The following is a 72,089-nucleotide window of genomic DNA, read 5'->3' as shown; positions in this document are numbered from 1 at the left end:
GAGAATGACGACAAGGTTGAGTGTCCAGTCAGTTTCTTCTCCCGGAAATTTAATAAGTATCAGAAAAACTATTCTGTAATTGAAAAGGAGGCTTTAGGTCTCATTTGGGCCTTACAGCACTTCGAGGTCTATGTTGGTTCTGGTTTGACCCCTTTAACTGTGTTCACTGACCACAACCCACTGGTTTTTCTGAGGTCCCTGCAAAACCCCAACCAGCGCCTGATGCGTTGGGCTTTGTTCTTGCAACCATTCAACCTTGATATTAGGCACATTAAGGGTAAGGATAATATCATTGCTGATGCTCTGTCCCGTGCTCCTTTAACCTAGCTTGTACCTTTTCTCTGTTGACCCCTACGGGCTGTCTGTGCCTCTTTCCTCTTAAATTGCTCCCCAGGTACCAGGGCTGCCGAGTTTGAGGGACGGACAGTCGGCTGGGGGACACGGGGCTACTGCTAGGAGCCGGGATTGTTTTTTTTTGTTTATTTGTTTTTGGGGAAATTTGAATTATTTTGATTATGTTGGAGGAAGTTGGGTTGAGGGTGGGACCCTCATTTTAAGGAGGGGGGTGTCACGGCTCCTCCTCTGCAGTGCAGGGGGCGGTTCCTCCTGCAGGCAGAGGAGGGTCGTTAGTGATTGGAGCCACCTGGGCTCAGGGTATAAAGCTGTCACTAATCACTCTTGCTCTCTCTCTCTCTCTGCTCCTCCAGGTATGCTAATGATTTGTTTGTTCCTTTTTAGTTTTGCATAGTTTTCACTCAGTCATGTTCACACACACATATTCATGCACCCATGCACTTTACATACACCTTACATTCTGATACTTCCACACCTCATTCCTGTTTCTTAGTTTAAAGTTAATAGTTTGTTTAATAATAAAGAACACTTTTAAATTGGCCTATACCTGTTGTTCGTGTCCCCTCATTTTTGTCACAGGCTATGAGCCGGCTTGTGACAGTCAGGTTACAGACCAGGTAGCTAGGCCTTAGACCCCTAGACATAATGAGTCAGGTTACAGACCATGTAGCTTGGCCTTAGATGCCTAGACATAATGAGTCAGGTTGCAGACCATGTAGCTTGGCCTTAGATGCCTAGACATAATGAGTCAGGTTACAGACCAGGTAGCTAGGCCTTAGACCCCTAGACATAATGAGTCAGGTTACAGACCAGGTAGCAACATCAGTAGGCTAGTTATTGGTTTTGCAACACCATCCAAGAATAAAGAAAACATGTTTCAATGTGCAGTGGCATTGACAGAGAAAAGCCTCATGGGTAATGTAGGAGAAATAAACTCTATCAAAGAACATGGTTTCGATCAGGGTTGGCATGGGGGGACAGAACTAATGTAGATACTTTTGTGAGAGCTGGGAAATGTGGAGCTTCAATGAAAAGTCTAGGGGAGAGTCTTAATTTGATTTCCTCGATTCCTTGCATACTCTCATCCATCCTCTCCCCCCTTCTTTTGAAAAAGGTCAAAGGTAGTCAAGGAGAGGAGGCTAGGAGAGGAAACGTGGGTACAATTGCGGTTGTATGAAATTACTCTTCTTCCCTAGCGCGTCATCATGACACTTAGAGAGGTGCCATCCCAAAATATATGTGTAAAGTGGTAAAAAGATATGTAGCTAGCTGTGCTTCACATGTTATTGCTAAAAGGATAAGTAGTGTATTGTTTTGTAATGTGTGCATGTTTTTCTACAGCGAGAAAATAACAGCTGTGTGGCGTACTTCAAAACTCTTCTGCTGTAGGATACACCTGAGCATCCTCCGCTAGAGGAAGCCATCAAGGCGAGAAGCAAACTCCTCCATTCACCTATTAATGAATTTACACTCTCCTGCAGCGACCACATATCGGTTTCTGGGTCACGGCGGAGGGCGGAGTCGGAGAGGACAGACTTTTGCCCAATTGAGAATCTCCCAATGACTCATGACATGTATTTGACACCATGAGTTTGGTAGCTTTGAGCCGTCAGACATTATTAATTGAAACAACAATTGAACTGACATTGTTTTTTCCTTTTACTGACTACAGTCAGGAACATTATAATTGGTGAAATAGTTTGTCAGAGGTCCGTGAAGTTTCCAATTATTATATCTTTCCATTTCTAAATCCTGAGAGATTTAGGGAGTTGAAAGTAACCTATATTTAGTTTGTTCTTGGAGAATGTACAAAAGAGTGAAAACTTTGGATTAAATTTGAATGAACACCTTCAGAGAGCGAGAGAGAGAGAGAGAGAGCAATAGATAACAGATAACAAAGAAAGGAAAGTTGTGGATAAAGACCTAACTTACTTTGCGCTGGAAGGATGTCAGTATTGCAAAAAGGTGAGGTATCGTAGTTACATAACCGTGCTTACCTATAATTGCTCATGACATTTAAGACTACAAATATACAGTACCTAGAACCATTACAGCAAGTAACTGTAAAAATATACCTAGAAGCATTACAGCAAGTTAATGTAAAATGTATTAATAGGTATGTATAGAGGTAGCTGCCAAAATAAAGGAAACACCAACATAAATCTAATCAAAGTTTATTGGTTGCGTACACAGATTCACAGATATTATAGCAGGTGCAGCAAAACGCTTAAGTTTCTAGCTCCAACAGTGCAGTAATATCTAGCAATACACACATAATACAAAAGTTAAAAAATAAACTAATTAATTAAGATGAACAAGCTAAATATCAGAACGAGCAATGAGAGACCGGAATGTAAATACAGTACATATGTATATACAGGTACATGGTATACAGTATATATGTATATCCAGCTACAGTTGAAGTCGGAAGCTTACATTCACCTTAGCCAAATACATTTAAACTCAGTTTTTCACAACTCCTGACATTTAATCCTAGTAAAAATTAATTTCCTGTCTTAGGGCAGTTAGGATCACCACTTTATTTTAAGAATGTGAAATGTCAGAATAATAGTAGAGAGAATGATTTATTTAATATTTTATTTCTTTCATCACATTCCCAGTAGGTCAGAAGTTTACATGCACTCAATTAGTATTTGGTAGCATTTCCTTTATTTTTTCACCTTTATTTAACCAGGTAGGCTAGTTGAGAAAAAGTTCTCATTTACAACTGCGACCTGGCCAAGATAAAACAGAGCAGTGCGACACAAACAACAACACAGAGTTACACATAAACAAACAACAGTCAATAACACAATAGAAAAAAAGTCTATATACTGTACGTGTGTGCAAATGAGGTAAGATAAGGGAGGTAAGGCAATAAATAGGCCATAGTGGCGAAATAATTACAATTTAGCAAATTGAACACTGGAGTGAAAGATGTGCAGAAGATGAATGTGCAAGTAGAGATACTGGGGTGCAAAGGAGCAAAACAAATGAGGTAGTTGCATGGGCTATGTACAGATGGGCTATGTACAGGTGCAGTGATCTGTGAGCTGCTCTGACAGCTGGTGCTTAAAGTTAAAGAGGGAGATATGAGTCTCCAGCTTCAGTGATTTTTGCAATTCGTTCCAATTATTGGCAGCAGAGAACTGGAAGGAAAGGCAGCCAAAGCAGGAATTGGCTTTGGGGGTGACCAGTGAAATATACCTGCTGGAGCGTGTGCTACGGGTGGGTGCTGCTATGGTGACCAGTGAGCTGAGATAAGACTGGGCTTTACCTAGCAAAGACTTATAAATGACTTGGAGCCAGTGGGTTTGGCGACGAAATTAAGCGAGGGCCAGCAAACGAGAGCATACAGGCCGCAATGGTGGGTAGTAATATGGGGCTTTGGTGACCGTTTCGGGTAGCTATTCACAAGCTTCCCACAATAAGTTGGGTGAATTTTGTCCCATTCCTTCTGACAGAGCTGGTGTAACTGAGTCAGGTTTGTAGGCCTCCTTGCTCACACACACTTTTTCAGTTCTGCCCACAAATTTTCTATAGGATTGAGGTCAGGGCTTTGTGATGGCCACTCCAATACCTTAACTTTGCTGTCCTTAAGCAATTTTGCCACAACTTTGGAAGTATGCTTGGGGTCATTGTTCATTTGGAAGACCCATTTGCGACCAAGCTTTAACTTCCTGACTGATGTCTTGAGATGTTGCTTCAATATATCCACATAATTTTCCTCCCTCATGATGCCATCTATTTTGTGAAGTGCACCAGTCCCTCCTGCAGCAAAGCATCCGCACAACATGATGCTTCCACCCCGTACTTCACGGTTGGGATGGTGTTCTTCGGCTTTGAAGCCTCCCCCTTTTTCCTCCAAACATAACGATGGTCATGATGGCCAAACAGTTCTATTTTTGCTTCGTCAGACCAGAGGCCATTTCTCCAAAAAGTACAATCTTTGTCCCCATGCACAGTTGCAAACCGTAGTCTAGCTTTTTTATGGCGGGTTTGGAGCAGTGGCTTCTTCATTGTTGAGCGGCCTTTCAGGTTATGTCGATATAGGACTCGTTTTACTGTGGATATAGATACTTTTGTACCTGTTACCTCCAGCATCTTCACAAGGTCCTTTGCTGTTGTTCTGGGATTGATTTGCACTTTTCGCACCAAAGTACGTTCATCTCTAGGAGACAGAATGCGTCTTCTACCTGAGCGGTATGATGGCTGCGTGGTCCCATGGTGTTTATACTCGCGTACTATTGTTTGTACAGATGGACATGGTACCTTCAGGCATTTGGAAATTGCTCCCAAGGATGAACCAGACTTGTGGAGGTCTACATTTTGTTTTTTGAGGTCTTGGCTGATTTCTTTTGATTTTCCCATGATGTCAAACAAAGAGGCACTGAGTTTGAAGGTAGGCCTTGAAATACATCAACAGGTACACCTCCAAATGACTCAAATGATGTCAATTAGCCTATCAGAAGCTTCTAAAGCCATGACATCATTTTCTGGAATTTTCCAAGCTGTTTAAAGGCACAGTCAACTTGTGTATGTAAACTTCTGACCCACTGGAATTGTGATACAGTGAATTGTAAGTGAAATAATCTGTCTGTTAACAATTCCTGGAATAATTACTTGTGTCATGCACAAAGTAGATGTCCTAACCTACTTGCCAAAACTATAGTTTGTTAACAAGAAATTTGTGGAGTGGTTGAAAAACGAGTTTTAATGACTCCAACCTAAGTGTATGTGAACTTCTGACTTCAACTGTACATATTATACAGTATGGACAGTATGATTAGAAAATATGTGTACAGTAATCGTTATATAGGATGAGCCATGACTATAACACAGTACATACAGTACAGTATAAAGTGCCTTAACAGGGCCACCACGATCCACCAGAACAGCTTCAATGCGCATTGGCATAGATTCTGCAAGTGTCTGGAACTCTATTGGAGGGATGTTTTGTTGTTGTGTTTTGTCCATGGTGTTTGAAAACGCTGTCTCAGGCGCCGCTCCAGAATCTCCCAGAAGTGTACAACTGGGTTGAGATCTGGTGACTTTTGGCTTGCGCTACATATGTCTATATTGGTCCGCTACTACAGGACTAGTCCATTTATTCCGATTTATCAGGGGGTGCTGCAGCACGCTCAGCACCACAGCTTCCTGTGGCTATGCATTTAGCATTAGAGAAAGAGAACAGCCAGGTTGCCTCGTTTCCAGGTAATTTCATTTGAAAAGTATAGAATTGCGTGTTTGGACGAGTGCAAAGTGTCCACCAGTAAGGAAATAAAACATCACTACCTATGAGTCCCTGTAACAAAGCATACGGTATGGCAAAGAGGCCATAATGGTTAGAACAATGGTAAAAATCTAGCAAGAGGTCATAATGGTTAGAACAATGGTAAAAATTTTGCAAAGCGGTCATAATGGTTAGAACAATGGTAAAAATCTGGCAAAGAGGTCATAATGGTTAGAACAATGGTAAAAATCTGGCAAAGAGGCCATAATGGTTAGAATAATGGTAAAAATCTGGCAAAGAGGTCATAATGGTTAGAACAATGGTAAAAATCTAGCAAGAGGTCATAATGGTTAGAACAATGGTAAAAATCTGGCAAAGAGGTCATACTGGTTAGAACAATGGTAAAAATCTGGCAAAGAGGTCATAATGGTTAGAACAATGGTAAAAATCTGGCAAAGAGGCCATAATGGTTAGAACAATGGTAAAAATCTGGCAAAGAGGTCATAATGGTTAGAACAATGGTAAAAATCTGAAACACAAATCAGTAAAGCTGTAGTTACATTGTATTTGAGTTATTCTATGATGATATGTGTTTTGTTGTTACACAAGTAACTATAAGGAACTGTTTATGTAATCGCAAAAACCCTCAACACCATTACTATGCAATAACTGAAGTACTACGTAACAACACATCATTAATACAATGTAATTACAGCATTACTACGCAGACAAAATTAATTTAATGTTGTTTTTTAAATAAAAATGTTTTCTCAAAGTGACTCTTGTGCTCAGTGTTTAAACATTTACAGGGGAGTGGTGTGTATGTCTGGATACCGGAATCCTTTGAGTCACTGAGACGCTGGAAAAATCTCCCTGCCAAGTGCTGGAGGGTGCCTCATCATTTTTGCTAGAGCTCTGGAGGCAGATCGATCACCTAGGTTACCGTCCCAAATACCACCCTATTCCTTTATAGTGCACTGCTTTTGACCAGGGCCCATAGAGAATAGGGTGCCATTTGAGACGTAACCTTGAAGTGGCCTTATGAGGAATGGAAATGTCTTTTCTCTCTGGTTTCTCTTGGTGACCTCACGGCCAGGCCTCAGCCAATGAGGCGTTGCGGTGACCTGGCGTGTGCGTCTGGGGACTGAACTTTGACCCCCTGGACCTGGTTTCCATTGGGAGTTCTGCTCCTGTGAAAGATGAGCAGTGTGGTTTTGCTGCTTTCTGTGAATGTGAGTCCACGCACGCACACATTCATGAGCATGAGTTGTTTGTGTAAGTAAAGTATTGAGTGAAAACCTGTCAAAGAATACATTTCATATTCCCTATTATATGCTTGTATACCATTTGTCATACATATTATGGTGATGGGAATATTGAAACAGGGGTGTCACCAGGGGGCAGTGTGGTCCACCTCAGTGTGTGTGTGTCAATTTAATCCCAATGCCACTGTAACATGATCAATAATCCCTTAAAGGCTTCATTGTTCAATAATGCATTGACATAGATAAATCAGCAACTTCCCTAGGCCTCCAAACCACGTAAAGGATGCAGGTAGGTGATTAGGTAACAAGTTTCCACTTTGAAGATCAGATACGCCGGTATTCTATTGGGCGTAGTCTATTCGTAATCAAGGCTACTGGATCTATCTATAGAACAAGACGTGTCATCAAGTCACCATGTGAGTGCGTATGTTATTGTGATAGGGAAAATATATTCTAGAATCTAGGGCAGTTAGGTGGCTAAATGGTGTTCAAAATCTACTCAATTTGTTTATTTTTTTTTTTACACTGATCAATGTTTAAATGAATGTATCCATTTTGTGTCAATAAACAACAATTGCCATTTGCTGAGGGGAAAATTTCATGGTACTTCAAATAAACTGGAGTCCTTAGTTCCACCACTCAGCACTCAGAAATAAAATATTAGATTTGTTCTTAAAAGAGGTACAAATGTTTGTTGTAGTGGTACCCAGTAAGTTACAGGTACATAATTCTACCTTTGCAGTTTGTACCTTAAAGGAGCCAATAGGGGACAAGATAGTACAGGTACAAGAGCATACCTTTGGAAAAAGGTATACATTTGCCTGTTTTAGGGTACCACAAATGTGACAAAGCTGTTCGTTCCTTTTAAGTGTCAAACATTTTCCTCTAAAAAGGTTTTTGGGTGTTGTTTAACACTGTAGGGTTTAAAGCCTTATTTCATATTTCCCATGGTGCCTTTCAAGTAAATTTTTAGAGTTACCAGTAAGACCCGTGACTGTGTTTTCTAGTGACAGAGAAATGGTTGGTGCATTCAATGGTGAGTGAATAAGTTTATATTTCATCATTAAAATTACTCTTTATGATACCACATTACATATAAGGCCATACTTAGACAGCCTAGTTTTAACCCCCAATACAGTGGTCTGAAACTGCTGGTTTGCAGGCCACATAGGATAAGTCACATTATGCTGGCGTGCAAAGTGATTAGAATACAGCTCGAGTTAAGCTATCCAAAAATTTGAACTTTCGATCACCTGCACTTAGAAATGACCACAAAAGAAAATGTATTAACCATTTAAACCAGAATAACAATCTTTGTAACGGGTGTATGTTAAGAATTCATTTTTGTGTAGCGTAAGTTCAATCAATTCCGTTCTATATGGAACCATAATTACTCAAAGAACACTTAGAGCTCTCAAAAGGGTTCTTTGCTTTTTTTTGTGATAATTAAAATGTGAGGCAGTGTCACGCCCTGGCCTTAGTATTCTTTGTTTATGTTTTTTAGTTAGGTCAGGGTGTGACATGGGGAATGTATGTGTTTTGTAGTGTCTAGGGGTGTTGTATGTGTATGGGGCAGAGTAGAGTAATGTTGTCTAGTTATGTCTATGGCTGCGTAGATTGGTTCTCAATCAGAGACAGCTGTCATTCATTGTCTCTGATTGGGAGCCATATTTAAGGCAGCCATAGGCAGTAGGCTTTTGTGGGGTGTTGTCTATGTTGAACGTTTGTAGCTTGTGTGTGCACTAACGTTTGTAGCTTCACGGTCGTTTGTCGTTTTGTTTCTGTTTATGTATAGTGTTCGTTTCGTGTTTTCTCTCTCTTCTCAATAAAAGAAGATGTATTTTCCACACGCTGCGCCTTGGTCCACTCTCTCTCACGAAGACGATCGTGACAGAACACCCCACCAACCATGGATCAAGCAGCGTGAGAGGAACCAGGACTCGTGGACTTGGGAGGAAATATTGGACGGAAAGGGACCATGGGCTCAACCAGGAGAATATCGCCGCCCCAAAGCTGAGCTGGAGGCAGCGAAAGCAGAGAGGCGGCGATATGAGGAGGCAGCACGGAAACAAGGCTGGAAGCCCGTAAGTCAAACCCAAAAAATTATTGGGGGGGGGGGGGCTCTCGGGTAGTTTAGTTGGGTCAATCGGGAGACGTGAGCCAACTCCTCCTGCTTACCGTAAGGAGCCGGTGAGGGCGGATTTGGAGGTGAGCGACGCAGAGACAGTAAAGGAGTTAATGGAGAAATTGGAGGAGAGAGTTATGAGGGATGTACTGGTTTGGTGCATGAGGCATGGCATCCATCCAAATGAACGTGTTGGTGAGTTAATGTCACCGGGAACAGCTCTCCATACTCGTCCTGAGGTGCGTGCTAGCCGTCTGGTTAAGACAGTGCCTACAGCACGCACAAAGCCTCCTGTGCGTCTCCAGAGTCCTGTGCGTCCTGTTACTGCTCCTTGCACTAGCCCTGAGGTGCGTGCCCTCAGCCCGGTACCACCAGTCCCGGTACCACGCACTAGTCCTATAGTGCGCCTTGAGAACTCAGTGTGCCCTTCCTGCTCCCCGCACTAGCCTTGAGGTGTATGTCTCCAGTCCGGTACCACCAGTTCCGGCACCACGCACCAAGCCTCATGTGCGTCTCCAGAGCCCTGTACGCACTGTTCCTTCTCCCCGTACTCGCCCTGATGTGCGTGCCCTCAGCCCGGTACCACCAGTGCCGGTACCACGCACCAGGCCTATAGTACGCCTTGAGAGTCCAGTGTGCCCTGTTGCTACTCCCCGCACTAGCCTGAAGGTGCGTGTCTTTAGCCCGGTATCTCCAGTTCTGGTACCACGCACCAGGCCTACAGTGCGTTTCAGCCGGCCAGAGTCTGCCGTCTGCCCAACGGCGCCTGAACTGCCCGTCTGCCCAACGGCGCCTGAACTGCCCGTCTGCCCAACGGCGCCTGAACTGCCCGTCTGCCCAACGGCGCCTGAACTGCCCGTCTGCCCAACGCCGTCTGAACTGTCCGTCTGCCAAGCGCCGCATGAACTGCCCGTCTGTACTGAGCCTTTAAAGCCGCCCGTCTGCCATGAGCCTGCAAAGCCGCCCGTCTGCCATGAGCCTGCAAAGCCGCCCGTCTGCCATGAGCCTTCAGAGCCGTCCGCCAGACAGGAGCCGCTAGAGCCGTCCGCCAGACAGGAGCCGCCAGAGCCGTCCGCCAGACAGGAGCAGCCAGAGCCTTCCGCCAGACAGGATCAGCCAGAGCCTTCCGCCAGACAGGATCAGCCAGAGCCTCCCGCCAGACAGGATCAGCCAGAGCCTCCCGCCAGACAGGATCAGCCAGAGCCTTCCGCCAGACAGGATCAGCCAGAGCCGTCATCCAGCCATGACCAGCCAGAGCCGTCATCCAGCCATTACCAGCCAGAGCCATCATCCAGCCATGACCAGCCAGAGCCTTCATCCAGCCATGACCAGCCAGAGCCGTCATCCAGCCATGACCAGCCAGAGCCGTCATCCAGCCATGACCAGCCAGAGCCGTCATCCAGCCAGGATCCGCCAGAGCCAGCCAGCCAGGATCCGCCAGAGCCAGCCAGCCAGGATCCGCCAGAGCCGCCAGCCAGCCAGGATCCGCCAGAGCCGCCAGCCAGCCAGGATCCGCCAGAGCCGCCAGCCAGCCAGGATCCGCCAGAGCCGCCAGCTAGCCAGGATCCGCCAGAGCCGCCAGCCAGCCAGGATCCGCCAGGGCCGCCAGCCAGCCAGGATCCGCCAGAGCCGCCAGCCAGCCAGGATCCGCCAGAGCCGCCAGCCAGCCAGGATCCGCCAGAGCAGCCAGCCAGCCAGGATCCGCCAGAGCCGCCAGCTAGCCAGGATCCGCCAGAGCCGCCAGCCAGCCAGGATCCGCCAGAGCCGCCAGCCAGCCAGGATCCGCCATCCAGTCCGGTGCTGCCCCTCTGTCCGGAGCTGCACTTCACTTCAGAGTTGCCCCTCATTCTGGTGTTGCCCCTCATTCTGGTGTTGCCCCTTAGTCCGGTGCTGCCCCTTAGTCCGGTGGGGTTAATTTGGAGGGTGGCCATTTGGAGGAGGCTACCAGGGCGGGTATTGACAATGGTGGAGTGGGGGCCACGTCCCGCACCCGAGCCGCCGCCATGATGGGGCCCACCCCGTACCCTCCCCTTTCTATTTCAGGTTGTGCGGTCGGAGTCCGCACCTTTGGGGGGTGGGGGTACTGTCACGCCCTGGCCTTAGTATTCTTTGTTTATGTTTTTTAGTTAGGTCAGGGTGTGACATGGGGAATGTATGTGTTTTGTAGTGTCTAGGGGTGTTGTATGTGTATGGGTAGAGTAATGTTGTCTAGTTATGTCTATGGCTGCCTAGATTGGTTCTCAATCAGAGACAGCTGTCATTCATTGTCTCTGATTGGGAGCCATATTTAAGGCAGCCATAGGCAGTAGGCTTTTGTGGGGTGTTGTCTATGTTGAACGTTTGTAGCTTGTGTGTGCACTAACGTTTGTAGCTTCACGGTCGTTTGTTGTTTTGTTTCTGTTTGTGTATAGTGTTCGTTTCGTGTTTTCTCTCTCTTCTCAATAAAAGAAGATGTATTTTCCACACGCTGCGCCTTGGTCCACTCTCTCTGACGAAGACGATCGTGACAGGCAGTTAAAAAAAATATTTTGGGGTGTGTTTTTTTTGTGCAACCTTCAGTGTAAGTGTCATTCCAGTTTATGTTATGCCACTACATGTATGACTATGGCAAGTGACAGTGTCTTCTGAAAGACTCTGGCCCAGTCAATTGTTCTCAATTCTTGTAGGCTTCAGACGGTGTAACAGGTAACATGATTAAACTAGGATGAAAAGAAACAACGTTAAATGTGAAACAGAGGCACACATACCCAAATTAAATACTCCAAACACTACAGTGTTACACAATTAGCAAAAACAGCAAGTGCACTTCAATCAAACATTAAACATTGCACAACAATCAAACATTAAATCTACATAACACATTAAATACATTGGATGCCACACCATATTAATTTACTACTCAGTCAATAACACATCTCGTGATCAGTGCTATTTGGTTGAAAAATTCCACATTTTTGTGGGACGTATGCAGGAGGGCATACATCCCACATCTTGGAATGTCCCTCCTACACACTGCTGCGACACGATCATAAACGTTACACCTGAAACAGCACAGTGGATTCGCCACAAAAGCGCTTACAGTATAACTGATATATCCTAACATGACTGCCGGGTAAAGACAAAACTCAAAGGCCTGACCGTGACTCCTCTTTCACCACACTCACCACCAGGTCTGCATCGCACCAAAAGGAGGGCGTCACAAACACCAGCAATCTTCAACTTCAATTGCTCCACCTCCACATTTAACACTTCCCCAGAAATCACTCCTTTCAATGGTGCCCTGTTTTTAAGAGCAAAGCAAGAAACAGCTCTTTACCCAAGTTGCGTGACATGGAGCGGCCGCTCCCTCTGGTCAGAATAAACAAATATCACAAGTCCACTACAGGTTACCTTCACTGATTCAACTGCACCCAACTCCTTTCCCCACCCACCGTGAAACCACAAATAATCCACCAAAAAGCAAGCATTCACTTTCTCCAAAAAATGTCACACCTACTGGACCAAACATATTGTAATGAAACAGGCAGGGAGCAGGTCTCGAACCCTCAGCCTTCTAGCCCAAAGACCAGCGCGCTATCGACTGTGCCATAAAAACATGTTCAAGCAGCAGAGTCAATATTCGCGCTTATAAACACTGGATCATTTCAGTATCTTTCTCATAAACATGCCCACCAACGCATGGCTCGGGCTCTGAACACCTCACAACACCTACCCCTTTCAATTCACTTCCAGAACTCAAACTGGTAGCTGTCTCACTGTTCTAACTTGACACCAACATTCCTTGACATACCCTCTACCTTGTTATTGCTGGCGTCAACAGATTCAAACCTATCCTCTGCCTCCCTCAGTCTTTTCCACCTCCACTCTTTTCCCTCCAATCTTCTCCCTCCAATCCTCCTCTCTTAACCAATTACCCAACTCCTCAAAATCTCTTTTTAGCCTCCTAGAGGAACATGATAAGCCTTGTACACCCTCCACTCCAAACTCAATCCCCAAAAAGCACTAATGATTGCAGGTGTGGCATTTAAAGGGGTAGCCTTACCTCCTTCAGGTGGATGTGATTGTTTTTAACAAGCTTTGATGGTGGTGTGTGGCGACCAATGAGGGGAGGGCTCCCCTCCAGGTAGGAGGGGAATGGGAGGGGTTTTGTACTTTGTATTTGTATTTGTATCTATCTGGTACTATTTACAACAATTTTTTCCATGTGTGCCCTAAACGTACCCCCGGGAAAAATACTGTACCCCTAACCGTATCATTTTTTCTGAGAGTGACGTGTGATGCCAGTAAAATGGATATGAAAACCGTTTGATTGTCGTATTAGTTTATCAATAAAATGCACACATGCTTGTGCCCATTAAATCTGTATTCAGTTTGTTCAGGTGAATGACAGAAGTTCTGCATGCTTCATGCTTTTTTTGCATAATTAAGCCCCGAATTCTGTGGGAGTCCCTGCAACCTTCAATCCCAAGTCAAGCACGAACAACCACAATAATTGTCTGATCACGATTCCGTGATTGCTGGCAAATTACCAACATAACAGTTGCCTGCATCTTAGCCCGAACTACGTAATAGGGCGGCTTCGAATAGAGGCGGAAATAAATGACTTCTTTCTTCACGGAAGTTTCTCAATCTTACATATGAAAGAAACCGAAAGGTAATGTTTAAACCAATTAAATATAATCTTTCATTGCTTTTAAAAGTGGGACCCACTTGTATAGGGAGCCTAGCAGATAAGGCTACATTGTCCTTTTGTAGAACATGGCGCTTGTAACGGCAGGATAGTGGGTTCGATTCCCTGGACCACTCGTATGTAAAATGTATCCACGCATGACTATGAGTCGCTTTGGATAAAAGCATCTGCTAAATGGTATATACAGTGCTTTCAGAAAATGTTCATATACAATTGACTTAATCTACATTTTGCTATGTTAAAGACTGAATTCACCCATCTACACACAATACCCCATAAAAATGAAAATGCAAATATATTGAAAATGTAATACAGAAATATATAATTACACAAGTATTCACACCACCGAGTCAATACATGTTAGAATCACATCTGTCAGCGATCACAGCTGTGAGTCTTTCTGGGTAAGTCTCCAAGAGCTTTGCACACCTGGAATGTACAATATTTGTACATTATTATTTTTTAAATTCTTCAAGCTCTGTCAAAGTTGGTTGTTGATCACTGAAAGACAGCCATTTTCAAGTCTTGCAGTAGATTTACAAGCAGAATTATGTCAAAACTGTAACTAGGCCACTCAGGAACATTCCATGTCATCTTGGTAAGTAAAAATATCTAAAAAGATTTCCACTTTGACTTTATAGGGTATTATGTGTAGACCAGTGACACAAAATCTCAATATAATAAAATCCGGAACAAGTCAAGAGGTGTGAATACTTTCTGAAGGCCCTGTAATATTTATATTACATTGATGAGCTTTGGGTTTGTGCCGAAGTAGCCTAGATTTGGTAAAAAGTGAGAACCACTTGTCTACAAAGTGGTTGTCCTCTTGTCCTCTTTTTCTATCTTCCTCTATCTTGCTATCTAACTCCCTCTCACTCTCCCTCCCTCCCTCTCACCCTCTCTCTCACCCTCCCTCTCTCTCACCCTCCCTCCCTCTCACCCACCCTCTCACCCTCTCAACCTCTCGTGACCAGGCATGTTCCCAGAGAGGGCAAAAAAAACATAGATATAACTGAAGTATAGACTACCGATTGCTGTCCATGGTGTTGAAAATGCGACATGTCTTTGCGATTGCATGCCTATCGAATCGATGATAGGTTTTTTTGTGGTGCCAGGGCTTAACTTTGCTTTAGCTAATGAATAAATGTTTATTGGTAGGTCCATTTGGTCGTTATTTTCTCATGTTAAGCCTAACATTTCACAAATCTATACACAGTGTTGCAATGCTGCCATGTTTAGACTGCTGGCTGCTGGCAATAATGTAAATACTTGTTCAGTAATTAAAGTTAGAAATTCAAACATTGCAGATCGTAAAATAAATGTTTGATGCAGCAGCATACTAATCAGCTACTAATTGATTGTAACACCCTGGGTGTAGTGGGTAAGAAGTCAGGCAGAGAGTTCAGGGTAGTGCTAACTTTTAATACATCACAACGGTGAACATACGCCAACCAAACAAATGCCCCAAACACGGGGGACTTAAACAGTCCAGCAAAAAACCCAAACACATGGGAAAACCGTGACACACAGACGTGTACACATGTACATCGAACAATCCCGCACAACCAGCAGGCGGGCCGCCTGGTAAATAAAACCCAACCAATCAGCCTAAAACAAACACAGGTGAAACCAATAAACAGAAAGGGGAAAAGGGATCCGTGGCAGCTAGTAGACCGGTGACGAGGACCGCCGAGCGCCACCTGAACAGGAAGGGGAGCTACCTTCGGTAGGCAACTAGACAACTATCCTGTACAGGCTATCTGAACCTGCATGACATGAGCCGTCCACGCGCTCTATCCCAGCTTTAATAGAAAGTTGTGAGTAAAACCAGTCTATTAATAACAAATAATATACTGAACAAATATATGAAGGCATCATGCAACAATTTCTAAGATTTGACTGAATAACAGTTTTTATAAGGAAATCAGTCAATTTAAATAAATTCATTAGGCCCTAATCTATGGATTTCACATGACTAGGAATACAGATATGCCTCTGTTGGTCACAGACAGCTTAAAAAAAAGTAGGGCCATGGATCAGAAAACCAGTCAGTATCTGGTGTGACCACCATTTGCCTCATGCAGCGCAACACGTCTCCTTGGCATAGAGTTGACCAGGCTGTTGATTGTGGTCTGTGAAATGTTGTTTCACTCCTCTTCAATGGCTGTGTGAAGTTGCTGGATATTGGCGAGAACTGGAACACGCTGTCGTTCACGTCAATCCAGAGCATCCCAAACATGCTCAATGGGTGACATGTCTGGTGAGTATGCAGGCCTTGGAAGAACTGGGACATTTTCAGCTTCCTGGAATTGTGTACAGATCCTTGCAACATGGGGCCGTGCATTATCTTGCTGAAACTTTAGTTGATGGCGGTGGGTGAATGGCTGCAACACAATCTCACACACAATTTGTGCAAATATGTCCAAAAAGTATTTCAGCAGATTTTGTGAGTTTTTGTGTGATTTGTGTGGCTTAATCTGTGTGAAAATGCACACATTTGTATGAGACTTAATTCGTAAGAAAATAAACATTTTTGTATGACTTCCTTCACAGGAAAATAACATTTTGGGGGGAAATCTTCGGAAGAATAATTTGAAAGTTATTGGAGCAATACATTTATGGCAATGGTGTTCTACATTTCCTTTTCTTGTGCCCACATGTATTTATATATAAATAATAACATGTTAACAACCAAACATTGTTAATCAACCAGGTTGTTAGCGAAAAACTTATAATACAATAGTAGCCTTAGGTTAATTTTTTAAATTTATTAATACCAATGTTGTTTTCTATGCTTTTTTCTGTTTAATACTTTGGGATACTGGTGTTATGTTGGATTATATGAGGGTTGCCAGATTTGAGTAAAAATCAGTATTTGTCAGTTTTCTTTTGTGATCTCGATTAAGGTATTTTTTGAGGGAATGGGGATACATTTTCATGATGGGAAATTAATTTATCAATAAACGTTACAGCCTTATTCTAAAATTGATTATATAAAAAAATATCCTCTTCAATCTACACACAATACCCCATAATGACAAGGTGAAAACAGGTTTATAGAACTTTCTGCAAATTCTAAAAGATATATTTAAAAAATACCCTATTTACAGAAGTATTCAGACCTTTTGCTATGAGACTCGAAATTGAGCTCAGGTGCCTCCTGTTTCCATTGATCATCCTTGAGGTGTTGATTGGAGTCCACCTGTGGCCAATTCAATTGATTGGCCATGATTTGGAAAGGCACACCCCTGTCTATATAAGGTTCCACAGTTGACAGTGCATGTCAGAGCAAAAACCAAGCCATGAGGTCGAAGGAAGAGCTCCGAGATAGGATTGTGTCGAGGCACGGATCTCGGGAATGGTACCAAAAAAATTTGCCAGCATTGAAGGTCCCCAAGAACACAAGATGGCGTAGCAGCGCAGACGTGTTTGTCGTTGTCCCATGTAAATGTAGTCTTTCTTCGTCTATTTTTGTATATATTTCAATTTCTTTTTCCATTTTTAAATTAAATATACCTTCCGGCAACCCGCCTCACCCAATGTGATACGGATCTGCTATTTTTTAGACCTTATAGCTAGAACCTCCATCAGAAGCTAGCCATCAGATGCTAACCATTTAATTAGCTACTAGCTATTTAGTCATTGTTAGCCACTGCTAGTGGCCTTTACCTCTAGCTCAGACACCAGCCGCTTTTACCCTGGATAATACCCGCCAGTCTGCCCAGCGCGATATCAAACCTGAGCATATCGGACTGTTTTTCTCCACCATTACTCCAGATTACTCCATTACTAGACCATTACTCCAGATCATCACAGCTAGCTAGCTGCTACCGAGTGGCCCAGCCCCGAAGCTAGCCTTTGAGCCAGGCCCATCTCCCGGCCTGCTCAGTGGAACCTATGATCACTCGGCTACACAGCTGTTGCCTCCCGGACTCTTCACTAACATGACTAGAAGCCACTACATTGCCCAATTCCTGCCGTAAGCTCTGGACCTTTGTATCGGATCATCGCAGCTAGCTAGCTGCTACCGAGTGGCTATAGTGGCAAACACCCTTGTCCTGAAGCTAGCACCAGTTAGCCTCGAGCCAGGCGTATCTCCCTGCTAGCAAACTAAATTACTCCAGCTACAATACCTCTTTTGCCAATTGGCCTGGACCTTTTGTCAACACGGAGCCCCGCCGATCCATAACGACTGGTCTGCCGAAAGTAATTCCGTACGATGTGCCCTCAACTGGCCTTTGTCGGACTTCAGTGAAGACGCCCCGGCCTGCTAACTTTATGAACGTTGTGTCTTCCACTTGCTAGCGTAGTAACGACTTCCCTGTTTCATCTATTTACATTTACATTTTAGTCATTTAGCAGATGCTCTTATCCAGAGCGACTTACAGTAGAGTGCATACATTTTATTACATTTTTTTTTTTTACATACTGAGACAAGGATATCCCTACCGGCTAAACCTTCCCTAACCCGGACGACGCTATGCCAATTGTGCGTCGCCCCACAGACCTCCCGGTTGCGGCCGGCTGCGACAGAGCCTGGGTGCGAATCCTGCCCAGCCTGGGCGCGAACCCAGTGACTCTGGTGGCGCAGATACCACTGCGCCACCCGATACCACTGCGCCACCATTGCTGTTCACTGGACCCTATGATCACCTGGCTACATAGATGGTGCCTGCTGGACTGTTCATTAATCACGGTACTCCATTTTGTTTATTTTGTTTATTTGTCGGCCTCAGCCTTCAAACTCAGGCCCTGTGTGTAGAAATCTGACCCTTTCTGCCCATTCATCGCCATTTTACCTGCTGTTGTTGCCTTATCTGATTAGCTGTTATTGTCTTACCAGTTGTTGTCTTAGCTAGCTCTCCCAATCAACTCCTGTGAATGCTTTATGCCTCGCGTTATGTCTCTCTCGAATGTCAATATGCCTTGTATACTGTTGTTTAGGGTAGTTATCATTGTTTTATTTTACTGCGGAGCCCTTAGCCCCACGCAACATGCCTCAGATACCTCTTTGTCCCACCTCCCACACATGCGGTGACCTCACATAGCATAACTAGTGCCTCCAGAGATGCAACCTCTCTTATCGTCATTCAATGCCTGAGTTTATCTCCACTGTACCCACACCCTACCATACCCCTGTCTGTACATTATGCCCTGAATGTATTCTACCACGCCCAGAAATCTGCTCCTTTTATTCTCTGTCCCCAACGCACTAGATGACCAGTTTTGATAGCCTTTAGCCGTACCCTCATCCTACTCCTCCTCTGTTCCTCGGATGATGTAGAGGTTAACCCAGGCCCTGTGTGTCCCCAGGCGCTCTCATTTGTTGACTTCTGTAACCGTAAAAGCCTTGGTTTCATGCATGTTAACATCAGAAACCTCCTCACTAAGTTTGTTTTACTCACTGCTTTAGCACACTCCGCCAACCCTGATGTCCTTGCCGTGTCTGAATCCTGGCTTAGGAACACCACCAAAAATTTGGAGATTTCCATCCCCAACTACAACATTCTCCGTAAAGATAGAACTTCCAAAGGGGGAGGAGTTGCAATCTACTGCAGAGATAGCCTGCAAAGTTCTGTCATACTTTCAGGTCTATGTCCAAACAGTTCGAGCTAATTAAAAAAAATCATCTCTCCAGAAATAAGTCTCTCACTGTTGTCGCCTGTTATAGGCCCCCCATCAGCTTCCAGCTGTGCCCTGGACATCATATGTGAATAGATTGCCCCCCATCTATCGTCAGAGCTCGTTCTATTAGGTGACGTAAACTGGGATATGCTTAACAACCCGGCCGTCCTACAATGTAAGCTAGATGCCCTCAATCTCACACAAATTATCATTGAACCTACCAGGTAAAACCCTACATCCGTAAACATGGGCACCCTCATAGATATTATCCTGATCAACTTGCCCTCCAAATACACCTCTGCTGTTTTCAATCAGGATCTCAGCGATCCCTGCCTCATTGCCTGCATCCGCTATGGGTCCGAGGTCAAACGACCACCCCTCACTACTGTCAAACGCTCCCTAAAACACTTCTGCGAGCAGGCCTTTCTAATCAACCTGGCCCGGGTATCCTGGAAGGATAATGACCTCATCCCGTTAGTAGAGGATGCCTGGTTGTTCTTTAAAAGTAATTTCCTCACCATCTTAAATAAACATGCCCCATTCAAAAAAAGTAGAACCATGAACATAAATAGCCCTTGGTTCACTCCAGACCTGACTGCCCTCGACTAGCACGTAAGCATCCTGTGGCATACTGCACTAGCATCGAATAGTCCCCGCGATATGCAACTTTTCAGGGAAGTCAGGAACCAATACACACAGTCAATTAGGAAAGCAAAGGCTAGCTTTTTCAAACAGAAATTTGCTAAAGTTTCGAAAGTCTTCGAAAGTCAAGTTAACTAACAGATCACTGACCATTTTGAATCCCACCGTACCTTCTCCGCTGTGCAATCTGGTTTCCCGAGCTGGTCATGGGTGCACCTCAGCCACGCTCAAGGTACTAAACAATATCATACCGCCATCGAAAAAGACAGTACTGTGCAGCATTCTTCATCGACCTGGCCAAGGCTTTCGACTCTGTCAATCGCCGTATTCTTATCGGCAGACTCAACAGCCTTGGTTTCTCAAATGACTGTCTCGCCTGGTTCACCAACTACTTCTCAGACAGAGTTCAATGTGTCAAATCGAAAAGCCTGTTGTCCGGACCTCGGGCAGTCTCTATGGGGGTACCACATGGTCCAATTCTTGGGCCGACTCTTTTCTCTGTATATATCAACGATGTCGCTCTTGCTCCGGGTGATTCCTTGATCCACCTCTACGCAGACGACAACATTCTGTATACATCTGGCCCTTCTTTGGACACTGTGTTAATAAACCTTCAAACGAGCTTCAATGCCATACAACCCTCCTTCCGTGGCCTCTAACTGCTCTTAAACGCTAGTAAAACTAAATGCATGCTCTTCAACCGATCGCTGCCTGCACCCGCCTGCCCGACTAGCATCACTACTCTGGACGGTTCTGACTTAGAATATGTGGACAACTACAAATACCTAGGTGTCTGGCTAGACTGTAAACTCTCCTTCCAGATTCATATTAAGCATCTCCAATCCAAAATTAAATCTAGAATCGGCTTCCTATTTCGCAAAACAAAGCCTTCTTCACTCACGCTGCCAAACATACCCTCGTAACTGACTATCCTACCGATCCTCGACTTCGACGATGTCATTTACAAAATACTATCCAACACTCTACTCAGCAAACTGGATGCAGTCTATCACAGTGCCATCCATTTTGTCACCAAAGCCCCATATACCACCCATCACCGCGACCTGTATGCTCTCGTCGGCTGGCCCTCGCTACTTATTCGCCGCCAGACCCACTGGCTCCAGGTCATCGATAAGTCTTTGCTAGTTAATGGGCTGCCTTATCTCAGCTCACTGGTCACCATAACAACACCCACCCGTAGCACGCGCTCCAGCAGGTATATCTCACTGGTCATTCCCAAAGCCAACATCTCGCTTGGCCGCCTTTCCTTCCAGTTCTCTGCTGCCAATGACTGGGATGAATTGCAAAAATTGCTGAAGTTGGAGACTTATATATCCCTCACTAACTTTAAGCATCAGCTGAGCAGCTTACGGATCGCTGCAGCTGTACATAGCCCATCTGTAAATAGCCCAACCAACCACCTACCTCATTCCCATATTGTTTTTATTTACTTTTTTCTCTTTTGCACACTAGTATTTCTACTTGCACATCATCATCTGCACATCTATCACACCAGTGTTCATTTGCTAAATTGTAATTACTTCACGACTATGGCCTATTTATTGCCTTACCTCCTTACTCCATTTGTACACACTGTATATGGATTTTTCTATTGTGTTATTGACTGTACTTTTGTTAATCCCATGTGTAACTCTGTGTTGTTTTTTTGTTGCACTGCTTTGCTTTATCTTTGCCAGGTTGAAGTTGTAAATGAGAACTTGTTCTCAACTAGCCTACCTGGTTAAATAAAGGTGAAATAAAAAATAAAAATAATAATAATTATTTTATATGTTTATTTAACCTGTATTTAACTAGGCAAGTCAATTAAAAACAACATCTTATTTACAATGACAGCCTAAACCGTCCAAACCCAACCGATGCTAGGCCAATTGTGCGCCGCCCCATGGGACTCCCATTCACGGCCAGTAGTGCTACAGTCTGGATTCGAACCAGGGTGTCTGTGGTGATGCCTCAAGCACTGCAATGCAATGTCTTAGACCGTGGCGCCACTCAGGCAGTTTGGCACCACAAAGTCTCTTCCGACAGCTGGCAGCCCGGCCAAACTGAGCAATCGGGGGACTTAACAACTATTTAACCATGTTCATCATTACTGAAACATGCAAACTACAAACAATAAAACAGTTAAAGATAATGAATACATGACAACTAGATACAAATATTTAATTAAAAATAATTCATACAAAAGTCAAGAGTTGGCTGTAACATGAGCACGAACAAAGTGAGTGTGTGTGTAAGTGTGTGTGTGTGTGTGTGTGTGTGTGTGTGTGTGTGTGTGTGTATTATGGTGTGTTTTACAATTTCCCATCATAAAAAATGTATCCACGTTCCCCAATCAAATACCTTCGTCAATACCACAAGAAAAGATATATAGTACCAGTCAAAAGTTTGGACACACCTACTCATTCAAATGTTTTTCTTATTTTTACTATTTTCTACATTGCATAATAATAGTGGACATCAAAACTATGAAATAACACATATGAATTAAAAAAAAATGTGTTAAACAAATAAAGTAGCCATCCTTTGCCTTGATGAGAGCTTTGCACACTCTTGACATTCTCTCAACCAGCATCACCTGGAATGCTTTTTCAACAATCTTGAAGTAGTTCCCACATATGCTGAGCACTTGTTGGTTGCTTTTCCTTCACTCTGTGGACCAACTGACCCCAAACCATCTCAATTGGTTTGAGGTCGGGTGATTGTGGAGGCCAGGTCATCTGATGCAGCACTCCATCACTCTCCTTCTTCGTTAAATAGCCCTTACACAGCCTGGAGGTGTGTTAGGTCATTGTCCAGTTGAAAGAGTTGAAAGACAAATGATAGTCCTATTAAGCACTAACCAGATGGGATGGCGTATTGCTGCAGAATGCCGTGGTAGACATGCTGGTTAAGTGTGCCTTGAATTCTAAATATATCACAGGCTCCCTCCCGGGTGGCGCAGTGGTCTAGGTCACTGCATCGCAGTGCTAGCTGTGCCACCAGAGACTCTGGGTTCGCGCCCAGGCTCTGTCGCAGCCGGCCGCGACCAGGAGGTCTTTGGGGCGAAGCACAATTGGCCTAGCGTCGTCCGGGTTAGGGAGGGTTTGGCCGGTAGGGATATCCTTGTCTCATCACGCACCGACGGGCCGGGTGCAGTGCACGCTAACCAAGGTCACCAGGTGCACAGTGTTTCCTCTGACACATTGGTGTGGCTGGCTTCCGGGTTGGATGCGCGCTGTGTTAAAAAGCAGTGTGGCTTGGTTGGGTTGTGTTTCGGAGGATGCATGGCTTTCGACCTTCGTCTCTCCCGAGCCTGTGCGGGAGTTGTAGCGATGAGACAAGATAGTAACTACTAACAATTGGATACCACGAAATTGGGGAGAAAAGGGGGTAAAAAAATAAAATCACAGACAGTGTCACCAACAATGCACCCCCACACCATCACACCTCCTCCTCCATGCTTCACGGTGGGAACCACACATGCGAGATCATCCGTTCACCTACTCTGCGTCTCACAAAGACACGGCGGTTGAACCAAAATCTCACATTTGGAATCATCATTTTCATTTCACCGGTCTAATATCCATTGCTTGTGTTTCTTGGCCCAAGCAAGTCTCTTCAACTTATTGGTGTCCTTTAGTAGTGGTTTCTTTGCAGAAATTCGAGCATGAAAACGACTTTCAAACAGTCGGAAATTTTCTGGATTGACTGACCTTCATGTCTTAAAGTAATGATGGACTGTCGTTTCTCTTTGCTTATTTGAGCTGTTCTTGCCATAATATGGACTTAGTCTTTTACCAAATAGGGCTATCTTCTGTATAGCACACCTACCTTGTCACAACACAACTGACTGGCTCAAAAGCATTACATTCTCAAATGTACTTTTAACAAGGCAATTAATTTAAATGCATTCCAGGCGACTACTTCATGAAGCTGGTTGAGAGAATGCCAAGAGTGTGCAAAGCCATCATCAAGGCAATAGGTGGTTACTTTGAAGAATCTCAAATATAAATTATATTTGACTTGTTTAACATTTTTTTGGTTACTACATGATTCCATATGGGTTATTTTATAGTTTTGATGTCTTCACTATTATTCTACAATGTAGAAAATTGTAAAAAGAAAGAAAAACTATTGAATGAGTAGGTGTGTCCAAACGTGACTGTATACCAGAGATAAGGGACTGTTGATATTGAAACCACACAACTCAAACGCTGGTTCACCAGTATAAACGTTGTTTAAGCCCCCGAACTGCTGTCTGTTAACGATGAGCATCTGTTTACATCTGCCAACGTATTGGCAGTCCAGTATCCATAAGATCTGTCCCCAGAGCTTCCTATAGAGTTAATATCTTTCCGTAGCTTGTTGCCTGGCAATTGAGGAGAATGATAGGCTCAATTAATAATGTTACAGAACTGCTGTATTTTAAGCACAACTCCTTTCTGCCCAGTTTCCCTGGCGTTGCTACGGTAATCAAGCTCTTTTTACCATCCCTGTAACTATCGCTTCTGAGGATAAATTGTTTTCTCAACAAAACTAATATGATATGCGCTTCAGAACACCCGAGTAAGCTCCATTCATTGCATTTGCGCCGTCGTTCCGTGACCACTGCATTTGTTCACTGATATCCCCTCAAACATTCAACCAGGTCCTTGTTTCCTTTTCACTTCTTCAGTCACATTCCTAAAACCCAAGAAACAAACAATTAGCTTCCTAGTACATATGGAAATTAAAAAGGTTAATTAATTACTTTTTGGAGGGTTACTGTCAAAATTATTTATTAAACAAAAAAGGCGCATGGGCCACCAGAGCTTGTGCCTCCATAACTCATATTTCCGATAAGCCTAGTTCGGGTGGCTACTACTGGCTATATGTCTAAAGATAAGCGGCTATAACATTGCATTGCCTTCAATGTTATGGGATGAAGATGTATTCTGGTGAAGTTATTACCATATTTGTGAGGAATAACAGGGCTACCAGTCTGGCAACGAGCCCAGTGCAGGCAGAACATGCTTTTACATCCGGTTCTGCTAGTGCTACAAGTAGGTCTTATGATTCTGTTTGCTCTGGACTCCAGAGAAGTGACATGATATATCCCTAGTTGATATTGGCTGCTAACATGAATGACTTTCAGCTCCAAATGCAGGTGTAAAACGCAGATAATTTCTGTCGCCTATTTTGCGTTTCGAAAATGCATCACCGTTTATGGCTGTAATGACAGGCTATATTTGCTCAGCGATTGTGCGCGCATGTAGGCAAGTGCACACGTGCATGTGCGTGCTCAAGGATCCGAGGTTTGTAGGCTACCCCTGAAAAACACTGTCAGGAAGTACCAGTGACTCGCTCAATACGGAAGTGGTCAGATGACGCGGATGCTACACTACAAGACTGTTTTGCTGGCGCAGACTGGAATATGTTCCAGGATTCATCCAATGGCATTAAGGAATACATCACCTCAGTCATAGGCTTCATCAAGTGTATCGATGACGTCGTCCCCACAGTGACTGTACTATCCCAACCAGAAGCCATGGATTACAGGCAGCATCCGCATTGTGCTAAAGGCTAGAGCCGCTTTCAAGGAGCGGGAGACTAATCCGGAAGTTTATAAGAAATCCCACTATGCCCTCAGATGAACCATCAAACAAGCAAAGCGTCAATACAGGATTAAGATTGAATCCTACTACACCGGCTCTGATGCTCGTCAGATGTTTAACTTTAGTCCGTCCCCTCGCCCCGACGCGAACCAGGGATCCTCTGCACACATCAACAACAGTCACCCACGAAGCATCGTTACCCATCGCTCCACAAAAGCCGCGGCCCTTGCAGAGCAAGGGGTCTCAGAGCAAGTGACGTCACCGATTGAAATGCTATTAGCGCGCACCACCGCTAACTAGATAGCCATTTCACATCTGTTACAGTGGCAGGGCTTGAAAACTATTACGGACTACAAAGAGAAACCCAAACGCGAGCTGCCCAGTGACGCAAGCCTACCAGACGAGCTAAATGCCTTTTTTGCTTGCTTCGAGGCAAGCAACACTGAAGCATGCACGAGAGCACCAGCTGTTCTGGATGGCTGTGTGATAACGCTCTTGGTAGCCGATGTGAACAAAACCTTTATTAAACAGGTCAACATTTACAAAGCCGCTGGGCCAGATGGATTACCAGGACGTGTACTCAAAGCATGCGCAGAGCAACTGTCAAGTGTCTTCACTGACATTTTTCTTTCCCTGACTGAGTCTGTAATACCCATATGTTACAAGCAGACCACCATAGTCCCTGTGCCCAAGGAAGCGAAGGTAACCTGCCTAAATGATTACCACCCCGTGGCACTCACGTCGGTAGCCATGAAGTGCTTTGAAAGGCTGGTCATGGCTCACATCAACAGCATCCTTCCGGACACCCTAGACCACATATGTCAGAGTCAAGGCCCGCGGGCCACATCCGGCCCGCGAGAAGGTTTTTTACGGCCCCTGGGATGATCTTGATTTATTATTAGAACCGGCCCGCAGACCGCAGCAAGCCGGCAGCCCGCAGATCTTTTACACGCACCAATACTACATTTCCCACAATGCAACGGTGACGCACCGAGCAGTAGGCTGCTTCATTTCAATATTTATTGGCACAGCAGTCGTCAGCATCACAGTAAAATTAACTTTCAGATACCCATCAAAAATGGCAAAACGGAAGGTGGACACTGAGAACCGGGGGTTTCAAACAAGGTGGGAGTCGGAGTATATGTTCACGGAGGTAGCTGGAAAACCTGTGTGTCTTCTGTGTGGAGAAAGTGTGGCGGTACTGAAAGAGTATAATCTGAGACGACATTATGAAACGAAACACGCGGACAAAAACAAGAATATGGACATGGAACAAAGGCTACAAAAGGCAGAGGAATTAAAACGAGGCCTCAAATCTCGACAGGCTCTGTTCAAAAAAGCCAAATCACAAGGCCAGGCTGCTGTCAAGGCCAGTTTTATTTTGGCAGAAGAGATCGCTAAATCAGCCCGGCCATTTACAGAGGGGGATTTCATCAAAAACTGCATGATTAAAGTTTGTGACGAAGTTTGCCCAGAAAAAAGGCAACTCTTTTTAAATGTGAGTCTGAGCAGAAACACCATTGCCGAGAGAGTAGACCAGTTGTCCATCAATCTAAAAGAGCAGCTTGTGAAAAAGGGAAAAGATTTCATTGCATATTCCTTGGCTGTGGATGAGAGCACCGACATTTCTGACATTGCCCAGTTGTCAATTTTCATCCGCGGAGTGGACTCCAGCCTAAGCGTGACAGAGGAGTTTTTGGCTTTACGTCCTATGCATGGCACAACTACGGGGCATGATTTGTATGAAGAGGTGTCAAGATGTGTAAATGAGATGGAGCTGCCTTGGGAAAAACTCGTGGGTTTGACAACCGACGGAGCACCTGCGATGTGTGGACACAGGAGCGGACTGGTGGCGAAGATACGGGAAAAGATGCAAGAGGAAAACGCGACAGGTGAGCTGACAGCTTATCATTGTATCATACACCAGGAAGCGTTGTGCGGTAAAGCCTTGAAAATGGAGCATGTAATGAGCATCATCACGCGCACAGTTAACTTTATCAGAGCCAAAGGTTTGAATCACCGCCAGTTCAAGGCATTTCTGACGGAGTTAGAAACGGAGCATGGTGATTTGCCTTATCACACAGAGGTGCGATGGCTAAGCCAGGGAAAGGTGCTTCAAAGATGTTTCGAGCTTCGTGAGGAGATTTGTCTGTTCTTGGACAGCAAAGGGAAAGACACAACACAACTCCGAGACGAAATGTTTCTGTGTGAAATGGCTTTTCTGTGTGACATTACGAGTCATCTGAATGCAATGAACTTGCAGCTGCAGGGTCGGGATCATGTCATCTCTGATATGTACAGTACAGTGAAGGCATTTAAAACCAAACTGACTCTGTGGGAGACGCAGATGCGGAAAGAAAATTTGAGCCACTTTCCCAGCTGCCAGACCATGAAAGAGAAGCTCTCTACCAGTGCGTTCCCGAGCGCACAGTTGGCTGATAAAATAGGTATGCTTGCCGCTGACTTTCGACGCCGATTTGCTGACTTTGAAGCACAAAAAAGCAGGTTGGAACTGCTCGGTAACCCATTTGCTGTTGACGTGGAAAGCTCACCACCAAACCTCCAAATGGAGTTGATTGACCTCCAATGCAATGATGCACTGAGGGCAAAATATGCGGCAGTGGGTGCTGCGGAGTTCGCCCGTTTCCTCCCCGACACAATGCCCCAGCTGCGCATCCAGGCTGCTCAAACGTTGTCTATGTTTGGCAGCACATACCTGTGTGAACAACTGTTTTCTTTGATGAACCTGAACAAAACATCACACAGAAGTCGACTTACTGCTGAACACCTCCACTCAATTCTGAGGATTTCCTCAGCTCAGAGCCTTACCCCGAACATTGATGAACTTGTGGAAAAGATGGGACACCACCAAGTATCACCCTCAACCTCAAACAAGTGAACATTACTGTGCAATCACATATTTAGAGTTTTTACTCAGTTCAAGTTTAAAAGTTAAAGTTTAATATTTGTTTTCACTGCATGTTACTTCTCCTTAAACAAAGTGTTGTTTTTGATTAATAGATTTTTGCACTTTATTTTATTGTATTTCAATCCAATTATATTTTAAAAATATTTCAGTTGAGTGGATGATAGAAAATTGCTATTATTGTTTTTTTCTTTGAAGTAAATTTAGCCCACTTTTGCTAAAATAGAAAATATAGGCTACTGATGGTGCCTTGAATACCGGTTTCTTTCATTTAATGTTCATGTTATGGGGATTTTTATATAAAGGAAATTTGTCTTTTGTGTCTGTTGAAAATTAAAGATTACTGACAGAGCCATAAGAAAATATTGCTTTATTTATCTGATCATATTGGAATATATTTGTTAGGTTTTCAGTAGGTTCAATATGCGTCATTTAAAAAATTTTCAATGAACATTCGAACAGTCCGGCCCTCGGGTTGTAGCTAAATTTTTTATTTGGCCCTCCGTCCATTTGACTTTGACACCCCTGCCCTAGACCCACTCCAATTCGCATACCGCCCCAACAGATCCACAGATGACGCAATCTCAATCGCACTCCACACTGCCCTTTCTCACCAGGACAAAAGGAACACGTATGTGAGAATGCTGTTCATCGACTACAGCTCAGCGTTCAACACCATAGTGCCCAGCACTAAGCTAAGGACTCTGGGACTAAACACCTTCTTCTGCAACTGGATCCTGGACTTCCTGATGGGCCACCCCCAGGTGGTAAGAGTAGGCAACAATACGTCTGCCACGCTGATCCTTAACACTGGGGCCCCTTGGAAGTGTGTACTTAGTCCCCTCCTATATAGTCCCCTCCTATCCCTGTTCCCCCACGACTGCGTGACCAAGCTCCAACACCATAATTAAGTTTTCTGACAACACAACAGTGGTAGGCCTGATCACTGACAACGATGCTTATAGGGAGGAGGTCAGAGAACTGGCAGTGTGGTGCCAGGACAACAACCTCTCCCTCAATGTGAGCAAGACAAAGGAGCTGATCGTGGACTACAGGAAAATAAGTCCGAACAGGCCCCCATCAACATCGACGGGGCTGTAGTGGAGCGGGTCGAGAGTTTCAAGCTCCTTGGTGTCCACATCACCAACAAACTATCATGCTCCAAACATACCAAGACAGTCAGGAAGAGGGCACAACAAAACCTTTTCCCCCTCAGGAGACTGAAAAGATTTGGCATTGGCCCCCAGATCTTCAAAAGGTTCTACAGCTGCACCATCAAGAGCATCCTGACCGGTTGCATCACCGCCTGGTATGGCAACTGCTCGGCATCTGACCGTAAGGCCCTACAGAGGATAGTGCGAACAGCCCAGTACATCACTGGGGCCAAGCTTCCTGCCATCCAGGACCTCTACCCTAGGCGGTGTCAGAGGAAGGCCCAAAAAATTGTCAGAGACTCCAGTCACCCAAGTTATAGACTGTTTTACAGCAAGCAGTACCAGAGTATTGCCCCCTTATTGTTATTCTTATTGTGTTACTTTTTATTATTACTTTTTATTTTAGCCTACTTGGTAAATATTTTCTTCTTCTTGAACTGCACTGTTGGTTAAGGGCTTGTAAGTAACCATTTCACGGGTAAAGTCTACACTTGTTGTATTCGGCGCATATGGCAAATATAGTTTGATTTGATACATGATAGTGCCAACAAATGGAGTTGGGTTTAATATAGTCCTGGTAAGATACAGTATTATTTACAATCTATTTTGACTGGAATTGTGTTGGTCAATGTTAATACGTGCAGCCTTTATTACAGTTCAAAATAGTTTCGGGAAAATACGTTACTCATCAGACTGTGCCGCTTTCCCCTCTTAATAATTGCTCAACAAGTCTGTGTTTTTTGTTTTTTGGGGGGGGTGTGCCCTTTTTTTAGTTTGAGCACATACCCCCCAACAGGTCTGTGCACGGCCCTTCTCATGACAGAGAGACACGCGCAGAGAGTGAGAAATACAAACCGTGTGCGCGCACACTCACACCGCTCATGGAGACGCTCCAGTCCTCCAGTGACCTGAAGCTGTTACCTCCGCTGGAAAGTGGAATCGGAACTTCGCGGTAAGCAAAGAGGCGAGCCGCAAGCTCACAGAGAAACACAATCAAGCTTACGTTATTGTTGTACCAACTCGGAGACAGGCGACCACAGCTCCACTCTTTATATCTGAGTAACCTACATCATCCGCGGATAAATCAAGACCATAGAATACAATTCGATAAAGGTAAGTGATGCTCGGTTTCTTCTTAGAGCTATCTTCAACCATACGTATTTTCAGCAACAATACTCATACGCAGAATCACAAGTTTGTAGTGCGTGCCCTTTTAAGCTCTCCACTGCTTGGCTTGTGTCCAACTGTCCATTCCATAGCATTATCACGAGAGCTTCCCTATACACCAAAGCCATGTACGGAAGCTAAAATAGTTTTTTTTTAAGAGATTAAAAAATGCACGTAGAACACAGATGACAATAATCTAAGTATCATTAATTGATAGTATATTGTAGGCTGTAGTTGATCGGTCTGTGATTTATAAATATAAAGACATTGTGTAACTTTTGAAGCCATGTGCAGATTATCATAAATTACTAAAAACATATAACACATCTATGACACATGATAATGTACTGACATTTTGTTTGGAACATGGCTATTTTCACAACCGAGCTGGCAATGGAACCGACTCTTATGATCCTTTGGGCAATGGTTATGCGTGATTATGTAATATACCGTGCCATGCCTTAAAACGTTCTGTCGGTAGAGACGCATATTGAACAAGACGGTTTACAAGCTTGAGTGTAATTTCTAGTTTGACATTAGTTTCACATCTGACTGTGAAATGAAAAGACTTTACTCATTTGCATGGATTTGAATTGCGCCAGGCAATGAATTGGGCGCTTGCACGCACCCTTCAGGCCAGATCTCAAGCTACACACAAGTATTGATGCATCTGTCTATCATATGGAAAGGATTTTTGTAAAAAATGTATTCATATGAAACTAATTTCAGAAGTGCAAACTTTGCACCTGTGGTTTTCTGAATACAATAGTTAAAGCCACCTTTAACCTTTATTTAAAATGTTATACTTCCTCAAACTTTTTTTAATCCCCATAAGCAATAATAACATGTGCAGAATATGCATAATATATGCATTTGATAAATCAGTTTAGTGTCAGTTTTGAATCTCTGATGTTGTGAGGCCCTAAGACCTGTTCAGCATTGGTTAATGATAACTCTAATTTGCAATGCGGTGGACTATGCTACGCGTGTCATTTCCATAGATTTGAATAGATATGGTTTTCCATATTGCCGGGAGCAGGTGGAACTAGTATCACTAGCCTCATTCAATTATTCTGGAGAAAGTTAAACATTTTAATTTTCTCCTTAATCCACCTTATTTGCCTTTGTATTGTTGGAGGAAAGGAGAAATTAACTGCGTCAAAGGCTCCCTCAATCTGGAGACGTTTAACCTGTCGCTCTCTGGCGACAAGTGTTGGAAAATCAATCAAGGATACTCAGAAAAATCATGTTCCTAGTGTGTGTGTGGCTGAGCCATGCACACACACACACACACACACACACACACACACACACACACACACACACACACACACACACACACACACACACACACACACACACACACACAAACACAAACACACACACACACACAAAGCGGAAAAATACATGCGCACCTACATGCACACACAAACACAGACACGCGCACATAAACACACGCAAGCTAACTTGAACCGGAAACAAGCAAATTAGTCTTTATAATATAATAACAATTGAGTTTATTCATGTTATCTATCTGCAAATAGTTTGATAAACGCAACTGTACAGGCTTTCTAACAGAGAGTTTTAGACGGGGTCTTTTGTTTGACAATAGAAAATGGCACCAAACACGTATGTGGCCCTTTGATCCCCCACTCCAGTTCTTTTTGTTTGTCCCACTCACACCTCACGGATGAGAAGGGTACGCGCTAACAAGGGCTCTGATGTCGGCAGGGTGTGCTGCATTTGTAATTGGATTATACTCTAATCACAATAATAAGTGTGCAATATAAGCGCCATTGCCAGCCCACATTAGTTGGAGAAAAACACCGTTGTTTTTCTCCTTTTAATTCATTGTCTTCTATCATGGTTCCACATTTTGTTACATTACAGCCTTGTTCTAAAATGTATTACATTGTTTTCCCCCCTCAATCTACATACAATACCCCATAATGACGAAGCAAAAAAATAAACATTTTTTGCAAACGTGTTAAAAATAAAAACGGAAATATCACATTTACTATTCAGACCCTTTACTCAGTACTTGGTTGAAGCAACTTTGGCAGCGATTATAGCATAAAGTCTTCTTGGGTATGACGCTACAAGCTTGGCACACCTGTATTTGGGGAGTTTCTCCCATTATTTTCTGCAGATCCTCTCAAGCTCTGTCAGTTTGGATGGGGAGAGTCGCTGCACAGCTATTTTCAGGTCTTTCCAGAGATGTTCGATTGGGTTCAAGTCCGGCCTCTGGCTGGGCCACTCAAGGACATTCAGAGACTTGTCCCAAAGCCACTACTGCATATTCTTGGCTGTGTGCCTAGGATCGTCCTTCTCCCTTGAATACTCAGTTTGGCCGGGCGGCCAGCTCTAAAAACAATCTTGGTAGTTCCATAACTTCTTCCATTTAAGAATGATGAAGGCTACTGTGTTCTTGGGGACCTTGAATGCTGCATTTTTTTGTACCCTTCCCCAGATCTGTGCTTCGACACAATCCTGTCTCAGAGCTCTACGGACAATTCCTTTGACCTCATGGCTTGGTTTTTGCTCTGACATGCAATGTCAACTGTGGGACCTTATATAGACAGGTGTGTGCCTTTCCAAATAATGTCCAATCAATTGAATTTGCCACAGGTGGACTCCAATCATGTTGAAGAAACAACTCAAGGATGATCAATGGAAACTTCGAGTCTTTGGAAATTTCGAGTCTCATAGCAAAGTGTCTGAATACTTATGTAAATAAGGTATTTCTGTTTTTTTTTTTAAATATATACACTTGTAAAAATGTCTAAAAACCTGTTTCGCTTTGTCATTATGGGGTATTGTGTGTAGATTGATGAGGAAAACATGTCATTTAATCCATTTTAAAATAAGGCTGTAACGTAACAAAATGAAGTCAAAGGGTCTGAATACTTTCCAAATGCACTGTATATCCATAAACAAACCAATTAGGGGCCAGGGTGAGAATGGCTATGGGTCAATTAGAAGCCAGGATTAGTATGGCCATGGGCCAATTAGAGGCCTGGATTAGAATGGCTATGAGCCAATTAGAGGCCAGGATGAGAATGTCTATAGGCCAATTAGAAGCCAGGATTAGTATGACCGTGATAGCATGAAGGGGCAGGTTGGGCCATGTGGTGAACATTCTTTCTAGAAGTGTATTCGGCTTTTTAGTCACCACAATCAGAACGTTTGTTTAATGCCCCTTTCGAATAAGAGCTTCGTTGACATGTGGTTGATATTTAGTCATCCCTATTGACATAGTGTTGATTCTTGGCAGAGATCTATGTTCTGACTGAATTGGAATGTCAAGCCAGCTTCTTACTGTAACCTTTATGAGACTATGTTATGTGTGATGAGTTATGCATCTTAATTCTGGGCCTGGTTGATCCTAGGATAGGAGAGCATTAGCTGGGTGCTTGGGACTGTGTAACAGGTACTGTACATGAAACTGTGGTGACTTTGATTATGTGGATCTCAGAATCTGTCACTGTTGTGGGCTCGGTTCCTGTCTCAAACACTTATGTCACAGCTGGCTCTCTTGGGCTATAGTACTGCACACGCACACGCACACACACACACCCAATTGCCCACTCACCATTCATACCCTCTTGAGTATGGCACTCATTTCCATAAAACATGTCCTGTTTTTGGCCCTTTCCCCCCACATAGATGCCTTCCAGCCTCCTATAGACCCTCCAATCCAACCTAGTTTGGCCACAACTGACTCCCTAAGGTTATTCTTTGTTATTAGGACTGGGCAAACACAATAGACACATCCTTACGTTATCAACACCCACTGGCACTTTGAAGTATGGCACTTTTTCATAAAAGACATCTTTATTATTGACCGCCCACCATGTCTCCGTGGCAACAGCTGGGGGGGGAGAGGAGGGGGGTGTGCAGTAGATTAGTCACCCCACCAAACACACACGTGCGCACGAACGTTTACACACAGACACACACACACACACACTAGCATTAGGACTGATGTTGGCTCAAGGAGAAAATGGCTGATTCTTTTCTGAGGGTTACCAGATGTCCAAACGATCAGATACGATAACCCAGAGCATTAGGAAGCATGGAAAAGAGTGTCTCTGTGTAGTTTGATGGCTGTGAGGATCCCGTGGTGCATTGAGTTTGAACATGACACTGGTAACAGTGTTAATAAATAGTGCATTCCGTTGCTGCATGAACTACAGTACACGTTGATGTGTTTACTGAAAGCTGCTTTGGACAGAAAGCATCTGATTATTAATGGGACTGTGGATCCGTTTTTTTTTTTACCATCATTCAGGTCAAGTGTGGAGAACAGTGTGTGTACACTTTTGTTCCAGCTCAGCTTTAACACACGTGATTCAACTAATCATGTTGTAAAATGGAAGACAACACTTAGCTGACTATTTTATTTCAGGTGGGTTAGTGATGGGCTTGTGTGATGTTTATTCCTGCCCGTCTTCCGGTTTTCTCTTCTCCCTGGCACCTAATTGATCGGTTACTGTCATCGCTTCGCCAATCACTCACTTTCCAATCTCGAAATTGTTAGTAATTGACTAAAATAATAAGACTGTACTTGTTACCATGTTCACATGTATTTTAGTGAAAGTAAAAAAAAAATACTATATAAAAATGTATAAATAAACATAAAAATAAAACTTTCCCAGGGATGAGGTTAGGATGGTGTTGTTCTAGAAATAGTCAGTTGTATTGTTTGTCATTGATTGTACCGATTGAATGACTCAATGAAAACAATTGTTCACAAAATAAAAAAAATAAAAAAACATTTTCCAACCAAAGTAAAAATGTGGAAGTGAATATGGAGAGACTTGTTAGAGGTATTATTTTATGAAAGGTCTAAACAAAAAATACGTTTTTTCCCCCAGCTGTTCTCAGTGCCGCTTAAATGTCTTTATCTTGGATAAAATGCATCGTTTTTAAAGAAACACACACACAAACGCACACACTATGCTAGTGACTTTCCGTTCCTGACTGAAACTAGAAGTCAAAAGGGAATCGGGTTACAACTGTTCCCTTATTGTCACTGAAGCAGAACAACTTCCTTTTAATGTTGAACATGTTAAACCTGAATTATTTACATTCCCAGCAGCAGTTTTATCCTTGTTCCTGGTGCCAGATTGAGCAGGGTGAAGTTCCCCCTAGACACGGATCCTGGGTCAGTTTTGCATTTCTCCCACTAATGGTTAAGGTTAGGATTGGGGGAGAGGAAGCTGATCCTAGATCTGTACTTAGGGGAAACTGCACCCCGGAGCATGTCAGACATTATGCTCCAACTCACGCCCTCATCTTCTCTATAAAAAGAATGCTCGTTTGAATGAACATTTTTCTTGCCATGAGTAGAGCAGTGAAGACTGTAGCACAGACTCAGTGGAAAAAGATGAAGTAAAGTATACATCATTTAGACACACAAGGTTCATTTTAGGACACAGCAAAAATAAAAAATGGTGTGGTTGGGCTTTGAACTGGCTGCCCCCCCATAGCTCCACTGTAAAGGCAGTCATTGTTGTTCTCCCCCTTAGACGAGAAGGAGCATGGATAGGACCAAGATGCGGATTGAGGGAAATAAGCCATCTTTTAATGAAAAAACAGCAAACAAGACACTACAAACTACAAAACAACAAACGTGACTAACCTTCAACTGTCCTGTGAGGACACAGGAACAAACACCCACAAAACACCAGTGAAACCCTGGCTGCCTTTGTATGACTCTCAATTAGAGACAAACAATACACACCTGTCTCTAATTGAGAATCATACCAGGCCGAACACAAAACCCCACATAGAAATACAAACATAGACAAACCCACCCAACTCACGCCCTGACCAACTAAAATGAATACAAAATAAAGGAAAACAGGTCAGGAACGTGACAGAACCCCCCCCTTAAGGTGCGAACTCCGGGCGCACCAGCACAAAGTCTAGGGGAGGGTCTGGGTGGGCGTCTGTCCACGGTGGCGGCTCTGGCGGTGGACGAGGTCCCCACCCCACCATAATCAATCCCCGCTTCTTTATCCCCCTCCCAATGACCACCCTCCCACTAACCCCACCTAAATGAAGGGGCAGCACCGGGATAAGGGGCAGCACCGGGATAAGGGGCAGCACCGGGACAAGGGGCAGCACCGGGACAAGGGGCAGCACCGGGACAAGGGGCAGCACCGGGACAAGGGGCAGCACCGGGATAAGGGGCAGCACCGGGACAAGGGGCAGCACCGGGACAAGGGGCAGCACCGGGACAAGGGGCAGCACCGGGACAAGGGGCAGCACCGGGACAAGGGGCAGCACCGGGACAAGGGGCAGCACCGGGACAAGGACCAGCACCGGGATAAGGGGCGGCAGGTCCTGGCTGAGGGACTCCGGCAGGTCCTGGCTGAGGGACTCCGGCAGGTCCGGGCTGAGTGGCAGCTCCGGACTGTAGGGCAGCTCCGGACTGTACGGCAGCTCCGGACTGTAGGGCAGCTCCGGACTGTAGGGCAGCTCCGGACTGTCGGACGTCTCTGGCAGCTCCTGACTGGCGGGCGTCTCTGGCAGCTCCTGACTGGCGGGCGTCTCTGGCAGCTCCTGACTGGCGGGCGTCTCTGGCAGCTCCTGACTGGCGGGCGTCTCTGGCAGCTCCTGACTGGCGGGCGTCTCTGGCAGCTCCTGACTGGCGGGCGTCTCTGGCAGCTCCTGACTGGCGGGCGTCTCTGGCAGCTCCTGACTGGCTGGCGTCTCTGGCAGCTCCTGACTGACGGACGGCTCTAGCGGCTCCTGACTGACGGACGGCTCTACTGGCTCGGGACAGACGGGCGGCTCTAATGGCTCGTGGCAGACGGACGACTCAGACGGCGCTGGGCAGACAGACGGCTCAGACGGCGCTGGGCAGACAGACGGCTCAGACGGCGCTGGGCAGACAGACGGCTCAGACGGCGCTGGGCAGACAGATGGCTCAGACGGCGCTGGGCAGACAGATGGCTCAGACGGCGCTGGGCAGACAGATGGCTCAGACGGCGCTGGGCAGACAGATGGCTCAGACGGCGCTGGGCAGACAGATGGCTCAGACGGCGCTGGGCAGACAGATGGCTCAGACGGCGCTGGGCAGACAGATGGCTCAGACGGCGCTGGGCAGACAGATGGCTCAGACGGAGCTGGGCAGACGGGCCGTTCAGGCACCGCTGGGCAGACGGCAGACTCTGGCCGGCTGAGACGCACTATAGGCCTGGTGCGTGGTACCGGAACTGGAGGTACCGGGCTGAGGGCACGCACCTCAGGGCGAGTGCGGGGAACAGGAACAGGGCACACTGGACTCTCGTGGCGCACTCTAGGCCTGGTGCGTGGTACCGGAACTGGAGGTACCGGGCTGAGGGCACGCACCTCAGGGCGAGTGCGGGGAGAAGGAACAGTGCGTCCAGGGCTCTGGAGACGCACAGGAGGCTTGGTGCGTGGTGCCGGAACTGGAGGCACCGGGCTGGAGACACGCACCATAGGGAGAGTACGTGGAAGAGGAACAGGGCTCTGGAGATGCACTGGAAGCCTGGTGCGTGGTGTAGGCACTGGTGGTACTGAGCTGGGGTGGGAAGGTGGCGCCGGATATACCGGACCGTGAAGGAGGACACGTGCTCTTGAGCACCGAGCCTCCCCAACCTTACCAGGTTGAATGGACCCCGTAGCCCTGCCAGTGCGGCGAGGTGGAATAGCCCGCACTGGGCTATGCAGGCGAACCGGGGACACCACCTGTAAGGCTGGTGCCATGTACGCCGGCCCGAGGAGACGTACTGGAGGCCAGATACGTTGGGCCGGCTTCATGGCATCCGGCTCGATGCCCAACCTAGCCCTCCCAGTGCGGCAAGGTGGAATAGCCCGCACTGGGCTAAGCACGCGTACTGGGGACACCGTGCGCTTCACCGCATAACACGGTGTCTGACCAGTACGACGCCCTCTTACTCCACGGCAAGCCCGGGGAGTTGGCTCAGGTATCCAACCCGGCTTCGCCACACTCCCCTTTAGCCCCCCCCCAAGAAATTCTTGGGTGAGCCTCTCGGGCTTCCAGCCTCTCATACGTGCTGCCTCCTCAATCCACCGCTCCTGGGCTGTGGCTGCCTTCTTCACCTCCCGAGAGCGGCGATTCTCTCCAACCCTTCCCCAGGGTCCTTTTCCGTCCATGATCTCCCAAGACCATTCCTCCTGTGTCCAGTGCCTTAGTTCTTTTTCTCTCTCCTCAATCCGCTTGGTCCTGTTGTGGTGGGTGTTTCTGTAAAGGCAGTCATTGTTGTTCTCCCCCTTAGACGAGAAGGAGCATGGATAGGACCAAGATGCGGATTGAGGGAAATAAGCCATCTTTTAATGAAAAAACAGCAAACAAGACACTACAAACTACAAAACAACAAACGTGACTAACCTTCAACTGTCCTGTGAGGACACAGGAACAAACACCCACAAAACACCAGTGAAACCCTGGCTGCCTTTGTATGACTCTCAATTAGAGACAAACAATACACACCTGTCTCTAATTGAGAATCATACCAGGCCGAACACAAAACCCCACATAGAAATACAAACATAGACAAACCCACCCAACTCACGCCCTGACCAACTAAAATGAATACAAAACAAAGGAAAACAGGTCAGGAACGTGACATCCACCTGCTGTAATGGGGGATATTTCCAAAACGTTAGGTAAACGTTAGATAAACGTTAGGTAACATTCTCATGAAATGTATTTAACCTTTATTTAATCTTTATTTAACTATTCAAGTCAGTTAAGAACAAATTCTTATTTACAATGACGGCTTACCAAGAGCACAATCTAATGATACTGTGATATCATGCAGCAGACATTACCTGACCTAAAGTTATTTTCCATACCCTTTTGTAAACATTCTTGCAACACATTGCCAATTTGCTGAGTATTTTGTCGGTGCATGAGCAGAATCATGCCTTGTAGCATTCATTGGCAAATGAGAAATGAAAATACGCAAGTGTACATTGGCTGTGTTTACACAGGCAGCCCAATTCTGATCTTTTGCCGCTAATTGGCCTTTTGACCAATCAGATCAGATATTTTTCCAACAAGTTAGTCAAAAGATCAGAACTGGTCTGCCTGTGTAAACGCAGCCTTAACGACTGTCACAGAAAGGCCCAATTCCAAACCAATCATTCATTACTTGCCCCGGGTTTGTGCTGTCTTGCCAACTCCTATGATGAGACTCACAGCTAAAAACGGAACTGGATAGGAATCAGGAGTATGGTACTAGATAGACTTTGCTAATTACAGTTATTCTTTGGCAGATCAAAAAGGGTCTTAGGTGGTGGGCGTGGCAATGAGCATGCCCCCCCCCCCCCATGTCTGCACCGCTACATTTAGAGAAAAATGCCAAAGCGCCATCTTGGCACTGTATTTTTTAGCATTTTTTCTCCCCATGGAGCTGAGATTTTTTTTCTTCAGCTTCAATGCTAATTTCTTGTAATTCTACACATTTTGCCATGAAGCTGAAATAAAATGTTACAGTTTCAAAGCTAATTTTACAGTTTCACAGCTAATGCTGTGTTCTTTTGCTCAAACTGTCTAGCTTTTATTTAGGTGATTGTTAGTTCTCAAAGATCATATATAGGACCATTATCTTTTCTACATTATTTGTATCTAGTTAGTGGTTTAAGTTCACACTGAAAGTGTTTTACCATCTCTAAAATAAATGTATGCTACCCGAGAAAATGCTTAGAACACCAGTTAAGCCCTCAGGATTTAAGGATGATGTTTGGTTTGTAACGGGGCCATACTTTATGGCTTTGTTACTGTATTGAGAACATGTCCACCTTTCTTTTTGTTTTGGCTTGGGTGAAGGCGAGGCTTACTGACGGGATGACAGAAGTGATGAACACCTGTGATTCGACGGTGGGAGACTTCACCGTCGGAGGTGCCCCAGCAGACGAGGCTATATCCTTTCAGGTGGGACTAATTCAAACAGACACAAAAAACGAAAACAAACAACACACACTACAGCACAACATAAGAATCGTGTACATGCACAAACAAATGAACAAGCAACACGTGCGCGCGCACACACACACACACACACACACACACACACACACACACACACACACACACACACACACACACACACACACACACACACACACACACACACACACACACACACACACACACACACACACACACACACACACACACACACATTCTCCATGTCACTCTCTCAGATCTCTCTCTTCTCCTCTCTCCTTCCCTGTAGACCCATGACAGGTGCAAATGTCCCTCCATTGCTCTAAACTGACAGCAAGGCTATTTCTGACTGCACCACCATCACAGCCTCCCCTATCATCCCCCTCTCATCCTCTTGAAAAAAAAGCCCATCTGATTTCTGCTAACTTTTTACAGTGAAGACCCAGTGACTTCAAAGACCCAGTGACTTGTACGACCCAGTGACTTCAAAGACCCAGTGACTTCAAAGACCCAGTGACTTCAAAGACCCAGTGACTTGTACGACCCAGTGACTTGTACGACCCAGTGACTTCAAAGACTCAGTGACTTCAAAGACTCAGTGACTTCAAAGACCCAGTGACTTCAAAGACCCAGTGACTTCAAAGGTACCTCCAAAGAACTGGCTTCTCTCTTGTGACTCCAAAGTAAAGTAAACGTGTGTCATTACTTTTAGAAGACCATGTGCATGTAGGGTCTTTATGGACTTGGCTCAATAGAGGCCTTGTCTAAAGCCACGGAAATCTCTCAAATAAGAGCTAATCCAGTGGCAAACTGTTACTTTCTCAGCCAACCAGCTTGCCCCCATGCAGATGTAGGTGTCCCTCGCTGACCCCCCTCTTCCTCCTTCAGTGCAGTGGTGTTATGGAAGTAATCACAGTGGGGTTAGGGAAGTAATCACAGTGGTGTTATGGAAGTAATCACAGTGGTGTTATGGAAGTAATCACAGTGGTGTTATGGATGTAATCACAGTGGTGTTATGGAAGTAATCACAGTGGGGTTATGGAAGTAATCACAGTGGTGTTATGGATGTAATCACAGTGGTGTTATGGAAGTAATCACAGTGGTCCTATGGATGTAATCACAGTGGTGTTATGGAAGTAATCACAGTGGTCCTATGGATGTAATCACAGTGGTGTTATGGAAGTAATCACAGTGGTCCTATGGATGTAATCACAGTGGTGTTATGGAAGTAATCACAGTGGTCCTATGGAAGTAATCACAGTGGGGTTATGGAAGTAATCACAGTGGTGTTATGGAAGTAATCACAGTGGTGTTATGGAAGTAATCACAGTGGTGTTATGGAAGTAATCACAGTGGTGTTATGGAAGTAATCACAGTGGTCCTATGGAAGTAATCACAGTGGTGTTATGGAAGTAATCACAGTGGTCCTATGGAAGTAATCACAGTGGGGTTATGGAAGTAATCACAGTGGGGTTATGGAAGTAATCACAGTGGTCCTATGGAAGTAATCACAGTGGGGTTATGAATGTAATCACAGTGGTGTTATGGAAGTAATCACAGTGGTGTTATGGAAGTAATCACAGTGGTCCTATGGAAGTAATCACAGTGGGGTTATGGAAGTAATCACAGTGGGGTTATGGATGTAATCACAGTGGTGTTATGGAAGTAATCACAGTGGGGTTATGGAAGTAATCACAGTGGTCCTATGGATGTAATCACAGTGGTGTTATGGAAGTAATCACAGTGGTCCTATGGAAGTAATCACAGTGGGGTTATGGAAGTAATCACAGTGGTGTTATGGAAGTAATCACAGTGGTCCTATGGAAGTAATCGCGCCCTGCACAAATTGTGTCATACATCCTCTCGCCGGCTCGAGCTCTTCAGAAGCCCGAGATTTTGCGATAGAAGTGACACTTGCGGCTTGCAGCTAATGCAAAGTGCCTCGTTACCCCGGCATCCATTTCAAAGCTTTAAATACCGTTTTTGACTAGCGGGAAATGTCAATCAGGGAGGGAGGAAGTGGAAAACATATTTTTCTGTCTTCAAATGTCTGTTTCCCATTCAAGTCACTAGCCAAATCTCCTTACCTCTCTCACTGAGCATCATCTCGTGGCATGATTAGTCATGCTGTCTTTTTTTCTGGAATGTGTTTTGAGCACTTGGAGACTACTTGGTAAATTACACATTTGTTGGATGCCACAAAACACTAAACTGAGCATATAATCTAGGGTTAACCTGATCCTACTCCATCAATGTCTCAGATGTTACCAACAGGATTGGCGTTACCAGCAATTCAGTGTTCAATTCAGTTCTGTTCAGTTCACCCCAACCCTTACCCTGTTTGCCAGATTTTCACCTCTTTCTTTGGTGACTCCGACGTGATTGTGTTTCCAGATCTTTCCGGACTCCCACGAGCGGTTCCCCAAGCTGTCGAAGCGGCTTCCGTCCATCGTGGTGGAGCCCTCCGAGAGTGGGGAGGTGGAGAGTGGCGAGCTCCGCTGGCCCCCTGATGACCTCAGTTCCCCTGACGACGACTCCGGAGAGGTCGAGGCCCAGGCAGTAGGTGAGAACCACTAAAATCCATTTACAGCCAAGAGATGTGAAAACCAGGAGGGCTCTCCATGAGACAATAGAATAGAATCGGTTTATTTTTCTGAAGCAAACTTCAGACAAAAGAGAGGAACTGAGGAACTCTTACTTGCTATGCCTAATGAAGTTTAGAACATTTTAAAACTATTCAATAGTATTGAGGTATGTGATTTGGAATAGCGGAAAAGACTAGGAGCTTGCAGGTTGTAGTCAGGGGTGGGGGGGGGGGGGGGGGGGGCTGTAAGCAAAATGTAGCTATCCAAATGGAATGTATTTAAATATATGTGTTGGTGGCAGGCGGGGATCATCCCGAAGACGAAGAGCCAGTTGACAGAATGATGGGAGGAGTTTAAAACTGACTGTTGCAGTGCTGGCACCATTCCAGCCATTCACAGTGAGTTTCTCTATGATGGACAGCAGCAAGGAGGAGGGAGGGTCTTCAGGCTAAGCCCTTAATTAATAGAACCGCCAACACGTTGGTAGACCTCCACACCACTTGGTGGGGCCGAGTCCTGCACGATTGTCTTAAATAGCTCTTACGTGCCAAACCTTAGTGGGTAGCTTGCTACTGTAAATCAATTGTTGCTTGTTTTACTTTATGTTTCACAATGCCATTTTTAAGAACACCCCTTTCAGAGTTTATCTGTGATCTTAAGATATTGGAATCAAAGACAGGAACACCTCTGTATATAAAATGTTAATGTATCTGGCTATCTTAGACCAAAGTCTAGAACACTGTACTCGTATGAAAATTGTATGTACACTGTAGATATACAGATTTACACAGTGAGTTTAGAAGAGGAGAATTCATCATTGTATAGCTGTCAGTTTCTGCTCAAATGCATGTTATTATTTATTAGTCCTTATTACAGTTTTGTTTTCCTTTCAAACAACAGGATTTGAAGCATCATTGTATTACAAAGCACATGTATTTGAAAAAACATAATTTTCACATAACTGTTTTATTATTTAAAATTTTGCCCAATTTCATAGCGTGTCTGGGATTGTTTTTGTTCATTAAACTTATAAACGCAACATGGAAAGTGTTGGTCCCATGTTTCATGAGCTGAAATAAAAGATCCCAGAAATTTTCCATACGCTCAAAAGGTTTATTTCTCTCAAAGTTTGTGGACAAATTTGTTTACATCCCTGTAAGTGAGCATTTCTGCTTTGCCAAGATAATCCATCCACCTGACAGGTGTGGCATATCAAGAAGTTGATTAAACAGAATGATCATTACACAGGTGCACCTTGTGCTGGGGAAAATAAAAGGCCACTCTAAAATGTTCAGTTTTGTCACACAACACAATGCCACAGACATCTTAATTTTTGAGGGAGTGTGCAATTGGCATGCTGACTGCAGGAATGTCCACCAGAGCTGTTTACATTTTTTTGGCAGTATGTTCAACCGGCCTGACAACCGCAGACCACGTGTAACCACGCCAGCCCAGGGCCTCCACAACCGGCTTCTTCACCTGCGGGATCATCTGAGACCAGCCACCCAGACAGCTGATGAAACTGAGGAGTGTTTGCTCCCTAGTGGGTGGGCCTATGCCCTCCCAGGCCCACCCATGGCTGCACCCCTGCCCAGTCATGTGAAATCCATAGATTAGGACCTAATGTATTTATTTCAATTGACTGATTTCCTGACATGAACTGTAACTCAGTAAAATCATTGAAATAGTTGCATGTTGCGTTTATATTTTTGTTCAGTGTAGTTTGGAGTCTGATATTATGGTTGCATTTCAAGAACTCACACGTAAACGTCTCGCTCACATCCTTTAAAATGCACTGCTACACATGCACAAACATAGATACTAAAGCACTTTAGATGCCGAAGTGGTGTTTTTATTTTTCTCAACGCATAAGAACTGTATAAATGTTCTATGGGAGTGCACAGTTATTTTGTATTGTTTTCAAATATTGAATTAATTTCCTTCTCTAATTACAATTGGATATTTTCAACCATTTTGAAACAGTTTATTATCCCACTTATTCACTGTATCACATGTAAATGTGTGGGATATTAACCTATTACAGCACATTAGCTTGGGTATGTACTGTAGCTACTGTACACTAAACCAGAATTGACCATTCATGTCTACTTCTTTATGACTTGTCATAGCTGGTTTTTAACCAAGATTCCACTTATGACAACTGACAAGTGAACCTTCCAGAATGCCCCAGCCTGTTATTACATGAGTTTTATCACCGTATTATTAAAAACATTTTATGTTGTGTTACTCATTTCGGCACAAATAAGACAACTAATATTATTCATTTTTTTATTTAACTAGGCATGTAAGTTAAGAACAAATTCTTATTTACAATGACAGCCTACCGGGGAACAGTGGGTTAACTGTCTTGTTCAGGGGCAGAGCAACATTTTTTTACCTTGTCAGCTCAGGGATTTTATCCAGCAACCTTTTGGTTACTGGCCCAACACTCTAACCACTAGGCTACCTGCCACCTATAACTGTAGGTGCTGTAGGATCAGGAGAGTTATATTCTATGTTTACGTGTAGCTATGGCACATAGAAGGGAGTCATTGCTGTCTACAAAATCTACCTTCTTTCCCTCTGCATAGAGAGTTTCTATCTCAAACATGTCAACTGACAACACATTGAAGCAGTAAAAACACTTTCCATAAATTATAAAAGTTGTAATAATAACTACACTGTAGAATTTATATGATTAAGTGTACAATACAATCATCTATGTGCTATTTGTATGGTTTACGGTAACAGTAATGACTGGTTTCTTATTGTCGAAAAACAAATAACAATTCACTGCTATACTTCTGTTTATTAAAATACATGTTTGTTCATTATTTTGGATCTTTCTTGATTAAAATTTTTATTTTTTAAGGATAACATATTGTGTTGGAGCGTTGGGTATGGCCACATTCTTCAATGTGGTTATTGTTCGTAAGATACTGTACCTGGCTATTTGTAATAAACGCTTGTGAAGAAGATGGATTTTTATTCAGCATTTTGGTTGGTTGAGTGTTTCTGAGAATTGAATTGAAGCTTGTCAGTTCATGTGACATTTTAAAATGGCAGAATTGCACTGAGATGTTGATCGTAGTGGTTCAAACTGAACTTAGTTCTCTTTGTTGGAGTGTAGAGTGAGTGCTAGCTGAGTGTAATTTAGCTGAGGAAAGTGGCCATCGTGTGCATGTTTGATCAAGTTTGGATTTACCATAGAGCAGCTGGCACTATACTAATTTCTTCATCCCGTGAATGCCAGTTCTGCCCGTGTTGTGACAAATAGGCACTTTGCAGCCCACCTTTCCTGCACACCTGCTGCTGGAGATATGAGAGAAAATCAGTTGTGAGTTTTTCCCATAGAGATAGTAGAGAGCCAATCTCCAATCTATACAATGGACTCTTCTGTGACAGCATGAGGAGTGCCTATGTGGCACAAGAGCCCTCTATCCATCTTTATGGTTTTCCCCCAGCATCAGCTCTAATGTCCTGGGTCAGCCTTGTTCACAGTTGTCTTCTGCGTTCTCAGGGTGGCCTTCATCCTGGAGAGTACTTCCAGTGCGCCTGTAGGGAGAACTCCTGTACGGGTGATGTAACTCACGCTGGCAGACACAGTCCCTATCTGGGACAGACACGGCACTCTCCTTGGACCATTGTTACCCCACTTGTGGCACACACTGATTGAGCCGGTGTCTTGGAAAACAAGAGTGTCTCAGTGAATGAGAATAGAGTCCTGGAGAAAGACAGACATGATGAAGCTGAAGTTTTGTATCTAAAAAAGTCTGTCTGAGATAAAAGAAGTGCGTTGTAGACCAGGCCTGTAAGGAGATTTGCTCCTGGCTAAAACTAAGCTTGATAATGAAAAGCAAGAAAAGGAATACACTTTATTGTCCAACGATTGCGGAGAAGAAGCAACAAGAAGTAAGCAAGACGAATCCTTCATATGGCCCTCCTGTCATGTCCTGATCTGTTCAGGAGAGAGCAGAGTAGAGGGAGTCAGATAAGCAGCGCACACGAAGTGCCCAGTTTTATCTTGTATGCTCTGCCAAAGGCTCTGTTGAGTACTATACCGAAAGGAACATGGTTCGAAGACTGATAGTCATGCACCTCTGCTCTACCAATGGCCTAAATCCAGCTAATTTCCCTCTGAGGAGTCTTCCTTCGTCTCTCTCTCTCTCTCTCTCTCTCTCTCTCTCTCTCTCTCTCTCTCTCTCTCTCTCTCTCTCTCTTCAGGATTGGTTGTTGATGCTATGTCAGTTCTCTCTCTCTCTCTTCAGGATTGGTTGTTGCTGCTATGTCAGTTCTCTCTCTCTCTTCAGGATTGGCTGTTGCTGCTATGTCAGTTCTCTCTCTCTTCAGGATTGGTTGTTGCTGCTATGTCAGTTCTCTCTCTCTCTTCAGGATTGGTTGTTGATGCTATGTCAGTTCTCTCTCTCTCTCTTCAGGATTGGTTGTTGCTGCTATGTCAGTTCTCTCTCTCTCTTCAGGATTGGTTGTTGCTGCTATGTCAGCTCTGTCTCTCTCTCTTCAGGATTGGTTGTTGCTGCTATGTCAGTTCTCTCTCTCTCTCTCTTCAGGATTGGTTGTTGCTGCTATGTCAGTTCTCTCTCTCTCTTCAGGATTGGCTGTTGCTGCTATGTCAGTTCTCTCTCTCTTCAGGATTGGTTGTTGCTGCTATGTCAGTTCTCTCTCTCTCTTCAGGATTGGTTGTTGATGCTATGTCAGCTCTCTCTCTCTCTCTTCAGGATTGGTTGTTGCTGCTATGTCAGTTCTCTCTCTCTCTTCAGGATTGGTTGTTGCTGCTATGTCAGTTCTCTCTCTCTCTCTCTTCAGGATTGGTTGTTGATGCTATGTCAGTACTCTCTCTCTCTCTTCAGGATTGGTTGTTGCTGCTATGTCAGTTCTCTCTCTCTCTCTCTTCAGGATTGGTTGTTGCTGCTATGTCAGTTCTCTCTCTCTCTCTCTTCAGGATTGGTTGTTGCTGCTATGTCAGTTCTCTCTCTCTCTCTCTTCAGGATTGGTTGTTGCTGCTATGTCAGTTCTCGCTCTCTCTTCAGGATTGGTTGTTGCTGCTATGTCAGTTCTCTCTCTCTCTCTCTCTCTCTCTCTCTCTCTCTCTCTCTCTCTCTCTCTCTCTCTCTCTCTCTCTCTCTCTCTTCAGGATTGGTTGTTGCTGCTATGTCAGTTCTCTCTCTCTCTCTCTCTCTTCAGGATTGGTTGTTGCTGCTATGTCAGTTCTCTCTCTCTCTCTCTCTCTCTCTCTCTCTCTCTCTCTCTCTCTCTCTCTCTCTCTCTCTCTCTCTCTCTCTCTCTTCAGGATTGGTTGTTGATGCTATGTCAGTTCTCTCTCTCTCTCTTCAGGATTGGTTGTTGCTGCTATGTCAGTACTCTCTCTCTCTCTTCAGGATTGGTTGTTGCTGCTATGTCAGTTCTCTCTCTCTCTCCCTTCAGGATTGGTTGTTGCTGCTGTGTCAGTTCTCTCTCTCTCTTCAGGATTGGTTGTTGTTGCTACGTCAGTTCTCTCTCTCTCTCTCTCTTCAGGATTGGTTGTTGCTGCTGTGTCAGTTCTCTCTCTCTCTTCAGGATTGGTTGTTGTTGCTACGTCAGTTCTCTCTCTCTCTCTCTTCAGGATTGGTTGTTGCTGCTATGTCAGTTCTCTCTCTCTCTCTCTCTTCAGGATTGGTTGTTGCTGCTATGTCAGTTCTCTCTCTCTCTCTCTCTCTTCAGGATTGGTTGTTGCTGCTATGTCAGTTCTCTCTCTCTCTCTCTTCAGGATTGGTTGTTGCTGCTATGTCAGTTCTCTCTCTCTCTCTCTCTCTTCAGGATTGGTTGTTGCTGCTATGTCAGTTCTCTCTCTCTCTCTCTCCCTTCAGGATTGGTTGTTGCTGCTATGTCAGTTCTCTCTCTCTCTCTCTTCAGGATTGGTTGTTGCTGCTATGTCAGTTCTCTCTCTCTCTCTTCAGGATTGGCTGTTGCTGCTATGTCAGTTCTCTCTCTCTCTCTTCAGGATTGGTTGTTGCTGCTATGTCAGTTCTCTCTCTCTCTCTCTTCAGGATTGGTTGTTGCTGCTATGTCAGTTCTCTCTCTCTCTCTTCAGGATTGGCTGTTGCTGCTATGTCAGTTCTCTCTCTCTCTCTTCAGGATTGGTTGTTGCTGCTATGTCAGTTCTCTCTCTCTCTCTTCAGGATTGGTTGTTACTGCTATGTCAGTTCTCTCTCTCTCTCTCTCTCTCTCTCTCTCTCTCTCTCTCTCTCTCTCTCTCTCTCTCTCTCTCTCTCTCTCTCTCTTCAGGATTGGTTGTTGCTGCTATGTCAGTTCTCTCTCTCTCTCTCTCTCTTCAGGATTGGTTGTTGCTGCTATGCCAGTTCTCTCTCTCTCTCTCTCTCTCTTCAGGATTGGTTGTTGCTGCTATGTCAGTTCTCTCTCTCTCTCTTCAGGATTGGTTGTTGCTGCTATGCCAGTTCTCTCTCTCTCTCTCTCTCTCTCTTCAGGATTGGTTGTTGCTGCTATGTCAGTTCTCTCTCTCTCTCTCTTCAGGATTGGTTGTTGCTGCTATGTCAGTTCTCTCTCTCTCTCTTCAGGATTGGTTGTTGCTGGTATGCCAGTTCTCTCTCTCTCTCTCTCTCTCTTCAGGATTGGTTGTTGCTGCTATGTCAGTTCTCTCTCTCTCTCTTCAGGATTGGTTGTTGCTGCTATGTCAGCTCTCTCTCTCTCTCTTCAGGATTGGTTGTTGCTGCTATGTCAGTTCTCTCTCTCTCTCTCTCTCTCTCTTCAGGATTGGTTGTTGCTGCTATGTCAGTTCTCTCTCTCTCTCTTCAGGATTGGTTGTTGCTGCTATGTCAGTTCTCTCTCTCTCTCTCTCTCTCTCTTCAGGATTGGTTGTTGCTGCTATGTCAGTTCTCTCTCTCTCTCTCTCTTCAGGATTGGTTGTTGCTGCTATGTCAGTTCTCTCTCTCTCTCTCTTCAGGATTGGTTGTTGCTGCTATGTCAGTTCTCTCTCTCTCTCTCTTCAGGATTGGTTGTTGCTGCTATGTCAGTTCTCTCTCTCTCTCTCTCTCTTCAGGATTGGTTGTTGCTGCTATGTCAGTTCTCTCTCTCTCTCTCTCCCTTCAGGATTGGTTGTTGCTGCTATGTCAGTTCTCTCTCTCTCTCTCTTCAGGATTGGTTGTTGCTGCTATGTCAGTTCTCTCTCTCTCTCTTCAGGATTGGCTGTTGCTGCTATGTCAGTTCTCTCTCTCTCTCTTTAGGATTGGTTGTTGCTGCTATGTCAGTTCTCTCTCTCTCTCTCTTCAGGATTGGCTGTTGCTGCTATGTCAGTTCTCTCTCTCTCTCTCTTCAGGATTGGTTGTTGCTGCTATGTCAGTTCTCTCTCTCTCTCTTCAGGATTGGTTGTTACTGCTATGTCAGTTCTCTCTCTCTCTCTCTCTCTCTCTCTCTCTCTCTCTCTCTCTTCAGGATTGGTTGTTGCTGCTATGTCAGTTCTCTCTCTCTCTCTCTCTCTTCAGGATTGGTTGTTGCTGCTATGCCAGTTCTCTCTCTCTCTCTCTCTCTCTTCAGGATTGGTTGTTGCTGCTATGTCAGTTCTCTCTCTCTCTCTTCAGGATTGGTTGTTGCTGCTATGCCAGTTCTCTCTCTCTCTCTCTCTCTCTTCAGGATTGGTTGTTGCTGCTATGTCAGTTCTCTCTCTCTCTCTCTTCAGGATTGGTTGTTGCTGCTATGTCAGTTCTCTCTCTCTCTCTTCAGGATTGGTTGTTGCTGGTATGCCAGTTCTCTCTCTCTCTCTCTCTCTCTCTCTCTTCAGGATTGGTTGTTGCTGCTATGTCAGTTCTCTCTCTCTCTCTTCAGGATTGGTTGTTGCTGCTATGTCAGCTCTCTCTTTCTCTCTTCAGGATTGGTTGTTGCTGCTATGTCAGTTCTCTCTCTCTCTCTCTCTCTTCAGGATTGGTTGTTGCTGCTATGTCAGTTCTCTCTCTCTCTCTTCAGGATTGGTTGTTGCTGCTATGTCAGTTCTCTCTCTCTCTCTCTCTCTTCAGGATTGGTTGTTGCTGCTATGTCAGTTCTCTCTCTCTCTCTCTCTTCAGGATTGGTTGTTGCTGCTATGTCAGTTCTCTCTCTCTCTCTCTTCAGGATTGGTTGTTGCTGCTATGTCAGTTCTCTCTCTCTCTCTTCAGGATTGGTTGTTGCTGCTATGTCAGTTCTCTCTCCCTCTCTTCAGGATTGGTTGTTGCTGCTATGTCAGTTCTCTCTCTCTTTTTCTATTTCTTGCTTCCTTTCTTTTGTCCACTGAAGAGCCCTTCTCGTTCTCTCGTCTCTTGCCGTGACGTCAATCGCCCACGTCACCAAGGCAACATTAACTTGCAACACAGGCATCACAGCCGAGTCTCGTCTCCTGCTCTCGCCACGGAACACTTAGCGCTGCAGTGCTTCCATCATTACACCCGTTTAGTAAAATTAACACATCACATCTGTGCTGTAAGCATTATTAAGCCTGAACAGAACCGGCCATGATTTTTCTATTCTTACATCTACCCATTCCACTTTTTTTCCCACAAAAACAAAGGCTGTTGATGGTAGCTCTTGGTGGTGTATTTACCAAGTTGGTTACGTAAGAGTGGCTCTCGGTGGTGGCCCATTACAGCTTGGCTGAGTGCCTTAGAGCCAAAGAGAAAAAGCACTTTCCTCTCCTCCTCTTCCTTCACCTACACAAATCCAACAAGGCTTACCATGCTAGTTCACAGTGGGTCGCTACAGGCCAATCCCACCCTCAATGGAACACGATGACCTCACTCAGAAAAATCAGATAGAGATTACTGTTCAGAATAATACAAGGATTATTGAGCACACTACCTACCATATCAGTGGTCAGTTGTCATCACATCAATGACATGGGTCTGATGATACTTGGCTTCAATTGACCCCCTTTTAAGAAGTAGATGAGTGGCTGGAATCTGACAATGTGATGACAACAGGTCCATTAGAATATGTTCAGGCTGGTTCTACATGGGAGATGTTAATAACAGCAGGGTCAGGGGTGAATTGGTGCTTGGAGAAATAGGCATTGGCCAGAAGATACATCCACCAGCTATAGGGTTAGAAGGTGCCCAAAAATACTGTAATTACATGTTGGGAATCATTCATAAAGGCTGCCATTTTGTACAGGTCTCTCTTGTAAAAGTGCTTTATCTCAATGAGATTAACCTGTATAAATAAAGGTGAAATTAATGCATAAATTAAAGAAATCATCCCCTCAGTGGCTACTCTGACATGATAAGTAGGCTACTACGTGGTAGATCACTTCCCAACCTGGTGACCCTACTTTATCCGGACGAGGTGTCCATCCCAAATGGCATTCTATTCCCTATGCAGCGCAGGACCTTTCACCAGAGCCTGATCAAAAGTAGTGCACTAGAAAGGGATTATGCCACCATTGGGGACTCGTGATACACTGGCAACGTGATACACTGGCAACGTGATACACTGGCAAAAGAGACGAGAGACTGAACCCCGCTGTGAAGTGGGCAGAATATATCAACACAAGGCCCTTGTGATTGGTCTCAAGTGCACCGAGTGGAACATCTTCCTTCCACTTGTTTGAGTTCCGCCGGGTTGCCATAATGAAATCCCTTCCTCCATACTCGGCTGGGACTTCCCTATGCGCCGCTTTGAGGCAATTTCACAGATCAATTTACAGGCTGGGTGATGAAAAAGTCCTTTTTGAAGACCTGAAAATCACAGAGGGGGGAAGTGAGGATGAGAGAGAGGGAGAGAGAGGAAGATAATGTAGAGGAAATAATGACAGATGGAAGGAGAGAGACAGTGAGAGAGAGAGAGAAATAGAGTCCTGCATTCACATGCTTTTTAGGAGAAAAGTTTGAAAATAAATTGTGTCTCGGCACTCGAAAGGAGGTGTTGGGGTGTGAAATCACAATACGCCTCATTTAATTCCAATCAACTCTCTTGTCTCCTCTATCTCTCCTCTCAGATTAAACTGACTCCTCTAAGGGAAACTAAATATCCACTTGATGCTTACCTACCGACAGCTTGATCACCTGTTGGGTTTTTTGATCAGTTCAGCTGTGCAATCACCTCCCGGTTGAGGACTCTCGCCACATCTACCAACAGGTGTCACCATTACTGGTTTGAGAAATTGAGAGAGACTATTTTCAACCTATTCTCTTTCCATAGCTCCTGGAAGATCTATTACAATAAGTGTATGCATTGTAACTGAAGTCGACTACCAGATAACGTGCAGCGTTGAATAAATTACAAGCATCACAGTGTAATGTGTTTCACCGTCATGCATGCCCTCCCAGAAGGTACATCAGAAACGCACCATGCACTTACACACACTTGAAGTAAACAAATGAACACGCGTGTCAGTATCAAACATTTGCAGAAGTGTATTGTGTAATGTCTTGTTTATGTGGTGCTGCAGGTAGCCTCGAGGTTAGAGCGTTGGACTTGTAACCGAAAGGTTGCAAGATCAAATCCCCGAGCTGACAAGGTTAAAACAACAACAACAAAAAATATATTTAAAAAAATATGTAATTAAAAAATATGTCGTTCTGCCCCTGAACAAGGCAGTGAACCCACTGTTCCTAGGCCGTCATTGAAAATAAGAATATGTTTATAACTGACTTTCCTAGTTAAATAAATAAAGGTAAATTAGAAAAAAAAAATTGTGTCTGTATTAATGTAATCCCCCCTCCACCCACCTAATGCTGTACAGACGTCACAAAATCATTTAGTGTGTGTGAGTTCTCACATGCACCGAATACAACAGGTGTAGACCTTACTGTGAAATGCTGAATACAACAGGTGTAGACCTTACTGTGAAATGCTGAATACAACAGGTGTAGACCTTACTGTGAAATGCTGAATACAACAGGTGTAGACCTTACTGTGAAATGCTGAATACAACAGGTGTAGACCTTACTGTGAAATGCTTACTTACAAGCCCTGAACCAACAATGCCGTTTTAAGAAAAAGAAGTGTTAAGTAAAAAATAGATAAGTAAAAAAAAATAAAAAAAGTATTATTCTGTGATTCCCACAGCGGTATGAGATCGCCTAGGCAGAGAACTCCTGTACATTTGTAAATATTTTATATTTTTCAATGTTTTTAAATTGCATTTTATCAATTAAACTTTAATTATAATTTTTGACACTTCATTTTTTATTAAACAACACACAAAAAAGACGGTCTGGCAGGTACAGCACACATCATACATACGTCCGATTAGTTACAGTAACATCATCTTTGAATTAGACAATTTTCAAGTACGAAACCTATTTTTCCCAGTATTCCTGGCCTCTCTCTTTAGAGATGTGTTAAAGTAAAGGTCATACGCTCCATATAGTTTATTTCCTTAACAATGTCTATCCATTTGGCCTCCAACAGGTACTTGTCTCTATTGTGGAATGTCGTGTCGTTGACTATCATTAAATGTGAAGACTGTATATTATCAAATCAATTCTCTGTGTAATTTAATTACGTGACTAAACTAATCATGTAATTTTAATTAACTAGGAAGTCGGGGCACCACGGGAACAAGTAGTTTATAGAGTGTCAATTTCCCAAACATAACTCTTCAGATATTTTCATATCTTTTCAAAACAGTCACTTATTAATTAGTTTTATTACTTTATCAGTCTCATTACTGAACGTTGCAAACCCTTGGATATCTGCACAAACCCTCGCTTAGATCATAAATCAGCGATATACAAATTGGTTTAATTATTTATTTACTAACTAACTAATCAAATCACAGAATTACATAAACACACACACAATTAGTTAAACATTGGGTACTAACATGACACAAGGAAAAGTCCCTGGTGGACAAAACCGATATGCCGGCTTGGTAGACAAAGGAAAGCGGTGGGAAACTCATAGAGGATTACTACACTCATAGAAATTGCGAATCCTTTGAACATGAACAACCGGTCATTCGAAAAGAAATTGCAATTTACGGATGTATGTCTTGTTGTCTCTCTCTCTGTGGTTGCCGGTCCATCTGCTGGAGAGAGTCGACAGAAAAGTCTCTGGTTGCATTCCCCTGAAGTCACAGTCTGTCGTAGTTGTTATAATGGGTACTTCAGAGTACCATTCAGAAATCTTCTTAGATCGGCTGCGTTTACCAGACTAAAGTATTTAAACAGCTGCAGTCTGAATAATTGTTATTTAGTTTATAGAGTTGTAACCATGTCAACGTGGGGACTCCGTCCCGATGTTCTCTGGCTTGTCCTTTGGTAGAGTTGTAGTCCCAAAAGGGCCATGTCGTATTTCACCTAAATACAGATACTTTTATGTTTGTTCTATGTCAAAACACATCATATTTCCAACATAAGATATTATTTATCCCCAGTAGGATTCAATTGCAGGGCAGGACAAAAAGAGTGATCTACCGTTGATAGTCCACATTCTCCACCACAAGGGTGTTGGGAGCCAGTCTGTCTTGATTTCAGTTTAGGTGTTATGAAGAAACGTGTAAAATTCTTCCAACAAAACCTTGAGTTAGTAGTGCTTGATTCAGAAATATGTTCAACCATGTTTCATCAGTTATTTCAATGTTAAGTTCCTCCTCCCATTTCTGTTGAATATAGTTTGTATAGTGTTTCTTTGAGGATAGAATACCCAGAAGATAAAGATTTGAAAGTTTTTTGAAAGTAAAGATTTGAAGTTGTTTTTTGTTTTTTTGATACTGTATGCGTTAGTTCATTCTTGGATCAATTTCTGAGGTCCTCGAGGGTCAATCACTTTTATTTATTTTAAAAAGTAGTGTCAAACCTGCAGTTACCTGTAAAAATCTTGTTCATCCAAGACATGTTTTTTTTTAAACTTAGGTCCTGGAAGTTCTCTAGGTTCTCCGTTCCTTATAATTGTACTGAATGATGTGATGCCTCTCTGCGTCCACTGTTTACATCTGTTATACTGAGTTGCAGGGATGAAGCTGAGGACAAATGCGGGCCAACTCAGCAGTTTGACCTCTCTGTCTAAATGAAGTTGCTTAACTATCCTAAGCCATGTCTTGAGAGAGAAATTAATCCACAGTTTTATTATATTGTATATTTCTATTAGCATGTCCTTATTACCCAAAACTGATTGTATGGGGTATCTCTGTCAAAGTAGTCTCCATGTCTTTCCGTTTGGATTTGGATTCTGAATTGCGTCAACATACCAGAGGTCTCAAATGGACTGACAAAAAATTATATGTTAGGCTTGGCAAATCCATACGACCCCCCTTGTCCTTTGGTAATTGTAATGTTGTATATCTAGTTCTTGGTCTCCTACTGTTCCAGATAAACCTTGATATCCGGTTGTCCCTAAACTGTTTAGGTGGGATTTCTATGGACAGTGACTGGAACATATACAGTCACCTCGGCAGGATATCAAGGTTTATCTGGATTGTTTCAATGGATTGTTTTTGATTGTTTCAATTCTACTACTAAGATCAAAAGGAAGTGAATTCCACCAGTCCAGGTCATCATATATTTTCTTGTTGATGTAATTCATGTCATAAAGTTTGTGCGTATCTTTTGATAGATTTACGACAAGTTATTTAATGGATGAAGAGGTCCATTGGAAGCTATAACTACTCTTCAGCTCTTGCTGTTGGATAAAAAAATATTTCTTGTAAAACATTCATAAAAACATCTTTGTCTTGCCCCTCGTTATAAACGTATTGTTTGTGACAAAAGACCATCCATCTTTATTCTGGCAGTCGGACATGAATACAGTACTTTGATGCACCAAATCCATCCATAACTTGGAATGCATAATCCCATCCCACTGAATCAAATGCTTTTTCTGCATCTAGACTGATTAATATAGAGCCTGTCTTCTCCTGAATTATGTGGTCCATGTAGTGTTCTCCTTGTGTTGTCCTGTGTCTGTCTATTTCCTATGAAACCAGTTTGATCCCCGTCAATCAATTATGGGGATATGTCCTTCATTCTTTTGGCCATTATTGATGCCTACAGTTTATAATCCATGTTAATGTAACGGATGTGAGGCCTCCCGGGTGGCGCAGTGGTCTAGGGCACTGCATCGCAGTGCTAACTGCGCCACCAGAGTCTCTGGGTTCGCGCCCAGGCTCTGTCGCAGCCGGCCGCGACCGGGAGGTCCGTGGGGCGACGCACAATTGGCATAGCGTCGTCCGGGGTAGGGAGGGTTTGGCCGGTAGGGATATCCTTGTCTCATCGCGCTCCAGCGACTCCTGTGGCGGGCCGGGCGCAGTGCGCGCCAGCTAAGGGGGCCAGGTACATGGTGTTTCCTCCGACACATTGGTGCGGCTGGCTTCCGGGTTGGAGGCGCGCTGTGTTAAGAAGCAGTACGGCTGGTTGGGTAGTGCTTCGGAGGACGCATGGCTTTCGACCTTCGTCTCTCCCGAGCCCGTACGGGAGTTGTAGCGATGAGACAAGGTAGTAATTACTAGCGATTGGACACCACGAAAAATTGGGGAGAAAATGGGATAAAAATAAAAAAATAAAAAAAAATAAAAATTTAACGGATGTGAAATGGCTAGCTAGTTAGCGGGTACGCGCTAGTAGCATTTCAATCAGTTACGTCACTTGCTCTGAGACATTAAGTAGGGTTGCCCCTTGCTCTGCAAGGGCCGTGGCCTTTGTGGAGCGATGGGTAACGATGCTTCGTGGGCGACCGTTGTTGATGTGTGCAGAGAGTCCCTGGTTTGCGCCCGTGTCGGGGCGAGGGGACGGTTTAAAGTTATACTGTTACATTGATGCTGTTGACCCGGATCACTGGTTGCTCCGGAAAAGGAGGAGGTCGAAAGGGGGGTGAGTGTAACGGATGTGAAATGGCTAGCTAGTTAGCGGGTACGCGCTAGTAGCATTTCAATCAGTTATGTCACTTGCTCTGAGACATTAAGTAGGGTTGCCCCTTGCTCTGCAAGGGCCTCGGCTTTTGTGGAGCAATGGGTAACGACGCTTCGTGGGTGTCAGTTGCTGATGTGTGCAGAAGGTCCCTGGTTCGCGCCCGTGTCGGGGCGAGGGGACGCCGTAAAGTTACATCTGTTACATTAAGAATTGCAATAGGTCTATAGGAACTGCTTTCATTCTTATCTTTACCCTCTTTTGGAATTGCAGATATTATGGCTTTTCGCCATGATGGTGCTAGATCCCCCCCTCCAGTTACAACAGGCCTGTTGACCATTTCTGAAAGGAAGTCATCAGTTCCTGAAGTATAGAAGTTAGTTGTTCTCTGAAGGCGTTGACCATTTCTGAAAGGCAAGACATCAGCTCCTGAAGTAGAGAAGTTAGTTGTTCTCTGAAGGCGTTGACCATTTCTGAAAGGCAAGACATCAGCTCCTGAAGTATAGAAGTTAGTTGTTCTCTGAAGGCGTTGACCATTTCTGAAAGGAAGACATCAGTTCCTGGAGATTTGTTTACTTTTAGATTACATATTGCATAAACTTTTTTTGTTTTTGATAACTTGTTGAGGGTTACCTAAAATATCTGGTGGTAACCCACGGAGTCGCAAGACTGGTGATGGCATGTCTATTCAGGCTAGTTTGAATTAAGCATTAACACAGTACCAGCATTTTATTCCACCTGCCCCGGAGATTGAAAACAGTGGGAGACTACACGCTCGCCTCGCAGGGGACTGTACCGGATACTACCAAGGTGTGGTAGCCTTTTCTGGAGCTTTTACAGATGCCGGAGCATGACCCAGGTGGGTGTTATACGTTCGGGAATTGACTATCCAGCCTACCTACAGAGAGGAGCTGAACATTACAGACGTCAAAGTGCCTGATGAAGAGCTCGTGGCTCTATTGACATTTATCCCCGGTTGTACTATCTATGCCCCCCCCCTCCCCCTGCTCAAGCGACTGCCTAGATCCAAACTGTCTATACGCCCTATCATCTGAAGCTGCAGAAACAAATCGCCCAACAATCTGCCAGATACTTAAATTTGTTTTTTTTGTGTTTGTTTTTAAAGCTATTGAGATTCTGTTTGTAATTAAAAAGCGCTATTAAAAAAGACATGTATTATTATTAATAAATGTTTAATGATGAGTATTTGTGAGGACATTGGTTCTAACAAACAGCAAGGCAAAAATATTTGTGAATTGTTAAGACTGCAAGGACAGCCACAAACCAATTACCCATTTCCTTTCCAATGTGAAACATGAGCTGGGGTGTGCCGGGAGCTAGGCAGAACTAATGTTGGAGGATTTAAGGAAGTAAATAGACAAAAAAAAGAAGAGTCACAGATAGAAAATAGGTCATGTTTCCACGGAAATCAGCTTTTTATGTATAGCTGTACATTTCTGTCCAACTTCTTTGCCAAGTTGGACATGTGTAGAGCCCGAATATTCACATCTCAGTTTGAGATTTACAATATTATTACCATAGATGTAGTGAGTGTACAAAACAGTAGAAACACCTTTACCTAATATTTAGTTGCACCCCTGTTCGACCTCAGAATAGCCTCAATTTGTCGCGGCATGGACTCCACAAGGTGTCAAAAGCGTTTTACAGAGATGCCCGCCCACTGTTGGCTGGATGTCCTTTGGATGGCGGACAATTCTTGATACACACGGGAAACAGTTGAGTGTGAAAAACCCAGCAGCATTGCAGTGCTTGACACACTCAAACCAGAGCTCTTGGCACCTACTATCATAACCGTTCAAAGGCACTTAAATCTTTTTTCTTGCCCATTCACCCTCTGAATAGCACACATACACAATCCATGTCTCAATTGTCTCCAGGCTTAAAAATCCTTCTTTAACCTGTCGCCTCCCCTTCATCTACACCACAGGTGTCAAACTCATTCCACGGGGGGCCGAGTGTCTGCGGGTTTTCGCTCCTCCCTTATACTTGATTGATGAATTAACATCACTAATTAGTTAGGAACTCCCCACACCTGGTTGTCTAGGGCTTTATTGAAAGGAAAAACCAAAAACCTGCAGACACTAGGCCCTCCGTGGAATGAGTTTGACACCCCTGATCTACACTGATTGAATTCAACAGGTGACCTGGATTCACCTGGTCAGTCTATGTCAGAAAAAGTCTCAAGAAGGCAACACCCTTAGACAGCTCTTCATCTAAAGCCAAAGACTACAGCCATGTTGGCACCAACATCCCACATTAAAAAATACTATAGTATACTATGGTATACAGTGCCTTCAGAAAGTATTCATACCCATTGACTTACTTCACATTTTGTTGCGTTACAATCTGAATTCAAAATGTATTCAATAGATCTTTTTGTATCATACATATACACACAGTACTCATAATGACAAAGTGGAAAATATGTTTTTAGAAATGTTTGCACATTTATTGAAAATTAAATACAGAAATACCTAATTTACAAAAGTATTCACACCCCTGGGTCAATACTTTGTAGAAGCACCTTTGGCAGTGATTACAGCTTTCTGGGTAAGTCTCTAAGAGCTTTATTCACCTGGATTGTGCAACATTTGCCCATTCTTCTTTTCAAAATTCTTACTCCTGAACTTATAGGCTTGCCATAACAAAGGGGTTGAATAGTTACTCAAGACATTTCAGCTTTTCATTTGAATTAATTTGTAAAAATTTTGAGAAACATAATTCCGCTTTGACATTATGGGGTATTGTGTGTAGGCCAGGGACCAAAACATCTCAGCAATTTTAAATTTAAGCTATAACACAACAGCATGTAGAAAAAGTCAAGGGGTCTGAATACTTTTTGAAGGCACTGTATACCATAGTATACTATCGTATTTTTTAATGTGGGATGTTAGTTCCAACATGGCTGTAGTCTATGGCTCGGAATGAGGGGCTGTCCAAGGATGTTCTACAACCCCCTTACAGCCATAAAGGCACTGTAAATGCTTTAGTAGTGTTTTTGCAGACTTTACCGTTGTAACACATTAGTATGTACTGTAGTTTTCTGTAGTATTTACAGTTAACTATAGTATAATTACTGTAGAAATTAACCTCTAGTATATACTATATTCATTAATGTAGTATTTTTGCGTATTGTAGTATACTGTTATATATACTGTAGTGTTTTTGAAGACATTACTGTAGTATTTACTTTGATGTTTTTGTTTTATATCGCCTTTCAGGAGACCTACTGGAGAAATACTAAAAGAGTTACTTTTCCATAATTGGGTGGGTAGGTGAGTTGCTCAGTCAGTAGGTCTTTTGCTATTTTCTATAACCTATAGGGAACACAATATATGGTCTATACTTGGCATGTAGGTTTCTCATATGGGTGGCAAAAATGTCATTATGGGGGAGTGGAATGGGCAGGGTATATGCAAATTAAATACTGTAGTATTTACTATAGTTAAAAAAGTGTTGTGTTTTGCGGATATTGCTGTAGAATTTACTACAGTGATTTTTTTCTGAATAATACTGTAGTATTCTACGGTATACAATGACATTCTATAGTAAGTACTACACATGATCCAGGGATACTACAGTGTGTAGTTGTCACGCCCTGGCCTTAGTTATCTTTGTTTTCTTTATTATTTTAGTTAGGTCAGGGTGTGACATGGGGGATGTATGTGTTTTGTATTGTCTAGGGGTTTTGTATTGTTTATGGGGCAGTGTTCAGTCTAGGTGTATGTATGTCTATGGTTGCCTAGATTGGTTCTCAATTAGAGACAGCTGTCTATCGTTGTCTCTGATTGGGAACCATATTTAGGTTCCCATATTTACCATATATTCATTAGGTAGTTGGTGGGTGATTATATATGTAAGTTGCCTGTGTCTGCACTTATTGTAATTATAGCGTTGTTGTTGTTTTTGTATAGTTTGTTTAAGTGTTCTTCGTCTTCCTTATAATAAATAGAAGATGTATTGTTATCACGCTGCGCCTTGGTCCTCTCTTCATTCAAACGACGAACGTGACAGTAGTATAGTATAGTATTCTACAATATACTACATTTTACAATAGAATTCTATAGTAAGTACTGTAGTATTCTATAGTAAACTGGACTATTTCTCCATGTGGGACAGAGAATATGACACTACTACCACTCTCATTTGCATTATAACGTCTTAATTCTGCCTGGTTGATTCAACCCCAAAGATCAAACAAACCAAACAAAAAGGCCAGCAGGCTAGATCTATTTCCAGCACAACATGGGTCTCCGGCCTCCACATCACTCCAAGGGAACAGCGTGCCGGTGCCTTTCACAATCAAAGAGACCTTCCAGCAAAGACCAATGTGTGGGTTTGTCATAGAACGTCTAGATAGAAAATCAAAGGCTGTGTGAAGGCCAGGGCCGAGGGACCATTTTGGTGAGAATGTGGGGGCGAGAGCATTGAAGAGTCATAGAGTTTGGACAACAGAGTTGGATGCCATGTTGTTGGCACTGAGCATGGCAGGTAGTCTAGCGGTTTAGAGCGTTGTGATAGCAACTGAAAGGTTGCTGGTTTAAATGCCCCAGCCGACTAGGTGAAAAAATCTATTGATGTGCCGTTGAGCAAGGCACTTAACCCTAGTTTCTCTGGCTAAGAGCATCTGCTAAATGACCTAAATGTTGCAGTCATTCATTCATAATGTGTCATAGATGAACCAAGGCACTCTTTTAATTTTTACATTCCTTCCTAAAATACATACAAAGTGTAGTGCATAAATAATTATACAGACACGCATACACAAACAACCTTACCCCCACAGGTGCTCCATTTCATCCCTCTCCACTCCTATCTCTCCTTTGGGTGTACGTTTTTTGCACCAGTGCCTGAAGCCCCTCTGGCCCGATGTGTGTGTGTCTGACCCACTGGGATGAGAACACACACATTGAGTCAAAGTTCACCAGGCTCCCCTGCCAGGCTGGCAGCTGTCACAAGGGGGTAGAGGCTGATATTTGCAGTGGAAATGTCAGACTCAGTGGTTTCTGCCAGCTGAGCACAGACCAAGATGGGTCACTGTCTGTAGCTTATGGAGGGAGCTGGGTTCTGTGAAGCTTCTGCAGCAAGTGTGTTCAGGTGTTCTTCCATTGGAGCTGTGTGTGTGTGTGTGTGTGTGTGTGTGTGAGCTGTGGTATATGTGAGTATTTGTGTTTTGTGTGTGTGACTTCTCCTTCATGTATAGCAGGAGATTGGGCCAAATATAGGTCAGTACTGGTGACCTTTTAAAGCAGGGGTCAGCAACAGGCAGCCCACGGTCCAAAACTGGCCCGCAAGTGATTTTTTGGGGCCTCTAAATGCTTTTTGTATTTCTAGGATTGTAGTCTTTGTAGTCTGATAAAGCACCAGGAATTCAGCCCCCCCCAAATGTTTCTTTTGAAAATCTGTTCCCAAGTATATCCACGACTAAAGAAAAAGGTATACTGTATATGATCAAGGTATTACATGTTATTTTAAATTACAATCTCTTTATGGGCTTAGTTGTGGTCAATTTGCTGTGTACAAATGGTTATGATTAGTTCCGGCCCCCCGATCATCCAGTCGACATGTCTCCCTGTGGCACTCACAACATGAATGAGTCTCGAGAGGAATATCTATTTCTCACATAGAACGCACAACGGCAAGCTAAAAGGGTAAATAACTAGGTCAACCATGGGGTTGTCGGAGTTTGCTCTTTATCACTCTTCTTGTTGGCAGAGGAAAAGTAAATGTGGACAGTTCTAGCATCTTAAAAGTGCGCCTCAGTAGAAATATTTTTTCCTGTTGCATATTTTTTTGGGTGTGGCAGAAACAATATAGAAATGGTGGTGCGCCACAGCTGAATGAAAACAGGGGAAACACTGAAAGTATATCCCTTCCCAGTCATAAGAGAATATTTGACCTGGGCCACCGCACAAAATCATAAATGAGTTTACAGTTTACTCAACCCTGACTAGTTGTCACGTTCTGACCTTAGTTCCTTTTTTATGTCTTTATTTTAGTTTGGTCAGGGCGTGAGTTGGGGTGGGCATTCTATGTTGTTTTTTCTATGTTTTGTTCTGTGGTTAATTTTCTATGTGTTTGGCCTAGTATGGTTCTCAATCAGAGGCAGGTGTGGATCGTTGTCTCTGACTGAGAATCATACTTAGGTAGCCTGTTTTCCTACTATGGGTTGTGGGTAGTTATTTTCTGTTTAGTGTTTTTGTTTGCACCTTACAGAATTGTTCGTTTGTCGGTTTGTTGTTTTTGTTCAGTATTCATTCTTTATTAAATTATTATGAATACGTACCATGCTGCACTTTGGTCCTCTTCTCCTTCCACCAACAACAGTCGTTACACTAGTAAGGCGCCACTGTGTGTGTGAGGTGTTTTGAACTATAACTCTATCTCAATGTTACAGTAATTCCATTTAGATCCATTTCAAATAAATTATTGCAATCAATCATTCCAGAAGAGAACGACACGTCATAACATTATTGATTTATTGGAATTTTTCTGGTAACACTTTATTTGGATAGTCCATCTGTAGATTATCTACAGTAACATTTTAACTAACCCTAGCTCTAACCTTAACCTTAATCCTAACCATAGACTTAACCTAAACTTAGCCTGAACTTGACCCTAACCTTTATTCTAAACCAAACCTAAAGATGGCACCGTACTGGATGGCCACTGTTTTACAAGCTCTGACCCAATTTTGCTATTTTGTGATTCTTTTGTCGTTTATATTGACTTCCTTTTCACAAAATGTATCCATTATAATTTCTTACATCCAACAAGGACTTCTGAACATCAGATTGGTAGTTACTTACAGTGTCTCAATTCTGGCTTCGACAGCGTTACAGAGGCAAGAGAAGGGGGATCCTGGCGAGATTAAGGTGAAGGGAAAGCTGGACACCTCTTCCCTCCATTTTACTCACCAATCACGTAAAAATAAGATGGATGACCTCCTATCGTGGATTTGCAACCAACGGGACACTCGAAATTGCAATATTCTCTGCTTTCTGAAACATTGCTCTCAGACAAGATACTACATATAGATGGCTGTCCAACTTGATGGATTTTCCATTCACCGTACAGACAGGACAGTGGAGTCAGGGAAATTGAGAGGGGGAGGGGTTTGCATCTTCATCAACAACAACTGGTGTGCTGATTCTAGCGGTGGATGTGTCGACCCATTGCTAACCCGTTATGGAATACCTGATGGTCAAATGCTGACCCTTCTTCCTCCCGAGGGAGTTTTCAGCTGTTATTGTGACTGTTGTAAACATTCCACCTCAGGACAAGGAAAACTGTCACTTAATGAACTGTACGAGGCTATAAACAAGCAGGTCCTCAATGATGTCACCATTTCCCTTGATTCTAAGCAATGTTGTGTTGCTATTTTTATTGACTTGGCCAATTGATACGGTGGACCATTCCATTCTTGTGGGCCGGCTAAGGAGTATTGGTGTCTCTGAGGGGTCTTTGGCCTGGTTTGCTAACTACCTCTCTCAAAGAGTGCAGTGTATAAAGTCAGAACATCTGCTGTCTCAGCCACTGCCTGTCACCAAGGGAATACACCAAGGCTCAATCCTAGGCCCCACGGTCTTCTCAATATACATCAACAACATAGCTCAGGCAGTAGGAAGCTCTCTCATCCATTTATATGCAGATGATACAGTCTTATACTCAGCTGGCCCCTGCCCTGATTTTGTGTTAAATGCTCTACAACAAAGCTTTCTTAGTGCCCAACAAGCTTTCTCAATCCTTAACCTTGTTCTGAACACCTCCAAAACAAAGGTCATGTGGTTTGGTAAGAAGAATGCCCCTCTCCCTACCTGTGTGATTACTACCTCTGAGGGTTTAGAGCTTGAGGTAGTCACCTCATACAAGTACTTCGGAGTATGGCTAAACGGTACACTGTCCTTCTCTCAGCACATATCAAAGCTGCAGGCTAAAGTTAAATCTAGACTTGGTTTCCTCTATCGTAATCACTCCTCTTTCACCCCAGCTGCCAATGCACTCTATACTCCTCTGTAAACTGGTCATCTCTGTATACCTGTCGCAAGACCCACTGGTTGATGCTTATTTATAAAACCCTCTTAGGCCTCACTCCCCCCTATCTGAGATATTTCCTGCAGCCCTCATCCTCCACATGCAACACTCGTTCTGCAAGTCACATTCTGTTAAAGGTCCCCAAAGCACACAATTCCCTGGGTCGCTCCTCTTTTCAGTTCGCGGCAGCTAGCGACTAGAACGAGCTGCAACAAATTCATTCATTCAAAGACTCAATCATGGACATTCTTACTGACAGGTGTGGCTGCTTTGCGTAATGTATTGTTGTCTCTACCTTCTTGCCCTTTGTGCTGTTGTCTGGGCCCAATAATGTTTGTACCATGTTTTGTGCTGCTACCATGTTGTGTTGCTAGCATGTTGTTGTCATGTTGTGTTGTTACCATGCTGTGTTCTCACGTGTTGCTGCCTTGCTATGTTGTTGTCTTAGGTCTCTCTTTATGTAATGTTGTGTTGTCTCTTGTCGTAATGTGTGTTTTGTTCTTTATTTTTTATTTAGAAATAAAGAAAATAATCCCAGCCCCCGTCTCCGGAGGAGGCCTTTTGCCTTTTGGTAGGCCGTCATTGTAAATAAGAATTAGTTCTTAACTGACTTGCCTAGTTAAATAAAAATAAATAAATAAATATTACACAGGCTCCGACGTCGCATGTGGCAGGGGACTACAGTCCATTACGGATTACAAAGGAAAAATCCAGCAGTGATCTGCCCAACGATGCCTCTTTACCAGATGAACTTGATACATTTTATGCACGCTTCGACAATAACAACATCGTGCCGGGGTGTGACGGCCTTCACCAACCCAGATGACCTGGGTTATATCTCTCTCCAAAGCCAACTTGAGTTAGGTCTTTAATCAGGTCAACACCCGCAAGGCCGCGTCGCCTGATGGTATTTCAGGGCCCGTTCACAAAGCATGAGCATGAGCAACAGCTAGCAGGCATATTCACAGTAATTTTCAATCTCTCCTTGTCCCAATCTGTAATCCCCACATGTTTTAAGATGACCATCATCATTCCTGTTCCCAAGAACTCTAAGGCTTCATGATGCAATGTCTACCGCCCTGTAGCACTTACATCTGCAATCATGAAGTGATTTGAGAGGTTGGTTACGGCACACATGAACTCCATCATCCCAGACACCCTAGACCTACTCCAATTTTCATACCGCCCCAACAGATCCATAGATGACACAATCTCAAATACACTTCACACAACCCTCACCCACGGTACAAGAGGAATACCTATGTGAGAATGCTGTTCATTGACTACAGCTCACTGTTCAACACCATTGTCCCCTCCAAGCTCGTCACCAAGCTTAGGACCCTGGGACTAAAGACCTTCCTTTGCAACTGGATCCTGGACTTTCTGACGGGCCGACGACAGGTGGTGAGGGCAGGCAACATCACCTCCACGACGCTGACCCTCAACACGGGGACCACACAGGGGTGTGTGCTTGGTCCCCTCTGGTACTCCCTGTTCACCCACGACTGCGTGGCCACGCATGACTCCAACACCGTCATCAAGTTTGCTGATGACACAACAGTGGTAGGCCTGATCACCGGCGATGATGACACAGCCTACAGGGAGGAGATCAGTGACCTGGCAGTGTGGTGCCGGAACTACAACCTCTCCCTCAATATCAGTATGACCAAGCTGTACCGGTGAATCAAGTCTGAAACCAACAGGCTCCTGAACAGCTTCTATCCCCAAACCATGTGACTGCTAAATAGCTAACTAAATAGCTAACAAATAGGCTACACAGACTATCTGAGTTGACCCTTGTGTATTAAATTATGCACACTCACAGGGCCTTACACACTAATGCACACTGACACTTCAACACACACACAAACAGTCACTTCTATACTATGGTGGTCTGTTTGAAACATGTGACTACTACAGACTGGGTCGGGAGAGGTTGAAAATGTCAGTATGAGTCCTGGTAATCCGTCTGGCACTGTGGCCTTGTGAATGTGAACCTATTTATAAGTCTTACTCACATTGGCTATGGAGAGTGGGATCACACAGTCGTCCGGAACAGCTGGTGCTCTCATGCATGGTTCAGTGTTGCTAGCCTCAAAGCGAGAATAGAAGGCATTTAGCTCCTCTGGAAGTCTTGCATCATTGGGCAGCTCGTGGCTGGGTTTCTCTTTGTAATCCGTGATAGTTTGCAAGCCCTGCCAACAAACCCGACGAGTGTCAGATCTGGTGTAGTATTGCAGCTTTGCCTGTATGTACGACCACTTTTGGGACTACGTCGTCGATGCACTTATTAATAAAGCTGGTGACTGATGTGGTAAACTCTTCAATACCATCGAATGATTCCCGGAACATATTCCAATCTGTGCTAGCGAAACAGTCTTGTAGCTTAGAGTTTGCTTCATCGGACCACATCTGTATTGAATGCATCACTGGTACTTCCTGTTTGAGTTTTCACTTGTTATCAGGAATTAAGAGGATGGAGTTATGGTCAGATTTGCCAAATGAAGGGTGAGAGAGCTTTGTATGTGTCTCTGCGTATGGAGTAAAGGAGACCTAGAGGGTTTTTACCTGTAGATGCACAGGTGACATGCTGGTAGAAATGAGTTAAAATAGATTTCAGTTTCCCTGCATTAAAATCCCTGGTCACTAGGAGTGCCGCTTCTGGATGAGCATATTCTTTTTTGCTTATGGCCCTATACAGCTCGTCGAGTGCGGTCTTGGTGCCAGCATCGGTTTGTGGTGGTAAGTAGACGGCTATGAAAAATATAGATGAAAACTCTGTTGATAAATAGTATGGTCTGCAGTTTATCATGAGGTATTCTATCTCAGACGAGCATAATCTCGAGACTTCTTGACAAAGAGACACACCCCGGTCTCTTCAGCTTGCCGGACGCAGCTCTTCTGCCCTGCAGATGTACAGAAAAAAAACAGCTCGATTTATATTTTCCATATCCTCGTTCAGCCACGACTCGGTGAAACATAAGATATTACAGTTCTTCAGATCACTTTGATAGGATAGTCTAGAACAGAGCTTATTCATTTTATTTTCCAGTGATTGCACGTTTGCCAATAGACTGGAGGGTAATGGCAACTTATCCATTCGCCGTCGCAGTCAAGTTAGATATTCCACACGCCGATACCTATAGCGCCGCCTCCGCTTCCTCCGAGTGACAGGGATTGGTCTGGTCTGGGATGAAGATTAAGTCCTTCATGTCAGATTAGTTAAAATAGAAGTCCTCATCCAAATCGAGGTCAGTAATCGCTGTTTTGATGCCCAGAAGCTCCTTTTGGTCATATGAAACGGTGGCCGAAACATTACGTACAAAAAAAGTTAGGATCAGCAAAAAAAAAAGAAAAAAAATAATATACGGACTCTACACACACACCCACTCACATACTATGCCTAGTCACCTTACCCATACAGTATCTACCTCTCTAACTCCAGTATCCCTGCCCACTGTAAATATGGTACTTGACCGTACATATAGTATGTTGACTTACTTTCTCGTGTTCTTCTGATTTCTTATTTTTATATCTCGTGTTTTTTTTCTTCTACCTTATGTACTTTTTTTTTATTACATTATTATTGATTACTGTATTGTTGGGTTTAGAGCTTGCAAAAAAGGCATTTCACTTTACTTGTGCATGTGACATTAAAACAAATGTAACCCTAACCTTAGCAAGCAGTTGCTCATCAACACATAGTATGCCCATGTGCCCAAATAAAAGTGTGATCGCCTTTCCTGATGTCACAGTTAAAACGTCTGATTAACGTCACAACAAGACCCCATATTGGCATGAAACTTGAACGTAAACTTCTCATTCTCTCGTCTTCAGTCTTTTCGACCATTCGCCACACGCTGTCCAGATAGCTCATCCCTTAATAATACAAAACCGGAGCTCCGTCTCGTCCCCTCGGTACCATGAATATTTCAACACCCATCTGTCTTATTCACGCAATCGTCATCTCTCTCTTGATCCCCAGGTGCAGGAAGGAAGATGAGCCGGGGAGCTATTTATGACCCACTAACGGCCCATCAAAGGCCCCTGTTGCCATAGATGCCAGCCAGACTTTATTGTGTGGCTGCGTGTCCTGTATAGTACCCTAACCCCTATATAGTGCACTACCATTGGGTGCCATTTAGGACGCACACCGTCTGCATGAGTGACAGGCGAGGTAAAGTGTCTGCACTTTTCCCTTCCCATAATCCCATAAGCCTCAGCTCCCCACCACCCCAGGGGCTAATTGGGGTTGGTGGCGGGCGCTGCTGCGTGGCAAACAGCAGGAAGCGCCCTCCTAAAAAAAAACGCCTCACCCATCCTGATGCCAGGGGAGAGAGAAAGACACGATGGGGGACGGGGACAGGGGGGGTCCAGCTGTGCCAGCAGACACACACAAGCATGTACGAGTAGGCTGCGAGTACGTCTCAACCGCATACACAACGGTAGTGGTGCACACGCACTTGTACACAAATGGGTGTGTGCTCATGTAGGTGCCTATGGTGTAATGTAGGGGACATACTGCTGATCACACTTCAGGATGTTTTAGAGGCAGCCAGTTTAATCGTAAGTGACAGGCAGGTTCAGGCAGAGATATTTATATGGTTGGCTTCTCCTTTCAGACTGACTCTATTCTCCAGTTTGTGTTGGCAGTAGGCTATTTTGCAACACACCAATAGAGACTTGTTCCATCCAAATGTAATTGGATTCTGGATCATAGTGTTTGTGTGTGTGTTCAAGGTGTCTTATTTCCTAAGTGGGCAAACCCACACACTCTACAGATAGTGTAGTGTTTGGAAAATATGGTTAAAATGTAGTGCTGAATGCTAAATCCACCGCTGGCTGATGTAGTCCATTTCCTTTAGCTTCATGCTCCTCCAAAAATGCCAGCAGATGTTGAACGTTGCTAAATAACCAGCTAAACAAACTTCAAACTGTCTGGGTGAAACACCCTAGGTACCCCCTACATATGTATGTGGACAGTGATGCTACAATTAAAACATTTGACTTTATACTCCAGCATTTTGGATTTGAGATTAAATGTTTCATACGTGGTACAATATAGAATATTTGTGGGTATTTCATGTTTTTATATAGTACCAGTCAAAAGTTTGGACACACCTACTCATTCAAGGGTTTTTCTTTATTTTTATGATTTTCTACATAGTACAATAATAGTGAAGACATCAAACCTATGAAATAACCCATATGGAATCATGTAGTAACCAAAAAAGTGTTAAACAAATCAAAATATATTTTATGTTTTTGATTCTTCAAAGTAGCTTGCACACTCTTGGCATTCTCTCAACCAGCTTCACCTGGAATTCTTTTCCAACAGTCTTGAAGGAGTTCCCACATATGCTGATCACTAGTTGGCTGCTTTTCCTTCACTCTGCGGTCCGACTCATCCCAAACCATCTCAATTGGTTTGAGGTCGGTTGATTGTGGAGTCCAGGTCATCTGATGCAACACATCATTTTCCTTCTTGGTCAAATAGCCCTTACACAGCCTGGAGGTGTGTTGGGTCATTGTCCAGTTGAAAACAAATGATAGTTCAACAAAGCGCAAACCAGATGGGATGGCGTATCGCTGCAGAATGCTGTGGCAGCCATGCTGGTTACAGTAAGTGTGCCTTGAATTCTAAATAAATCACTGACAGTGTCACCAGCAAAGCACCCCCACACCATCACACCTCCTCCTCCATGCTTCATGGTGGGAACCACACACGCAAAGATCATCCATTCACGTACACTGCGTTTTCACAAACACACGACGGATGGAACCAAAAATCTAAAATTTGGACAGATTTCCACTGGTCTAGGGTTCCTTTGCTTGTGTTTCTTGGTCCAAGCAAGTCTCTTATTCTCATTGGTGTCCTTTAGTAGTGGTTTCTTTGTAGC

The 72,089-nt window shown here is 44.0% G+C and overlaps 1 protein-coding gene across 1 annotated transcript; it reads left to right on the top strand.

Moving 5' to 3' along the window:
- The first annotated feature begins 30,411 nt into the window (after positions 1 to 30,411).
- Positions 30,412 to 44,406, top strand: LOC129817754 (protein LBH-like). Its single transcript, XM_055873282.1, has 4 exons — positions 30,412 to 30,721; positions 40,605 to 40,709; positions 43,119 to 43,287; positions 43,611 to 44,406. The coding sequence occupies exons 2-4, from the start codon at positions 40,623 to 40,625 to the stop codon at positions 43,664 to 43,666; spliced, it is 312 nt and encodes a 103-aa protein (XP_055729257.1). The 5' UTR covers positions 30,412 to 30,721; positions 40,605 to 40,622; the 3' UTR covers positions 43,667 to 44,406.
- The last annotated feature ends 27,683 nt before the right edge of the window (positions 44,407 to 72,089 follow it).

This window comes from Salvelinus fontinalis, chromosome 20 (genome assembly GCF_029448725.1).
Source record: "Salvelinus fontinalis isolate EN_2023a chromosome 20, ASM2944872v1, whole genome shotgun sequence".
In the NCBI taxonomy this organism is placed as follows: domain Eukaryota; kingdom Metazoa; phylum Chordata; class Actinopteri; order Salmoniformes; family Salmonidae; genus Salvelinus; species Salvelinus fontinalis.
Note: the sequence above shows the minus strand (reverse complement) of the source record. Positions and strands in the feature narration are given on the sequence as shown.

What these genes read in the sequence shown, in the direction of transcription:
- LOC129817754 (XM_055873282.1), top strand. Translation starts at nt 40,623, where the DNA reads ATGACAGAAGTGATGAACACCTGTGATTCGACGGTGGGAGACTTCACC. An exon ending in ACGAGGCTATATCCTTTCAG is followed by an intron (nt 40,710 to 43,118) that starts GTGGGACTAATT and finishes TTGTGTTTCCAG; the next exon opens with ATCTTTCCGGACTCCCACGA. An exon ending in GGTCGAGGCCCAGGCAGTAG is followed by an intron (nt 43,288 to 43,610) that starts GTGAGAACCACT and finishes TGTTGGTGGCAG; the next exon opens with GCGGGGATCATCCCGAAGAC.